The sequence below is a fragment of the Hibiscus syriacus genome, unplaced genomic scaffold, assembly GCF_006381635.1.
Source record: "Hibiscus syriacus cultivar Baekdansim isolate YM2019G1 unplaced genomic scaffold, ASM638163v2 tig00112264_pilon, whole genome shotgun sequence".
Classification (NCBI taxonomy): Eukaryota; Viridiplantae; Streptophyta; class Magnoliopsida; order Malvales; family Malvaceae; genus Hibiscus; species Hibiscus syriacus.
The window spans coordinates 480,592-552,680 of NW_024063290.1; the positions used below are offsets into that span (position 1 = coordinate 480,592).

Here is a 72,089-nt window from a genome sequence, read left to right on the forward strand (position 1 = left end):
ATGTAAAGGCAAAATAAACTGTAAATAATGGATTTGTTTATAAGGACTTTAGAGTCCTCACACGACAAGCTACTATGGGAATGAATGATATGAGTCACTTAGGAAATTTAAGTCTATTTCTCAAAATGGTCTTACATCTATGGCTTATCTGCCCAACAGAGTTTACTAAGGGTGCCCTATGCTATCTCTAGTTAAGGGACTCGACAGATTGAAGATGTCTTGGCAAAACCGGTTGGCATTAGCTACTACATGGATCTTATTGGTCCATATAACAGGATATGTCTCAGCAATACCTTTTTGTGGCAGCATTAACATCTAACCTATCACTCATGCACAACTCATTTTAGTCGAATGAAATCCTAGCCCTATCTCTAAAGTGTATTAGGCCTAGTTACTATCTAGAACCCATTGCTTATGTTGTTCCTCCCTAGTTTCTCTCGAACACTAAGGATGTACTACTTAGACATTCTCTCGAACACTTAGTAATCTCCTAAAGAATGGCTACTCTAATAGCTCCTACAACCTTAAGGAATTAAACTTCATAAACAACATAGATTATAACATAAAAAAACAACCATTCATTAAAGCAAAATCAAATATCCATAAGGAACTCCCACCAAATAGGATTAGTTCATGGTGGGGTTCGAAATAAGAAAGTACAAAGTAAGTTAATCCGTTCCTTACAACCCAAATAATAAATAACGAAAGAAAGAAAATAGCAAAGAGAATGAGGAAAAGCCTTTGACGTGCACTGTCGGAGCTTCCCTCAGCCACCACGAACTGTCCCAGCGATCTAGCTCCTCTCAGACGCCTAGTTCGCCACTCCCTCTAGCTTGTCAGCGGAGGAATGCCAGGAAAAAATGATTAACGAAAAAAAGAGAGATATTTTTCTCTGAATTTTTAGGCTCTTGGCGGCTGTCTAAAAGTTTCAAAGTGTGTTTTTCCATTGTGGCTTCATCTTCTATTTATAGGGAGAGAATAAACCTAGGGTTTTGTGTTAAAATTACCCTAGTACCCTAAAGTTCATTCCTTTTATGTGAAAATGGTGCATAGGTGGTAATGGGCCCCTCCTATATGGCTGATTGCAGAAATCACGTATAGTCAATGACAGTTGGCTCTTACTAAAAATATCTTCTTTTATTTTTTTTGCCTAGAAATACCGTCTAAGATGTCGCAGTAATCACATTTTGCATAGTAGTCTCATCATGTCATGCCAATTCCCTTTTTCTTATCCTTGCTTCCAAATCCTGCACATCATCAAACAAAATACCTTCCCCATAAAGCAGCACTGATTATAAAATAAAATACCTCGGCAAACAGAATTCCACCACATGCAACTATATGCTCCTAAATGTATCTATATGATCCTATATGAGCTCTTAGACAGTCAATAACTTAAGTGAAAAGGTCCCAAATATGACTTTTTTATGGAGTTATCAGTGTCCTGATTGTTTCTCGAGTATCACACAAGGCTAGTTTTATGTAAATCCTGAATGTTACTATTTTTACTGTTTTGATATTAATTATTGCTTGAAGTCTTATTTGTTGTTATTAAGGTGTATTTGGGTCCCTCAAGTCTAATCTGAAATCCTTGGATTATTTATCCAAAAATGTTTGTTGATAACAATATTAACACTTCAATATTGATAATGAACCTTTTGTATCGATATCTACTTGTTGGTATCGATACCCACTAACTGATATAGGCTGATTTAGTAAGGTAGTATCGATACTCTAGTCTGAGTATCGATACTCTGGTGCTCAGGTATCGATAGTACTAGCCTGAGTATCGATACAAAAATTAGGTTTGATATTTTGAAAATACCATGGTAGCGATACCCCTATGGGGAGTATCGATACCCCTGCCTTTGTATTAATACTCTATGTGAGCACCGATACCAGAATTACACATTGGATTATTGGTCTCGATACTAACTCGTGAGTATCGAAACTGAGACCCCGGTATCGATACTCCTTGAATGAGTATCGATACTACGCTTTAAAAATCCATTTATTTTTCCTGACTGAGGAACGATATCGATAATGTTCTTACAGTATTCGATACCCCTGCTTCGAGGTGCCTTGGTTTGGCATGAAAAATCCTATCTTTCTACACTATAAGCCCTATTATGGTTTTCAACTAAGGTTTAAGTGTTATGTCTATTATTAGGGGTTATAAACATGTTGAACACACTCAAACACTAAAATCTACCATGAACATGCTTCAAGCTTATGTAACCTACAAAAACACATTTATTGAACTACATGTGGTAGACTTGAGTTAGAAATGAGTTACCTGATGATTCTAAGCTACTGAAAGTTTCTAAGGCTCACCCAGGGACAAGTTTTTCCTTCTCCCTAACTTTGGAGCTCTCTCTAACTTCTCTAACTAAACAAGAATCAAATGTAAGGGTTATTAGTTAAGTTTAGTGGTTTAGAAGGTTTTAAGAACTCTTCCTGAGATTAGAAATCACTGAAAATGAATTGAATCCTCCAAGCTCATTAAACCTCCATAAAACACAGTCTTGAAGACCATGGCCAAAACTTTTGTTTGGGAGCTTGAAATGAAGCTTTGGAAGTAAGGATGATGATTCTTACCTTAGAATCATTGTACTAGGCTTGCAAATCCTAAAGCTTCAACTTTTGCTCTAGTTTCTCTAAAGATGAGGATGAAGTTTGGAAGAAAAAAAAGAAAACAAGAAGAATAGTGAAAAAGAAGAATAAGGGTGGAAAATGTAATATCGCCAACCTTAATTGGTTTTCAGCTTTTATTTTGAACAATGCTATAGATCGTGACATGTGTCACTTAACGGGGAAATTGAAGTCGTTGACGGCCCGAACACCTAAATGGGTAAAGTTTGTAATGTTAGGCACCTAGATGGGTCAAAAAATAGTTTTGGCACTTATTATAGATTTAGGGTATAGTTTGGGCATTGTTTTGGTATTAGACCTAGCTTTTAATACAAACTTCGTATGAAAAATTTGAGTGACACAAAAATGTCATTCTTGAGGGTAAACTATTCATTTACGGGATAAAATTTCTTTTTAGGAAAATTACTATTTTAGTCCCTAAACTTTTCTTAAGTTTACTTTTTATCCACTAAACTTCCAATTTATTCATTTTAGTCACTAGCCAAATTTTTTGGTATTAAACAAAAACCCATAACGTGCATAAGGGCATACACTACATTTCTTATATGCTATGTTGCTCCGACTATTATTCCTATCCAGAACCAGTATCCAAAACATATTTAAACGTGGATATGAGAGGGTATGATTCTAATATTATGTCGAAAAACTATTGAAAATATAAGCATCCCCTTGTCAAACACATACATGCATCCAAAACCGACCTGATTCCTCATAACATAGCTTAATTGTAAAGCCATAACAAGCACACAGGCAAAAACGACTAGTAAGAAACCATTTATTCCATGCGTAATCTGCACAGGATGTACACTCAACATGAATAAAATATGAAAAAAGCATCCCGAGCTTTGCACTTGAAAAGAAAAATCATCACAAGTTTTTCTACCTAAAACCACATAAGAAGAAAACATGCATTATTTTCTATATTGCTGAAAAAGAAGTAGATAGAGCACTAGTATCGAACTTGGCAATATTTTAGTGGCTTAACCATAACTCAAATCAAGCAAAACAATTTCAAATTAGATTAGATTCAACTTACCAAATAGTTTATGGCTTTTACAGGGCTAGACATGACAAACAATAATTGTCACCAACTGCCACAATAGAAGCCTCTCTCAATAGTTAGAAACTGATGGATTTCGAGTTTCGAATGGTATTGGCACTCATTAGATCGTCTGATGAGTTGCAGACCAATTGTTTCCTCCAACACCCCATCATATAGAGACGATCACGATTGGCAATTAAAAGAAATAACCGAAGTAGTTCTGTTGGCAAAAATCGATCACCATTAGAGAAATGAATAGCAATAGTCCATAAACACGACATGTATAGTTGAAATGAGAACTTTTACACTCTTAAAATTGATCAATCAAAGAGAAATGAATCAAAAGAACTAATACGCCACTAGCGATACGGAGTACAACTAATCCAATCCAAGAGCTACCAAGATGATACATCCTATCAAAACAAATTTAAATTCTAAACTTACAATGAAATATATTATTCCCTGTCTCACTCCCAAACCTCATTGCATGCTTTGATTTTAAGCTTGAAATTGAAACATATTCATGGAAAATCTCAAATTCTAATTATCTACAGTAATGAATAGAAGAATGACGAACACATTGCTATAAATATAGTAATCCAGAAAAAAATTGAAAATTATATAAAAAATATAGATTCCATTTTTGGAATTGAAAAATGCGAGGAAAAAAACCTCAATAACGAGGGAGTTCCTCAAGAAGTAGACAAGTCCAGTAACAGCAGCAAACATGAAACACTTCTCAAATCTCAGCGTCTTCCTATAAACGACACCGTTGGGTGTCAAGTCTTCAAACTCCATTATCGAACCCATCTCTGGGTTCTTCTGTCTTTCCTTCTTTATCGAAATAAACAGATGGTTCGACCTTGGAAAGGCATGAAAGTTTGAAGCATAGGCGGTCTTGGAGAAGGAAAGTGAAGATGATTGAAAATGAAGTTTGGAAAAGAGGTGAAATTCAAGGTAGTTTGGGAAAAATATTTTTTTTGGATAATTCAGATTTTATTATCCAAGAAGCAAAGTTTGCTACAAAAATTACTGATCCCAGAAAAAGAAAGAATATACAGACTAATTACAAAATGAACGATCGGTATTAATCAATACCCCAAGTCATATAAAGATTGGAGTTTACATCATCAAGCCAATTAATATTTTCCCCCTTAGTTTAATTCCTACATATTATTTGATGGTGCTAAGTATTTCTTCATTGCTTTGAGAACATCCTTTGAAGATTCTTCGATTACGTTCCTCCCACAAAACATAGATGGTGGTGCTTCAAGCAAGTTTAAGGATAGTAATTAGTAAAGATTTACCTTTCCAATAATTGCTTGCCCAAGTTATCATGTCCTCCCAAGATAAAATAGTCTTGTGAATCCCGTTGAGGTGTAAATCTACTCTCGCAAATGAGAAGTAGTCTGACAATCAAAGAATAAATGATTTCAGTTTTCCAATGAATCATTGCATAAAACACAGTTTCCATTAGAAACAATGCCTATGCGTTGAAGGCAATCGCGTGTAGGTAGTCTATCGATCACTTTCATCCATACTATCAGACTATGTTTAGGGATGTTGTATGGGAACCAAATTAAAGTTTACCAAGGAACTTTATCCCCCTTTATTCTAATATTTTGCCAAATTTGCCTGATTGATAGAGCTCCGTTCTGAAAGGTTGAATGAGCTTCGGTTCGTGGCTTAAGTAATTTGTTGAAGCTCCAGCTCAGTGATGAACCTATTTCCATTTGCCAAAGTCCTTGCCCTTAAGCACGTAAGCATTTGTCCATGCAACCCATAAAGAACCCTCACTAGCAAGGATGTTCTTTATGAGTTTGATCATACATGCTCGGTTCCACTCTTTAAAAATTTTTCAGACCAAGGTCGCCCTCAGATTTCAGCTGGCAGATTCTGTTTCAGTTATCTCTCACACCGTTAGCCAATTTATCAGAACCTTTCCAAAAGAATCGACAACACAGCTGTTCAATCTTGCTGATTACAGAATGTGGTAGCAGTAATTACATGCACCAATAATTAGCAATGTTGAAATAGCACTGCTCTAATAAGCTCCAATCTTCCTGCGTAACTGAGATGTTTACTGGACCAGAGAGAGAGCTTTTATTTGATGTTATATATAAGAGGTTCACAGTCCTTTACCGAAAGTTTTCTTGAAGTTAATAGGACTCCAAGATATCTAACAGGTAGGGAACCAAGATGGAATCCAATAGCTTGTTTGATAAGATCAATATTACTGGAAGAAATTACAGAACTGAAAAATACACACTTTGACGCATTGATGTTTAAGCCAGACATTTCATAAAAATGCTCAAGAACATATATTACACCGATAACATAATCCACATTTCCTTTACAAAAAATCAGCAAGTCATCAACAAAGGATAAATGTGTGAGTGCTATTCTTTTGCATTTAGGATGGAAGCCACTCAGATTTTTTGCAGCAGCAACATTCAATAATCTAGAGAACACATTCATTGAAATTAAAAAGAGAATAGGGGAAAGGGGAACACCTTGCCTTATGCCTCTAACTCCCTTGAAGTAACCTATCAAACTGCCATTGAAAAAAAAATGGAAAATCTTGCATCTGTGAAGCAGGCTTCAATCCAATTAATTAATTGTAGAGGATGGTTAAGAGCTCTTAGGACTGTTGAAAGGAAACCCCAGTGCAAAGTATCGAAAGCCTTTTGGAGATCAATCTTCAAGGAACATCTTGGAGAGATGTTCTTTCTGCCATACCCTTTGAGCAGTTCTTAGGCAAGGATGGTGTTTTCAACAATGCTTCTTCCTTTAATAAAAGTTGTTTGATTTAGAGAGACCATATTAGGAAGAAGACAAGTTAGTCTCTTGACTAAAATCTTTGTGACAGTCTTGTATATGACAGAGCAACAAGATATAGGCCTGAAGTCTTTGACTTCGCTGGGTTTGGGAATTTTAGGTATCAAAACAAGAGTTGTTGCATTAAGGTAGGCAGCATGAAGGAATGCTGGAAGAAGTGTTTAACTGCTGCCACAACATCTTCACCAATAATGGATCAAGAGTATTTGAAAAAATTAGGAGAGTATTCATAAGAACTAGGGGCTTTATCATTGCCCTGGTCAAAAATGGCTTTTTTAATCTCTTCTGTGGTTATTTCTTTGATCAGAGCAGAAGCAGATTATGTGGGAATGGAATAGTTAAGAAGGTCTTTCAAGAATTGCAGGTTAGCACCTTTAATCTTAGGATCAACTTTTCCAATCAGGATGTAAAAAAAATCAATTACTTCTGAGGCCATAGCATCAAAGGAATCCAGTTTAGTTTCCTGGTCATCAATGAGCATCCGAATTATATCCTTCTTATTTTTAACAGCAATAGCAGAATTGAAGAACTTAGAACATTTATCTCCATCCTTAATCTATTATATTTTGGCCTTTTGTTTCAAAAACATTAATTCAGCTTCCTCAAGATTATGTAGTTCTTGTTCAATCTGAAGTTCCTTATCAATAGAGTCTTTACCTTTCAGAGAAAGAAGTTGTTGTTTTTCTAATTCCATTTTCTTGCATTTAACCCTTGCAGAAATATCATTATAACAGGAGTTATTTAAATTCTTGAGGCTGGATTTGAGGTGCTTGAGCTTTAAGAACAGTTTTTTCATAGGATTGCCTTGGAAAGTGATATGCCAGGAATGTTCAACCTCTTTCAAAAAATTGGGGCACAGGGTACAGAAGTTAAAGAATTTAAACGGTTTTGGCTTGTCAGTTGGAGTGTCTTTAGATAGCCAAATTAAATACATGCAATGGTCAGAAACTCCTGGAGGGAGGAATTCAACAAAAGAGCTTGGAAAGGAATTTAGCCAAATGGGGTTAATGAGTATTCTGTCAAGCTTTCTTGCAAGGTAAGAATCTATTTACTTGTTATTCCAAGTAAAGAGAGGTCTAAAGAAAGGATGATCATGGAGATCAAGGTCCTGAGTAACAGCTTGAAATTCCTTCATATCAGGTGAAGAGAAGGGGCAAAGCAGCTCATGATCCGTGCTTTCATTAGGATACAAGGTAATGTTGAAATCACCTCCCAGAATCCAAGGGAGGTGACCAATGGTTCTCTCTAGGTCATGAAGATGTTGCCAAAGATGCCTCCTATTGATATAATTATTGCTTCCATAGATTATTGATAAAACAAAAGAGAGAGACCATTATGTTTTACTTTGGCAGAAATGATTTGGTCAGAAATTTGGATTAAAGAAAACTCAATGTTTTTCTTCCAGAGGATCCAGATTCTTCCATTAATAGCAAAATCATAATTGGAGTTGATATTCCAATTTGATAATTTAGATTCAAAGATGGTCTTGGCTTTTTCAGGCTTTACTCTAGTCTCAAGCAAACACAAATTATCCACTTTATTAAGGGTTGCCCTTTGTAACCCTGACTTGTTTCAGAGGATTGTTAAATCCTCTAATGTTCCAAAAACAAATAATAATTGAGGGTTGGGTTCCAAGGAGGTTCCTTCACCCCCAACTTTGGAACTTTTAACATTATCTAATTTGTCTCTCTTTTTTATTTGAGGTCTTTTACCAGCTCATCAACTCCCTTGGAAGTAATTATGTTTTTCCTTTGAGGGGCATCTTGATCAGGGGGAGCTTCATCAATCGAATTTAGGAGCTCGAATCTGTTCCTGGAGCCAGCAAATAACTTTTATCTTTGGAAGGCCTACCTCTACCATGTTTATGAACAAAAGCTCCATCTACTGTTGATAAAGGATGATCACTAGAGATTGAAGGATTTTTCATCAGCTGTGTTAGGTGGTAAGTCATAAGGGATTAAACTGACATGATCAATTCCAGCATCATTAGAATGACTCTTTTCAGGAGAAACAAAGCTAGTTAACTTATTATCAGGAGGCAAGACAGAAAGTTCAGAACATTATGGTTCGGGAAGGATATCAGGAACTTCCTTAGACTGAGAATTAAGATTATTCTGATCTTGAACATTATCCGTTTCTCTCTGGGTGGAAATAGAACTTGTTTTTTTCCTTCTTTTTCCAGACTTGGTTAGGGGCTGGAGGAGAATAATTTTTGACCAAGCAATATTTTTCATTATGACCAAAAATTTACATTTCTTACAACAAGGAGGAAGCCAGGGAATTTCAACATAGACAGAAGATGTTTGGCCATCTTGAAGCATAACATCAACAACTTTTGGAATTTCATCATTGACACCAACCTCAACACAGACCTTAGCAAATTTTAGCCTTGTTTTAGAGGCTATAACAGAATCCATGGAAATGGGTATCCCTATTCCACTAGTTATGTAACTTAAGCCTTCTTGTGAGAATAGTTTTAGTGGAACGTTGTAAAGATGTACCCAAATTGGGATTTTAGAGATATCAAAGTTTAAACGTTTTAAGCTAGGTTCCCATTTTCTCAAAATCAGAGGTTTGTTAAGTATATGCCATGGTCCGTTTTCGAGGACCCATTCTCTAGCAGATTCAGAAGCAAAAGAGAAAATCAAAAGGTTGGAGCCTGCTAGACTGACCTAGATCCGAGAGCTATACGAAGCCTTTGCCCACAGATTGTCAACTATCCTCTGCATCGTCGCGAAATTGGGAGGTGGACCGAGGAATTGTCCAACAAGAGATAACTTCCACTCAGAAATTACAGCTTCTATTATCTCAGCGAGAGGATTAATCATAGGGATTCCATCTTTAATACTCGGCGGGAAGAAATTTAGGTTTTGGCCTGTATTACTCCCGAAAAGCTTTCTCCAATCCATTGTTCGATTGGGCGTTGGATCGATTTTGGAGAAGATCCCAACAACTGAAAATCTCTAATAGAAGACCTCCGAAGCTAGATGATTAAGAGCAAAAGAATGAAGAACCACCGGAGACACGTCGGAATCCCGGAATCCGTTAGACCTGCTAACGTGAAGATTAATTATAATATTAAAAAAATAAGCTTGGGTAAAATATGGAAATGCGAAGATTGGTGTTTTGGCGCTTTTCTCTAATTCTGTTTTGTTTTTATTTTTTTTTTTCATTTTTGTGTTGGAGAAACTATAAATATCGCCACTCAATTTTACTATCAGTTTTAATTTTACTCAATGAAATTTATAAATTTTAAATTAAATTACTTAACTTTCAAATTGCTCTTATTATAATGAATAAATTTTAAATTAAATTACTTAACTTTCAAATTGTTGTTATTATAATGATATTGACATTAAATCAAATGACATGGTTTATTTGATTAATATTTTTATGATATATCATATTTTATTATTATTTGTGTCATATAAGATTATAACGGAAAAAATTAAAAACCTAAAATCATACTCGTAAACTCTAGACACAACCTCTAAATTTCAAGTCACAAATCTCTATCCCATCCTCAATAACCTAATCCTTACTAATCTCGTTCTCTTATCGACCCCCCTCGATCACCTACCCTTCTCATTAGGGGTGAGCATTCGATCGAGTCAGGTCAAAAAAAAGTTGAGTTATTCGAGTTGACGAGTCGTATTTTACAACTCAAACTTAACTTAAAATTTTCTCGAGTTGAGTTATTCGAGTTTTTATTCTAATTTTATTATAATTATTTATAGTATTATGGGGATGATTTGTTTCAATTTTTCAACTTTAGATTCTTTTCACATTATAATGTTATTTAATATATAAATACAATCTAAAAGTATACAATATATTCATAATATCATATTTCAAAGAAAGTATTTTGAGGGTAAAATATTGATGAGAGTATAAAGGAGTCAAGGAATTGATGAGAAGAAAGAATTTGTAAACAATTGTAGTCAAAAGACCAAATTGAGTAAAATGCAAAGTTAAGGGGCTAAATAAAAAGAAAGAGTACATTTTTAGTAAAAAAGTAGAAATTGAAGTTACATAGGAATTCTATTATGGTATATGAACATGTGGTTCAAATTTGGTAAAAAACATTATTAAAATAAAGGATGAATTGAAGAAATAAGGAAATTATGAAAAATTTAGGGGCTAAATTGAAAAATAAAAAATTTATTATCAAAAGAGGAATAAAAAGTACATATGTATTCTATGATGTTTTAGGATCATGTGGTTCAAATTTGGTAAAAATGGACTTAAAATGAAGAAGGAATTGAAAGAATAATGAAATCATGGATTAAATTGTAAAACTGACAAATATGTATTCTGTGATATTTTAGGATCATGTGGTTCAAATTTGGTAAAAAAAATGGACTTAAAATGAAGAAGGCATTGAAAGAATAATGAAATCAGGGATTAAATTATAAAACTGGCAAAATACTTAGTCAGTTTTTCGAGTAACTCGAAATTTCAAAATTTCAACTCGACTCGAACTCGAAAACCAAATTAATAATTCGAGTTGACTCAAATAACTCAAAATTGAAAAAAAAATGATTTTTTGAATTGAATCAAGTTTTGCTCACCCTTACTTCTCATTATATATCATACTCATTAGCATCCGTTTATCTTTAAATGGAAACAAATATGTTTTTTGAACGAATTAGGTGAATGAGTTTCAAATACTCAGATTATGGATGTGTATAGAAATCACTTCTCGTTATATATCATACTCATTAGCATCCGTTTATCTTTAAATGGAAACAAATATGTTTTTTGAACGAATTAGGTGAATGAGTTTCAAATACTCAGATAATGGATGTGTTGAGAAATCAGGCTCATTAACACTGGAATTAAATGAATAGTAAATAAAAATAAAGAACACAAGATTTAACGAGGTTCAACAATGTGCCTATGTCTTCAAGAGCAATAAGCATCTATTTTCTTATTACTCGCAATAATGATAACAATTAGGTTACAGTAATAGAATATAACGCGGGGTCTTTGCCCCCATACCCCCAACTTACTTAATCCTAGCCCACAGACTATAATGAAACTTCCCCAATGAACAGTCATTGTCCACTCCAACATCTGCCCTCCAATTGATATATAAATCATACCTAATAGAATTATCGAAGCTAGTTATCTAAATTTGAAAAAAAAAAGACATACAATAAAATCAGTACAACAATAGATCAGTGACATAGATAAATGCTTGATGCAATGATGATGGAGAGAAAAATAATGTTGACAACTGTTAGAAAAGGGGTGATTTGAGTTTCAATTAGATAAGGGTATTGGGGTTCAGAGCAATGGCAAATCCAAAAATTTAAGAATGGGGGTCCAAAATTTTAATTTTCTTTTCTTAAAAATAATGGGTATGCAAAAATTGTAATTTTTTTTCTTTTTTCCTTAATACATTAAGTTAAATTTAACCACTTTTCTAAAATAATGAGGATGCACTTAGCCCCTATAGGGGCTTAGTGCATCCGCCACTGGTTCAGAGTGGTTAGTGTATATGCTATTGTCAATGGACTTTAATTAAAGACCGTGTGATTTTGATGAAAGAAATCAAGAAGAAAAGGTTGTGATGTGCGAAGAAGAGTAAAGCTGTTGGGTTCGAGTTTTTGAGTTTAAGGCGTTGGAAGGCAAAGCAAGAAAGTGTGTCGACAACAAGGGAGATAATTAGAACGTATGTGAATCTAAGAAAAATAAAATCATTGATGAACCCAAGACTTTTATGGTCGACAAGAGGGTGAGGTCGTCGAGAATGAAGGTGGGAACTTGAATTTAAGATATAATTTTAGATTTTTAATTTTTTATTAGTATAATTATATATAATACAAATAATAATAAAATATGACATGCTATAAAAAATTAATAAAATAAATCATGTCATCTGATTTAATGGTAAAATGATTAAAAAAATAATTTGAAAGTTGAATGATTAAATTAAAAAAATTAAAATTTAGTTAATAAAGTAGGAGTGAGATTGAAGTTAAGGGATGATATTTCTAAAGTCATCATTTGGTTTTTGTTTTAAGATTTTATCGTCGGCGGCCGAGACCGGAAGAGCCACGTGGCTTTTCTGAGCTGTAAATGGGTTGTCATTCCCTCTTTCGACCTGCGTATTCTCTGTTTCGATCTATCTCTTAATTAGGGATGATCATAGGTCGGGTTTTTGGTCCACCCAATTAAACCCGAGAACAATGAGTCCTCCACCTGAGACCAGATCCGATATATAACTTAAAAACCCCCGAAATAATAATAAAATTATTATTGTTTAATAAAAACAGTTACTTAATTAAAAAATATATATTGAGGGGTATTATTGTAATTATTCTTAAATATTTAAGATAAATTATATATTTTTTTAGATTATATATTTTTCATCCTAAACCCGAACCTGATTCAACCCAAACATTACATTAAAAAATCCGACCTCACTCAACCTAAACTTAAATTTTTTTAAAAATTCTAACCCGATCAAATCGGAACGGGTTGGAGCACCATGACCATCACTACTCTTAACACTGGAAGCGGCAAACCAAAAAATAGAATATTTATTACAAAAAAAAAAGTTCATCCATTTTCTTCTGAAAAACAATTGAAAAGGGAAAACCGAGCTGCAATCATGGCGGACAAGAAAGAAAAGTTTAAAGTGTTATTCGCAATCGCGTCGGTTATTCGCAATCGCGTCGGTTGCCGCAATCTCGATCTTCTTCACAGCTCAGATAGTCAGGCGCCGCCGCTGCGGCAAGCACAGATCTCAAATTCCATGTTATTCACACTCCGAGCCAAAGCCACAGCTGCGTTTCAAGCGAGTCTTAGCCGATAACTCCTATTCTCCTTTCAACCATTTCAACCGCCAACCGGATTCTGTTAATGGTAAATGACCTTCCACTTCTACTTTTTATAAAGTTCAGTTTTTTTTATGATTTGTTTATGTTGTACAGAAATCTCCGAGTTTGACTCATCCCTATGAAGCGGTTATAATGACATTGATTGAGAATCCGCTGCTTCACTTTTCTAGAATTGCGATGGATGATTTTGATGTGAAAATGGGTGATTCTTATGTTTGGGTTGAATCTGAGTCGCATCTGAGTGAGCTAGCTCAAGTGTTGAGTGAACAGATGGCTTTCGCTGTTGATACCGAGCAGCATAGCCTACGGTCGTTTCTAGGCTTAACTGCTCTAATACAGGTCAATCACTGATAACAAAATGTTAAATTGTGGAACTTTGGTCTCTTTTGTTAATATTTTTGTATTGGTATCAACTATTAAGTGCAGATTTCTACCGAGAAAGAAGACTATTTGGTAGATACAATTGCCTTACATGATTCAATGGGCATTCTTCGTCCCGTTTTCGCCGATCCTAATATTTGCTAGGTATTCGTTTTATTTTTCAAATTTAGGACTTCATCAAAAATTGAAGCCAAAATGTTGCATTTGGATACTGAAGCAAATCGTAATTGTGAAGAACTAAAAATTTAAAATATGATCTCTTATGTCTTATCATGGAACGATTAAGTTATATATGGAACAACTATGTTTTAAACAGTTTCACATTCCAATTGGAGTCCAATGTGTTTTCTTTGTTTTGGATCATTGTTTCTAGTTTGTCCTAGAAAAGGAGAAGCATTGGCCAAACTGGCTTTTTGTATTTCCCTTCATGCAATGTTCATTCCCCCTTCCATTGAAAGAATAATTTTGACGTTTTCTCCGTCTTATGAATTCGCTGATCAGGGCCATTTGGTTCAACTTATAGTGCAATCCTGAACATGTTTTGGATTGCAATGTAGGTGTTCCATGGGGCTGATGGTGATATTGTGTGGTTACAAAGAGACTTACACATATATGTTGTCAATCTATTTGATACTGCTAAGGTGAGCTTCTATAGCTGACTTCTCACAAATATGGAAGAATTTCTCCTAGGTTGAATGTTAGTTACTCAGAAATGATGCTTTATAACAAGCGATTAACTATAATCGATTTTCTATTCAAATCACATTTCTTTTATGCTGACACAGGCATGTGAAGTTTTATCAAAGCCCCAGAAATCATTGGCCTACCTACTGGAAACTTATTGTTGTGTGTCCAAAAATAAATTATTGCAGGTATCGGCTCTTGCTTAACGTTTTGATTGGTAGAGTGGAAAGAAAGTTCGAAGGATGAAAAATTAAATGGATAGAAAAGTAGTAAGATAGAAAATTAATTTTTTCTTTCCATTGGTGTGCTTGATAGGAAGATGAAAAAATTGAAAGAAATTCAATTTTCTTTCCATTCATTGCTTGGTGGAGTTGATAAATAAGAGGAAAGAAAATTAAGCTTTGAAAAATACATATTTTGAACTAACTCACATATCTTTCACGTTCTCTCATCTTTTCCTTCTAAATTGAAGTGATTTGTTTTTATACATAAGCATGGAAAGTGAAAATCCCTCTCATTTTCTTTCCTACTAGGCACACATCAATTTATTTTCTTTCCACTTTTCCACTCCGTCCATCATTCCATTTTTCCACTCAACCAAGCAAAGCCAAAGTGCTTTACAAGACATTTATTCGTCGTTCATCTTTTTAAATTTCTCTATCTGGAACATTGATCTTAAACTTATTTACTTTGATGTTGCGTTGCATTGCATTGGATTGCAGCGTGAGGACCGGAGACAACGTCTGCTATCAGAAGAAATAGTGCAATATGTTCGTATCGATGCACATTATCTACTGTATATTGCAAATTGTTTATTTTCTGAGCTCAAACAACAGGACTGTGGTATGTTTGCTACCCAAAGCTTGTTTAGATACTGACTACTTTATTTTATTTGTCTTGAAATGGATTGGAAGTTTGGGACAACAGATTATATTAGAAAAGTTCTACATAAATTGGTATAAAAAAGAACCTTGTTCTTCTAGTCGGGTTGGGAAGGGTGTTTAATAATGATACTCAGAAGGGATCCAAATTAAAGGCCTTAGTTTGAGGCAAAAAGTGGCTTTTGGCTTAAAGAACAAGGTGCATATAATATTTCACGTGGTATCTGTGCTTAACCTTAATTTATAATTTCAACTACTAGAAAGACCTGTATCCAGTACCTCTTGTAGCATCCACATACTAATATATTAATGTATCAGAATATTCATCTTGCACCGATGACAAGTTCAATTTTGTTCTCAAGGCTTGTCGGCGATCAAACATAATCTGTTTGCAACTCTATGCTAAAGAGATTGAAGGTTTTCCTGGAGAATCTGCTGCATTTTCAATACTTTCTCGCCAATTGAATGGTCAGGGAGCCGCTCCTATGTCTGGTGAAACAAAGGTTCATTTCTCTCCAGTGCCATACTACTTGCTAGTTGCTACAAACACTGGATCAGTAAAGGATTGGACTTTCTTTCAATATGTTGTACTTAATTTTACAATTTATTCTCATGTTTTGTTCTTAATTCCAGTTTCAGGATCTTATTAGGAGATTCTATGCATGGAGAGATTTAATGGTAGGTGTTTACTTTAAACTACCAATTTAGATTGCTTCAATACTCAATAAGACTGGATGTAGCATTTTTCCCATCATTTTAAGCTTCATCTCTCGTGAACTTCTCATTTTTTAAGCAGAAGACTTATGGTTCATTTTTTCTTTTGTTTAGTTGGTTCTCTTGCCAACCATAGTTATTTATTGATTCTTTACACTTGGTGCTACTTCTTTTCAGGCACGTGTGCATGATGGGAGCTCAAGATACATATCTGATTATGCTATTGTTGCTCTCTCTGAAAAAGTCCTGACAACTCGAGAAGATATATATGACACCATAATTCAAGCTGATTTAAATATTGACTCTTCAAATCTCAGCTCTTCACTGCCTTCTCCTTCGCCTTTGGTTTGCAGCCATTGGATAGATGTGCAACAACTAATCCAGAATAAGTTTGACAGTCTTGATAATATTTTTTCCCGTGGTTATTCAAAATTACCTGGGTCCAAATGGGAGTTGTCTATTGTCTGTATTTAACTATGCATTATTGATGAACCGTGGCCCCAAACTAGAAACTAAATTAGTCTACAAACAAAATGGATTCCGAAACCCAAAACAAGTTTCTAAGAAAGCTTCTCGTCAACTATTCATTTAAAAATTTTCCTGCAAATCTCCTGTTTACCATAATTGTAGGATCTATTCAAATGATTGGCTATTATGTATTGTGATCGTAGGAAGCTGGAATGGTTGGTGCTTCTTTTTATGTACCTTATTTTATTTAACGACAAAATTTATGTTCAAATTGACAAGTTAATGTTTTTATCTTACAAGTATCCTCGTAAAGATCTGGCAAAACTTGTTGATGATGACCCCTTGCAATAATGCTACTTTTCGAACCAAAAGGTCGCCCAGAGGATGAAGTCAATGATTTTTATATCCAGAATAAGCCAAATATATGTGTAGGGTGTGGTGAAGGCAACCACTACTTACGCTACTGAATAATTCCTGCATGCTACAAAATTCACTTTCCTGAGCACTTGAAGAGCAATCGCTCTCATGACATAGTCCTGCTTTGTGTTGACTGTCATGAAGTTGCCCATGATGCTGTTAAGAAGCACAAGAGACAAATTGCTAGAGAATTTGGAATTCCACTTTATGTCTGTAAAGTGGTTGATTCAAACCAAGCACTTATGATATCTGGGTCATCTGAGTCAACAAACTTCGAAGATTTAGGTGTCTCACCACTACAATTGCTAACAACTGCCAAGGCTCTTGTGTCATGGACCTGAAATGCCTCCCAAATGCCTCCCAGCCACTGATGAATTGACCCAGGTCTGAAAGCTTATCTTTTGATAGTTATTTTCCTGTAAAACTCTAATGAGAATTATGTTTCTTTGCATTGCAACAAAAGTGGCCTGAAATCCTAAAGCAAAATGGTTAGTTGCTATGTACTAGCATTAACCTATGCTTTGTGAACAAATTTAGGAAGAAACAAAGTCTTTAATTTCTTCGAATAGGAGTACACCTTTTTTAACATAGCAGAAAAAAAATAAAAAAGGAAATAATCTCTAATATTTACAAATAAATAATCTCTAATAATAAGTTTATCCCTAAAAATCAGTAATTAGATTATGACTAATATTTACAAGGAAATTCATAGAACTAAGGTAGAGAATCTCCTTAATTTAAGGATTTTCAACACTCCCCCTCAAGCTGGAGTGTAGATGTCAATCGAACCTAGTTTGCCCATAATTTCTTCGAACCTTTTTCTGCTCAAGCTCTTGGTTAACACATCTGCTACTTGTTGTCGAGTAGGTAGATATGAAACACAAACTTTTCCTTTGTTAATTTTCTCTGTAATAAAGTGGTGATCGGTTGTTGTGAGCTATATTAACTGCTGCCTAGTTGTCACAGTTCAGTATTATAGGTGTTGTATAGGATAATTTTAGTTCTCCCATTAGCCGTTGTAGCCACATTCCTTCACATATACCTTGGGACAGAGCTCGATACTCAGCTTCAGCACTGCTGCGTGCCACAACCGACTGCTTTTTACTCCTTCATGTCACGAGATTACCCCAAACATAGCTACAATAACCACTTGTGGAGCGCCTGTCATTATTAGCACATGCCCAGTCTGCATCGGTGTAGACTTCTATGCTTCGATTTACATTTTTCTTGAAATGCAACCCCTTACCCGGAGTCCCTTTTAAATATCTCAATATCCTGTAGGCACCTTCCAAATGTTTCTCCCTAGGAGCATGCATAAATTGACTAATAACACTTACTCCAAACGCTATGCCTGGACGAGTATGAGAAACATAGATAAGTTTTCTCACTAACCTTTGATATCTCCCCCTGTCTACCTCTTCTCCATCCTTATCAATTCCTAATTTAAGGTTGGGTTCCATGGGAGTCTCGGTTGGTTTGCAACCCAACAGTCCAACTTCAGAAAGTAGATCAAGAACATACTTTCTTTGAGAGATTGAAATACCTGCCTTTGACCTTGCAATCTCCATTCCAAGAAAATATCTAATATTCCCAAGTCTTTAAGTTGAAACTCAAGACTTAAGAATTCTTTTAGTCTTTCAATTTCAATAGAGTCATCTCCTGTCAATATTATGTCATCAACGTATACAATGAGAATACAACACTTCCCATTAGCCGAGTGTTTGTAGAATAAGGTGTGATCAGCTTGACTTTGAATATACTGTCTGCTCGTCATGGCTTTGGCAAAACAATTAAACCAAGCCCTGGGGGATTGCTTTAGTCCATACAAAGACTTCTTCAACTTGCATACTTGGCCCTTGCTTCCTTCGAATCCGGGCAGAAAATCCATGTAGACTTCTTCGTTTAATTCTCAATTGAGAAAAACATTCTTTACATCCAATTGGATCAAAGGCTAATCTAAATTGACAGCAATTGAGAACAACAATGTCTTCTTTCCAGTAGGTAGTTTAGATATTTCTCACGTTCCACGTCTTCAAGAGCCTTTATTTCTTCTAACATGCTTGCTTCCATTTGGTTGACTTAAGAGCCTCTTCTATGTTCTTTGGAGTTTTTACAGAGTCAATATTAGAAATAAAGGCATTGTAGGATTTAGACAAGTTCTCATAGGATACAAACCGAGAAATGGGATGTTGAGTGCAGCTTCTCGTGCCCTTTCTGATTGCAATTAGAAGATAGATGGAAGGCGAAGGAGGTGAGACTTCTTCCTCAGGATAGTCCTCAAGTAAAGATGGCATTGGCACTGCTGTTTCAGTTTTTGGCAGCTGATGTTTCCGAGAATATACACGAAGCTGCTAAGTTTTTTCTTGTTGTTTTTCAGAAGGAGGGTTGTTTTTCTTCATTTGTATGATTAATCGCCCTTGTTTCTTGTTGTTGCACAGTGGAGTCGAGTAAAACGGGGTCCAAATCAGGAATTACAATGGTTGTAGGAATTTCAGTAGTGATTGTAGGATTTTCAGTAGTGGCTGTAGGATTTTCAGCAGGTTTTGTGGTGGTGGTAGGATTGATAGAGTCTTGAGGTATAATGAGAAGGTTGTTCAATGTCTCATCTTCACTAAATATCTCCCCCTGAAGATGAGAGGCTGAAAAATATGGCTCATTTTCGAAGAAAGTAACATCAAGGGACACAAACATCCGGTGTAGGGTGGAGAATAACACTTATACCCCTTTTGTGTAGGTGAGTATCCAAGAAAGACAAAAGTGTGGGCTCTAGGATCAAGTTTAGATCGGTTAGATTGATGATTGTGGACAAATGCTTTGCAACCGAAAGTTTTGGTTGGGAGATTAGGAACACGAAACAAGGGAAATATTTTTTGAAGAGTATGTAAAGGTGTTTGAAAGTTTAATACCTTTGATGGGAGTCGGTTTATAAGATAACAAGCAGTGAGAATAGCTTCTCCCCATAAATACTTCGGTACACCCATAGTAAACATAAGAGCACGAGCCACGGCTAAAAGGTGTCTGTTTTTCCTCTCGGAAACCCTATTTTGTTGAGAGGTGTCAGGACAAGAACTCTGATGTATGATTCCTTGCTCAGAAAGATAAGGGCTTATGATAGAATTGAAGTACTCTTTCTCATTATCAGTTCTAAGGGTATGAATTTTGGAATTGAACTGAGTTTGAATCATTGAATGAAAACTTTGGAAGACTCTAGAGACTTCGGTTTTTTCTTTGAGAAGATAGATCCAACAAACTCTAGTGTGGTCATCAATGAATGTTATGAACCACCTAGCCCCTGTGACAATTTTTACTCGACTGGCTCCCCATAGATCACTGTGGATTAAAGAGAAATGTTGAGATTGAACATAAGGTTTCAAATGATAAGGGACACGAGTATGTTTAGACAGTTCGCAAATTTCACAATTCAAGGAACTTATTTTCTTATTTAGAAATAGTAGAGGAAACAGTTTTTTCAAGTACGTAGAATTAGAGTGTCCTAGTCTACGGTGCCAAAGCATGATAGATTCTTCTTTCGATGTAGATAAGGCCATCCCTTCTTGTGAACTGTTTTTATTCCAAATATATAAGCCATCATCAACTTTAGCAGTGCTAATCATCTTCCTCGATTCCTGTTCCCGAACCACACAACCGAAAGCAGAAAATTCAACAAGTACTTTCTCATCCTTGGTAAGCTTGCTAATTGAGAGTAAATTACAAGAAAGATTTGGAACATATAAAACTTTATCAAAGGAAAAATTTTCAGTAAGTCTGATCGTTCCAATTCCAACCACCGGGGAGTAAGATCCATAAGCTATGCGAATCCGGGAGTGATCATGACAAGATAAATATGTGAAACAAACTTATATTACCTTTCATGTGGTTGGATGCACCCGAATCTAGTATTCAGATTGGTTCATGTGTAGTATTAAGGCAATACCTTGAATAGCTAGTGATCCAATGGTTGTAGGAGTCCCGAGGAGTTTATAAAGAGTCTCAAGTTGAGTTTTGGTGAGCCGAACATCCTGGGCATCTTCTTCAGTAGTAGATATCATTGTTGCCTTGTTTTTTTTTCTGATTTTTTTCAGGATAACCATGGAGTTTAAATCATTTCTCCTTGGTATGTCCAACCCGGTTACAGTGGCTACACCATGGCTTATTTGAATCGGAATTAGAGAGGGTTTCATTGATATCACCCATGAGAGAAGACAAAAAGAAAAAAATGTTTAGGAAGAGAGATGAGAGACAAATGAGTATGATCGAATGAATCCTATGGCTCTCGATACCATGAACAAATTTAGGAAGAAGAAAAGTCTCTAATTTCTTCGAATAGGAGTACACCCTTTTTAACATAGCAAAAAAAATAAAAAAGGAAATAATCTCTAATATTTACATGGAAATAATCTCTAATAATAAGTCTATCTCTAAAAATCAGTAATTATATTATGACTAATATTTACAAGGAAATTCCTAGAACTAATGTAGAGAATCTCCTTAATTTAAGGATTTCCAACACTTTGATGGGAACATCAAGATAGCTTTGGTAGTAGAATATATCGTGGAAGTTGTTCAAGCTGTTTGAATCTTGGAAGGTTAAAAAACATTAAAAGAAATATTGGTAAGAACAACCATTCTTGACAAGAAAATTCATGTTCGATTAATTGTAGACATTCAGACGCCTCATGCTTGATCTAAAATTTATACTTTATGAACTACAACGTATTAAGTTAGAAGAGCCAAACTCCCTATTCATTTTGCATCTTCCCCTGCTAGTGCTTGTATCAACTTTTATTAGATAAAAGGAAAAGAAAATTAGAACCTCTATGTATTTTTATGTCTCACTTTTCAGTATGGTCAGAAGCAAGTGTAGGTCAGAAGCAGGTGTAGGTCAGAAGCAGGTGTAGGGCTTTGCTGCATATTTCACGAGTCTCTTTAAACAAATACTAAATATTTTTTCCTTCTTCCTGTTGCTTTTGCAGATTCCCATGAGATATTATGGTGGAAGGGAGATCTCCAACGAAGATTTAGAAAGAGCCTTGGTAGTGGGCATGAGTCTTCTTGAGCAAAGAAGACTCTAGAAGAAGAAAGGCTTATCTTTAAAACAGTCTAGAACAATCCCTCCTGTTAAAGAACGAGAAATTAATGATGCGACAAGGATCTTATCTATCACGTCAGATCCATCTAAAGTTAGCAGTCCTGATGCTTCAGATTTTACTACAGTTGTTTCTCATTCAACAGAAGTTGATACATTGAAGAAAGCATCAGGGAGACAGGGACAAAGGCTGACATGGATTTCTATATGGTAACAGATATGGTTCATACAGTCAATCCTTCTATTTGTTCTGATTCCGGAGTGACAACAACTTGCAATGATACAAATTCGCGTAGCAGTCGAATCTCCGAGACTAAAGTTGTGTGTGGAGTCGATTCTGATAACTTCAAGAGCAACACACCAAATGAAACAACTAACTCGTCTTGTACCATGTACGAAGGAAACACATATGTTAAACATAATTAAAAAAAAAATCTCTGGTAGGACATGGACCCCACGGGAAACAAGTTGTTGATCATATACTAAATGAATTTGGAGAGAAAGGCATTCGTCGATTTTGTCAGCGATGGAGGCAAGTCTTTGTTGAAGCTGTTCATCCTCGTTTTCTACCTGGTGGTTGGGATGTGATGCACAGGTATATGTTTGTACTGTTATATTTGTTTGTAATTGTTTTAGCTTTCATTATTATAGGTCTGTATGGAAAGGAGTGATATGTAGAGAACTTTGGGGATTGTAGGAAGACTGAGGACACTGTAAGAAATCGAATTCATTGATGATTTTGATTGATCTAGAGGGAATTTGAGAATCCCGACGTCGCGAAGGAATGCTTTCGCATGTTTACAAATTTGTTTGCAACTTGAAGCTTGGTCTCTAGAGAATGGGTGAGAGAGTAGTAGAGAGAGAAAAGTTGAAGGGGAAGTCTGATTCTGGCGAAGTCTGGAAAGCTTTTGTAGATAACCTCAGTAGGAGAGTTTCTCGACAGGAGCTTAGGGGTATTTTTTCGGCTCAGGTAAGGTGGTGAGAGTTTTCATCCCAAAAGAAACTAGAAATCCAATATATAGATTCTCCACTTTCGCTTTTATCCAAATTCAGAGGGAATCTGGTTTGAAGAGGGCTATTGATATGTTAAATGGTTCACTAATAGATGGGAGAAGGATTATAGTTGGAGTTGCAAAATACACTGTTGCTCGTCCAAGGAAAGAGGTAAGGAATAGTCCAGTTAAGATGGTTCCAGATTCGTTTACAGTAGGACCTTCTAAGTTGAAGGAGGTCGATCTTCTCAGAAGGAGTGTTAGGGATGACAGATCGTACAAAGATGCTTTACTATCCAATGCTATGAAGAATTATTCATTGGGGTACAAGGAGTCATATTCTGAAGGGAGTCACAGGGAGAAAGCTAGGAAGAATGTTCTGGAAATGCATATTTCTACTGAAAGTTCGAGCTGGGTAAAGAGATCTTTAACAGGGATTATTAAGCTTTCCCTTGATTTTAAGTCAGTTCAAGAGGCTTTCATTGATAATGGTTATGAAGTACAGGTTGCTGGTTGGGATTATGTCCGAAATTCTTGTGCTATCATTTTCAAATCTTATGAAGAGATGATGGAGGCATAGACAAAGAAGGAAAATGAAATAGGCGTCTGGTTTGACAGAGTGGCCCCTATACTGAATGAAGATGGAGTTCTGATGGCCTTTTATCAGGTTGAGTTAACTGGAGTTCCTCTGTTATGCTGGAATGAATCCTTCTTGGTACGAGTTGCTAGGAGATGGGGAAATATGGTAGAAATCCATGATTCCACTAAGAAAATGGAGGATCTCACGTCTGCGAGGATTCTTTTGAGAGTTGCAAGTCCTTTCGATGTTCCAGAATTCATTACTTTTGGATCCTATGGCAGATCGTATAGAGTTAAGATCAAAGTTGGATCAAGCTATGAAGATTAAAATCCTTTTTTCAAATTTTCTCCGGTGAACGGTGCAGTTGGAGAACAGTCTGGCGAGTTGAGGTCTGAGGAAGGTAGAGATTGGGAGAAGTCAGAATATGAGGAAAGTTCTGTCAAATCAGCAGAGATGTTCAGACAGAAGGTTGACTTGTTGATTGATGATGGTGTTTCTTTCGGCTCAGTAGAGTCTGATGGGGAAATTCATTTTCCAAGATGTACTAAACATGGGAAAGGCATTAAAAGAGGATTGTCAGGTGTTCAGAATGGTGGGAATATCATAGTAGGTGATTTTGCAGGTTTGGGCATCAGAAATTCAAATATTTCGGTTTATGGGCCTGAGTCCCTATCCGATGACAATGAGCTGTCTGGGTTGGAGACTAATAAAATAATTCCTTCTGGGCCAGGCTATACAATTGACAAGTTTGGTAAATTGGTTCAGAACAGGGGGATTAAAGAGGCTATCAGTGTTAAAAAATAGAATAAGGGGACCAGCTTCTTTTTAGTTTCATTTGCCAGTCAAGATATTGAAGATTCTAAATCTAACTTTTCGTTGATAGATCCTAATTCAGAATTATTGAAGAGCCACTTAAGAAATAAAGTGATGGTGGTGCATAGAATCTCGTTATCTACTAAAAGTGAGCCTCTAGAGAGAAGGAAAATGGCCAGTTACGAAAGAGTTTATAGAAGGAGGGAGAGGAAATATTGGTATGGGTAGAATCCAAAGGGAATTAATGTAACAGAGATTGTTCCAAATCCAAAGAAAGTTAATAATCATGTCTGCACGTCAGTTCATCAGATTTCTACAGCAGTAGAGTTTAATTTTCAATGCAGAAAGGAGATAAATTAGTAGAAGTAGTTGGTGTTAGTAGTTTTGATAGAGAGCCAGAGGGTTGTGTTAAGGATATACATATGTTCAATTCCAAATCTGGTTTTTGTAAGAAAAGGGCAAAAAGATCATTGGTAAGAGAAGCTCTAGAACATGTTAACATTTATACAACATCTTCTTCAGTTTTTTCGGAGCTTTTGGATGAAGCAGTAGCTACATGGCAAGTGAGTCAGATTATGGGGGTTTCTTTTACTCAGGGGAAGGAAGCTTTTATGGATAAAATCATTAAATTAGAACAGGGCATGAATATGGCCAATTGAGTTGTCATAGTGGGGAAGTTAGTTTTTCAAGCAATATTAATGAAGGATAAATTAGCAATAATTTCATGGAATGTAAGGGGCTTGGGAAGAAGAGAAAACAGAAAGCAGTTCAAAGATTAGTATCTAGCACATATCCTTCCTTTCTTTGGCTACAAGAAACTAAAGCAGGGAAGATACAAAGATCTTTTCTGATAAGGAATAGGTTGAATATTTTTCAGGGTGTTATTGAATCTCCAGCTATTGGTTCTTCAGGGGGTTTATTATGTTGTTGGGATGAAAATGTGTTTGAGATGGAAAATCACTGCATTAAAAGAAGATTCATTGCTGTTGTAGAAATTTAGATTGCATCAATTCAGAAGTGTTCGTATAAATGTTTATGGGCTCTCAGTAGAGGAAGAAAAAGAAAGCTTTTTTGAAGAACTTAGGGTGTTAATTTCTGGACAGAATCTGCCGGTTTGTGTTGGAGGGGATTTTAATGTATACTTGTGTGAAGATGAGAAGGTGGGTAGAGCTCAGAATAGATTCTCAATGAGGATTTTTTTCTCAGTTTATTTAGTCTTTAGGGTTAATTAATCTGCCTTTGAATGGGGGTAGGTTCATTTGGTGTAATAACCAAGATGATCCAACATTTGTTAGATTGGACAGGTTCTTGGTGGATGGTCAATTTTTGGCTACATTTCCTGAGATTATTCAGTCTCTTATTCCTAAATCCATTTTGGATCACAATGCTATTTTATTACAAGATGAAGGAATTGATTGGGGAAAAGGCCTTTTAGACTTTTTAATTATATAATGGAAGAAGACGGCTTTGAGGAAATGGTCAGACATTCCATTACAGACTGTAAGAAGCCTGGGAGAAAAGGTGGAATCTTAAGTATTTTGAGGAACTCTAAAGAAGCCATCAAAAAATGGGCAGGGAAGAAAAACCAGTTTCCGGGAGCAACAATCTCAGATTTAGAAAAGAAAATTCAAAAGCTTAAGGAGGATGCCCATCAATTGAATGTAAGTTCTGTTCAGGGGATTGCTGATGAGATTAGTGTTTGTAGAGCAGAATTATGGAGACTTCATAGAATTGAGGAGCAAATTTGGTTTCAAAATTCTAGGAAGAAGTGGATTAATGATGGGGACTGAAACACAAGATTCTTTCATACTTGCGCTTCAGTTAGAAGAAAACGAAATGCTTTGAATGCTTTAATAGTTGATGGGAATATTACTCACGATCCAACTGTTATCAAGGTCAAGGTCAAAGATCATTTTTTCAAAAATTTCAATGATCGGTCTACTTTAGACGTTGAGGATATTGATTTGGTTTTTTCTAGAATTTCACTCGAACAGAATATGCTTTTGGAAAAGGGTTTTTCTGAGGAGGAGGTTTGGGATACTCTAAAGTCTTGCGACAGTAATAAAGCTCCGGGGCCCGACGGTTTGAACATAGGTTTTTTTAAAAGGTTTTGGTCTGTTCTTAAGGGAAACATTATGCAGTTTTTTCACAGATTCTTTGTGGGGAAGGATTGGGAACATGGTATTAACCATACTTTTATCACCCTAATTCCTAAGGGATCAAACATTGGAAGCCTTGATGATTATAGACCTATAAGCCTAGTAGGAGTTTATAAGATATTATCCAAGTGTCTTGCAAGGAGGCTCAGAAGTTGTATAGGAGATATTATCAGCCCGACTCAATTTGTTTTTATACCCGATCGACAAATTTTGTATTGCTCTCTCTTTGCTAACGAGGGTATTGATTATTGGAGGAAGAAATGGCTAAAAGGTTGTGTTTTTAAAGTTGATTTTAAAAAGGCATATGATACGATTGATTGGCCTATTTTGTTCAAGGTGATGGAAAAGATGGGATTCGGTTTCACTTGGATAAGTTGGATTAAGAGATGTGTTTCTACAGCTTCAATTTCTGTTTTAGTCAATGGGGTTCCATCCGAGGAGTTTCTAATGGCCAAGGGTCTTAGACAGGGATGTTCACTTATTATTTAATCTAGTTTGGGAATTACTGAATCTATTAATCCAAAGGGTTGTTTCTGAGGGATTATTTTCTGGTATGACAGTTGACAAGGAGGAAGGGTCTTTTAATCTTACGCACTTGCAGCTTGCGGATGACTTAATTATTTTTTGTGGAGCGAAGACTCAAATTATGAATGTGAAAAGGGTGCTTAGAGTATTTGAGGTTATGTCAGGGCTGCAACTGAACCTTAAGAAAAGCATATTGTTCAGGATTAATATTTTCCAACAGGAGGTTAAGACTTGGGCAAATTCTATTGGTTGTACAGTGGGAATCTTCCCCTCTAATTATCTAGGCCTCCCTCTAGGTGCTACTAAGAATTCCTTTGTTATTTGGGAACCAGTGGTGCAGAATTTTCACTCTAAATTAGCAGGTTGGAAGGTTGCTACTCTATCTTTAGCAGGGAGATTGGTTTTGATCAAATCGGTTCTTTCCTCACTGCCTACGTATTTTTTATCTTTGTTTAAGATTCCAACTTCTATTCTTAAGTCTCTCAATTCAATTATGTCTATTTTTTTATGGGGAGGGGAAATGGTAATAAGAAGATACACTGGGTTAAATGGGTTGATGTTTGCAGATCAAAGAATGAGGGAGGCTTGGGAGTTCAGAATCTGATTTGTATGAACAGGGCACTGCTAGGGAAATGGTCTTGAAGGTTTGCAAATGAGAGAAGTTCTGTTTGGAGGAATTTTATTTGTAGCAAATACAACATTGATTCTTCCATATTACTGTTTGATAGTAAGATTTCTACTCAATCTTCCTGGTTATGGAGATCAGTGGTTAATAAACATTACAAACAAGACTCCTTTGGTTCTAAGTTTCGTAGTTTGTGCAATTTTTAGGTTGGAAATGGTAAGCATGTTCGATTTTGGCAAGACAATTGGGCTGCTGATTTTTCGTTTCAGATTCTGTTTCCTAGATTGTTTTTGCTTTCTACTAATAAATACGGTAAACTTTGTGAGTTTGGGGAATTTCTTTCTTCGGGTTGGATTTGGGATGTTCAAGTTCGAAGAAATTTAAATGACTAGGAGATTGAACAATGGTGTAATTTGGTGATCATCATTTCTTCTTTTTCTCTATCTCTTGATAATAGTGATGGTTTGATTTGGAAAGGCAGTGGGGACGGTATTTATACAGTCGGTTCTTGTGTTGAGAGGTGTGGATCAGGTTCAGAAGATGTTCATTTCTGGAATAAAATTGTTTGGAGAGGATTGGTTCCCCCTAGAGTTGAAACATTAGTGTGGCAAATTGTGCTTCACAAAATTGCTGTTAAAACCGAATTGGTTAAAAGAGGTGTTCAAGGTGTTGAGGATGAGTTATGCCCTCTTTGTAGAATGGTTGAAGAAACTTCATCGCATCTATTCTTTTCTTGTTCGGTTGCGTGGTCTTTGTGGAAAAAATTTCTAAATTTTTGGAGGTTTAGTTCTGTGTTTCCTGTAGAAGCAAAATGTTTTCTTCTAGCTTGGGATGAGTTAAAATCCAATTCTGCAATATGGAATTTCATTCCTGGGGCTGTTATTTGGTCAATCTAGAAAATCAGAAATTTTATTGTTTTTGAAGAGGGAAAGCTTGATCAGTCTGAATTATTTTTCTTAACAAGAGTTAGGCTGGCCTCTTGGTTTCTAGCAAAGAATAAGGATGTTTCTATTACTAAGGACTCTTTAATTTCTGATCCTTCTATAGGGGATTCCTATTCGTCATACAATTTCTTGAAGTCTTCTATAATCCCTTGGTTACCTCCCCCTATGGGTTTCGTCAAGGTAAATATGGATGCAGCCACTAGCAGTGATTGGAAGAAATCAGGTCTTGGAGTGTAGAAATTAGAGGAATACCTTTTTATTTCTTTTTCTATTAATCAAACAGGTTACACATCCCCTAAATATATACATGCTGAAACACCTAATTTCTAGGGATATATACAACTTACCTAGAATAGGATCAAATCTTATCTAAAACAGAAAGAAATAAACAGGAAATAAATATATAAGGATATGGTAACAAGCTACCAGAATCCCTTAATATATAGAACTGAATATTGATCTGTTTGACTATAGATTTCCTTAATTTCGGCCCTCTAACATGCAGACAGATATGCATTCAAACTAAACTCCAAATAATTCTACACTCCCCCTCAAGTTGGATGGTAAATGTTAATTAACCCCAGCTTGGAACTTAGATCATCAAAAGTCTTTCTTGGTAGAGCCTTAGTAAGAATGTCGGCTATTTGAAGACATGTGGGTACATATAGCATTTTGATCATCCCTTCCTCTATCTTCTCCTTTATGAAGTGCCGATCAATCTCCACATGCTTAGTTCTGTCATGATGGACTGGATTCTTGGCAATGTTGATTGCTGATTAGTTATCACAGAACATCTTCATAGGTTCTCCACTAGAAATTCTTAATTCCTCTAGTACCCTTAGCCATATTCCCTCACAAATACCATGGGCCATTGCCCGAAATTCAGCTTCTGCACTGCTCCTTGACACCACTGATTGCTTCTTACTTTTCCATGTGACTAGATTTCCCCACACATAAGTACAATACCTTGAAGTTGATCTTCGGTCTTGTATTGATCCTGCCCAATCTGCATCACTGAACACCTCTATGTCTCTTCTTTGATTCTTCTAAAAAAATAATCCTTTCCCTGGTGTTAGCTTCAGATACCTTAGGATTCTATACACCGCCTCCATATGTTCTTCATTTGGATTGTTCATAAACTGACTTACCATGCTGACTGAAAAACCAATGTCTGGTCGTGTGTGAGAAAGGTAGATAAGTTTACCTACTAGCCTTTGGTATCTGCCTTTATCCACCGGTGCACAATTTTCTTTAGTGCCTAATTTTGTTGTTGAATCCATAGGTGTGTCCGCTGGCTTACATCCAAGCATCCCAGTTTCTTTAAAAGATCCAGTACGTATTTCTTTGGGAAACACAGATTCCTTTCTTGACCTTGCAATTTCCATGCCTAGAAAGTATTTGAGCTGTCCAAGGTCCTTGATTTCAAATTCCTTAGCTAGAAGACCTTTGGTAGTGTTGATTTCTTCCTCATAATCTCCTGTTAGGATAATGTCATCCACATATACAATGAGGATAGCCAGTTTTCCTGCAAATGAGTGTTTGACAAACAAGGTGTGATCTGATTGACATTGAATAGCCATGATTCTTTATTACCTTGGTAAATTTCTCAAACCAAGCTCTTGGTGATTGCTTGAGCCCGTATAATGATCTTTTAAGTTTGCAACTTTGTTGTCAGTTTTCGGTGTCTCAATCCTGGAGGGATTTCCATGTAAACTTCCTCAGCTAAGTCCCCATTTAGAAAAGCATTCTTGACATCTAGTTGGTGAAGGGGCCAATCAAGATTTGCAGCTAGTGATAGGAGAACCCGAACTGTGTTTAACTTGGCTACTGGGGTAAATGTTTCTTCATAGTCGATTCCATATGATTGAGTGAATCCCTTTGCCACTAGTCGTGCCTTGAAACGATTAACACTTACATCTTCATTGTACTTGATTGAGAATATCCATTTGCATCCTACTGGCCTTTTTCCCGATGGTAATTTTGATATTTCCCAAGTGCCATTCTTTTCCAGTGCATTTATTTCTTCAAGCACAGCAGCTTTCCACTCAGGAGATCCAAGAGCTTCTTGTATGTTATTTGGGACCTGAGTGCTGTCGAGGTTGGCAACAAACGACTTGAATTTTGGTGACAGGCCTTCATATGATATAAAGGTGTATATAGGATGTTTTGTGCAAGTTCTAACCCCTTTCCTCACGGCAATAGGATAGTCACTGTCATCACCTGTTAGTTTACTCTGTGAGGGCTCAGGATTAGGATTACCTAAAGGATCTTCACAAGATCTTGGACCAGGATCAGATTCTTGGTTTTGTTGCAGAGGTGCTGGATCTTCACAAGATCTTGGACTAGGATCAGATTCTTGGTTTTGCTGCAGAGGTGCTGAAGGTTCCATCTCCTTTTGGTTCTTTCTCCTCCGTGAATAGGTAATCAACTCTTTATTAGTTGTTGATTTACTAATGTCCAGATTTTGGTATGAAGATTCTAGGGAGAGATGTTGTTGAGGAGAAATAGAGTTAGAATTTGGAGAGAGCTGAACTGATTCATCAATATCCCAAATTTGATATTCCTGGGTAAAATTGGTCTCCCCCTGAATATCAGATTTGGGGTAGTAGGGCTGGTGCTCAAAAAATGTAACATCCATGGAGTGGTAGTACTGTTTAGTGACCGGTGAGTAGCACTTATACCCCTTTTGAGTTGGAGAGTACCCAAGGAAGATACACTTAAGTGCTCTAGGATCAAATTTATCCCTTTTATGTTGATGGACATGAACAAAGGCTGAACACCCGAAAACCTTGAAGGGAATAGTGTTGATGAGACGTGTATTTGGGAAAAACTGAAGTAAGGTTTGACAAGGACTTTGAAAGTTGAGAATCCTAGATGGCATCCAGTTTATGAGGTATGCTGCAGTGAGAATAGCTTCACCCTAGAAATGTTTCGGTACATGAGTAGAAAACATAAGAGATCTTGCAACATCTAGAAGGTGCCGATTTTTCCTTTCAGCAATTCCATTTTGCTAAGGGGTGTTGACACATGAGCTTTGATGAATGATGCCATGACTCAAGAGATAATCATTGAGTATGAATTTAAAGTATTCTTTGGCATTGTCAGTTTTCAGAATTTGGATTTTGGCTTGGAATTGAGTTTGTATCATGGTGTTGAAGTTTTTGAAATCTGACCTGCCTCTGATTTTCTTTCATGAGAAAGACCCATGTAAGCCGAGTGTAATCATCAATAATGTAATGAACCAACGGGAACCAGTCACATTTTTTAGTTTAGATGGCCCCCAAACATCACTGTGAATCATTGAAAAATGATGGGATTCTTTGTAAGATTGGTTGGGATAAGAATTACGAACATGTTTAGAGAATTGACAAATTTCACACTTGAACTCATTTGGATTTTTATTATGAAATAGAGAAGGAAACAGCTTCTCAAGATACAAGAATTCGGATGGCCTAATCTATAGTGCCATAACATGATTGCACTATCATTATTAGAACAACTGACAGAAAAAGAAGTAGGATTACCAGACACTAGACAATCGGACTGATAAGTTGTGCCTTGAGGAGGATTTGTAACCTCGAGAAGATAGAGTCCCGAGCATATTTTAGCACTGCCAATTGTCTTCCCCGAGTCCAAGACCTGAAATTCACACATGGTTGAACCAAATTTAGTCACACAATTCAGGTCTCGAGTAAGTTTACTAATGGACAGTAAATTGCAATTCAAATTTGGCACAAGAAGGACTGATTCAAGTGTAATATTCTCTGATACTTTAATAGAACCTGTACCAACCACTTTTGAGAGTGAACCATCGGCTATTCTGACCGTTAAGTGTTTATCACATGGACTGTAAGTAGAAAATAGTCCTCATTTCCAGTCATATGGTCTGAAGCTCCAGAATCTATAATCCATGGATTTGACGTCTCTTTTTTAACACTGAGAGCGCTTAAAAAATTACCTTTTTGGGCTAAGGACCCAGTACCAACCACAGTGGAGGTTTGGGCATACAAATACTGGTTGAACAGATTATGTAGAACCTCTAATTGTTCCTTGCTGAATGGAGTGGGTTCAGGTGAAGGTTTGTCATCCATTGAGGCAAAATTGCCTCGCCCCTCTTTGTCGTTGGCAGACCGAGAAGACTTCCAATCTGCAGGCTTACCATGAATTTTCCAGCAAGTGTCCCTGGTGTGACCAGGTCGGCGGCAGTGATCACACCAAGGGCGTCCTTTCTTTGGTTGGTGTCATTGTTGTTGTAGGAGTTCCCTCTAACAGCAAGGGCTGAGCTCTCAGACTTGTCATTGGTTCTTGAGAGCCCATCATGATTTTCTTTCGACTCTCCTCTCTCCGGACTTCAGAAAAAGCCTCCCGGATATTAAGTAGAGGTTTGGATCCCAAGATTCTTCCTCTTACTTCATCTAGATTTTTATTTAATCCAATCAAAAACTTATATATTCTCTTCCGTTCAATGATCTGTCTATACCTGATTTCATCATCTAGGCAGCTCCAATTGTGCTCCTCGAACAAGTCCAGCTGTTGCCAATAGCGGTTGAGTGTATTGAAGTACTGGGTTACTATTAAATCTCCTTGACGGAAGTCATGGAGAACACTCTCCACTTCAAACAACTCAGATGTATTCTCATTGTTGGAATACGTTTCCTTTGCAGCCTCCCAGATTTCCCTTGCTGTTCTGTAGAGTAGAAAGTTCTCTCCGATTTCATTTGTCATGGAATTGATGAGCCATAACATGACCATATTATTCTCGGAATTCCAGATTTTGAACTTCTCATCATCCTGGCTTGGCTTGGCAGCCACTCCTTTGAGATAATCATCCTTTCCTCTTCCGCATATGAACATCATAACAGAGTGGGACCATTGGAGATAGTTGTTCCCATTCAGTTTGTGTCCTGTAATGGGCATGGGATTGCTATCTCCATTACTGTTACTGGAGGCCATGGCTACCCGTATTTGGTTATATGAGGGATTTAGGGTTCAGAGAATACTTTGATACCATGTAGAAATTAGAGGAATACCTTTTTATTTCTTTTTCTATTAATCAAACAGGTTACACATCCCCTAAATATATACATGCTGAAACACCTAATTTCTAGGGATTTATACAACTTACCTAGAATAGGATCAAATCTTATCTAAAACAGAAAGAAATAAACAGGAAATAAATATATAAGGATATGGTAACAAGCTACCAGAATCCCTTAATATATGGAACTGAATATTGATCTGTTTGACTCTAGATTTCCTTAATTTCGGCCCTCTAACATGCAGACAGATATGCATTCAAACTAAACTCCAAATAATTCTACAGAGGTCTTATGAGGGATCAATCTGGTGTAATCCTAGGTTCTTTTCAGGAGCCGACTGGTTCAGGACCTCCAACATTGAAGGAACTTAAAGCTATTCAAAGGGGTATTTCTTTCTTTGCCTCTTTTCAAGGGAGGGTTAAAGATAGACTGATCGTTGAGAGTGATTGCAGGGTTGCAGTAGACTGGATAAATAATGTTGACTCATGTCCAATTGTATATGGTTTTATTGTTAGAGATATTGTCGATAGTCTTAAAACTTTCGGGGGTTGTTAGATGGGTTGCAAGGACAGCGAATATGGATGCTGATGCTTTAGCAAAGGTCGGTATAGGTTGATTTTTATGTTGTTGGCTTCTTTAGTTTGGTTTTCTGGCTCTTGTATTGTTGTAAGGGTTTTTTGGAATAGTTGTTCCAAGGTTGTAATTCTATTTTCTTTAATGAAATTATAAGGCATTCTTTTCCTCCTTCCGATGATTAAGAAGCTTCTATACAAACTCCATTAATCAAGAAGGAGTTTTTTAATGAGGCCTTCAAATCTTATCAAAAAAAAGAGGGAATTTGAGAAGGTGGGAAGAGTTCAGAAAAAGAATGATGACCATGTGAGAAAATATAGGAAATCAGGAACATTGTAGGGTACGGCTTTTAACTCCTTGATAAATGTAAGGTTGAGAGGAGAATCTACGCAGTATCAAAACTGAGGTTAATACCTTCTTGACTTGTGGGCTGATGGTCTTATAATGAAAGAAGCACTTCTTAGTTCCATTGTCCTTGCATTTAGGCCAATACTCAATACCCTCAAATATGGGTGTGTTCTTTCTGGGTCAATATTATGTCAATTATGATTGAGCATAACTCTGAGTTCCCTTCGAAGTTGATGCCTATATCACTGCTGTAGCACACATTTGTAGAACTCCAGAACAACCCTGCTAGAACCTAGACTTTCGAAGTCAGTAAAAGAGCCTGCTACTCAGTAGTTACCCTTAAAGCTTAGGCTTTGATATGATAAATGCTACCTCCCTCCCTCCTACCCTACCTGAAAAAGGAGAAAAAAGGATGACTATTCATGTTATCAACTAATAACTCATTTCATTATGGGTGTATTGATTTCTTTGCTTTGCCCTAGGGTTTAACTTTGGAGGTTGTTTTTGGCAGTGGGAGACGAGAATTTGGCGAGTGCAGCGTGTACAATCCTGCCAAGAAAGGTGCCGATGGCAGTTAATGATGGAAATGTATTGGTGAGGCTGATCAGGAACCTTTTAAGTTTGAGATGATCTGCATCCACTGTCTCCATTTTCGAGATTTGGACCGCATTCTTTTTCTTTTGAACATTAAATTCTTAAACCAGAGAGGGAGGGAAGTTACAAACCCAATGTTCAATACGCAGGAAACTTCACACACGTTATGGGACTATTTTTTGTAAGGTTCAAAGATATGATACTAATACTATGTGCGCCCCATTTCTCTCCATACAAGCAAAGAATCAGTTGCCTCCCTTGCTATATAATGTATGAGATAAGATATTGATGCTTGAGGGTTATTTGATGTATTGATAATATATTTTAATTTTATAAAGAGAATAAAAAATCATTATATACACTTTGTTCCATTGGTTAGTCCTTTTTTTATATGAAAATGAAAATAAATATATGAACAACAAAACATATCTTTCCAGGTAAACTTAAATCAATAAAATAAAATAAAATTAACAAAAGTTAGACTAGAAATAGAAATTGAGGTTTTCTACATTATAATACGATAGAAACAAAAATAAAATAAAATAATCATGATAATTATAGAAAATGATGATCTATATCAAAATCCAAAACTCAAAATCAATGTCTTTCACTCCAAATTATGCATCATTATTATTTAAAATTTATCTTATTTTTTTATAATATATCGTAGACATATTTAAGATATAGAATCAAATCGTAGACAAATATACATTAATTATATGAACAAATTAAATCAGATGAGTTAGAAAGCAATCTTTTGAATTTTTTATAATACTATTTAATTTAAAAAACATAATAACTAATTGTTTAAATATTAAATATATAAGTATTTATTATTCGATTAACATGTTTCAAAAAATCTCTACGTTGAATTAAACTATCATTAAAATTTAAAATAACGACTAAATTAATAGAAAAACTCAATTGAAAAAAAAACATACTAATATTTGAGTACTCAATTAAATTATTTTAAAATTCAGTAACTAATTTAGAAAATATTAGTATATATATTGCTAGATGACGTCAGCGCATGCAGCCGACGTCACTAGAGAGACACGTAAGATCATACATGCATCTAGTAGCCTGCCATTTTTCAAATTTGTTACCGGCTATTGCCAGTACCTTCCGCATAACAATAAAACTCACCTCTTTCGCGCCGTTGGTGTTTGTTTGCTTTTCTCTTCGTAATTACTCTTTTTTCTCGAGAGAAAAAAAAAAGTAGAAAAAAACAGAGAGGGAGAGGAAGATTGATGGGGCGATACGGCGTCGAAGCGGCAGTGATATCGTACAAGGTAAACGACGAAGGAAATGGATGGCGTGACATTAACGATTCAACGCTCTGGCAGGATCGCATTTTTCACATCCTCGCCGCCCTTTACTTTCTCGTCACCATCGTTGCTCTTGTATGGCCTCTCCTCCCTTTTTCCATCACTTTTATATTTATTTATTTACTTGTAAGTGATTAGGGTTTATCTCTGCTTGATTGGCGTTGTCTAGGAACACTTGCGAGTTGCGATTATTGCTTACGATCAAGATTCTGTTTCATTACTTTTAGTTTTACGTAATATAAGAAGATTTTCTGTACGTCGTTGTCATGGATAGCTATTTTCAGTTACAATCTTTGTTCGCAACTCTTTTATTTGTTGACTTTTATAGGTTCAATTGATACTGATACATTTGAGAGTTCCTGAGTTTGGTTGGACAACGCAGAAGGTCTTCCATTTACTAAATTTTCTGTTGAATGGGGGTTCGTATCTGAACTTTTTTTTAATCACTTTTTCCCCCATGTAATTTGGTTTGTCAATTTATCATGGTTTTATTTGTATGACAGTTCGTGGGCTAGTCTTTGTTTTCAGGTGGAATGTGCAGGGCTTGCATCCAGAGGTTTGTATTTTTATGTTCTCTGGCTTGAATTATTCACAATTTGTTGCATTACTTGCATTTTTGGTAGATTGTTCAACATATATTGCTGGACATGCCAAGTCTAGCCTTCTTCACAACATATGCACTTCTGGTTTTGTTTTGGGCTGAGATCTACTACCAGGTTAGATTATTTGAGCTTTGCCGGTTTGCATTGGCGTTGCTGTCTTTATTGTTTTGAAAGAATTAGCTTTATATCTTAACTCTGCCTTCCTGAAACAGGCACGAGCCGAATCAACTGATGGACTTAGGCCGATTTTCTTTGCAATAAATGCGTTGGTTTATACTATTCAGGTGAAGTATATTTTCTATTATTTCGTTTAAAGTGCCAGTAGAAGGAAAATTTGAAATTCCTTCTACTGGAAGGCTTAATTATTTAGATGAATAATTTGTTCAAAATCGGTAAATCTTTAGCTGAGATAAGGGCAGTAAATTTTGACAGTGGATTGGCACTGTTTGATGACTTATTTACTAAATACTGTGAATCGAATCATATCACTGGGCTTATTTTTCATAAACGATCTTCCTTCCTTTTTCTTGGGGGAGAGTCTAAATATTGTGCTCCGTGTGGCAAGATTGCGGTAGACTGATTTTCTGCTTTAGTTCTTTAATTGTATGAGAATCAAACTAGGAAATAGTCAAGGGCCCAGTTTGTGGTGTCCAGAATAATTCTATATTTGAAGGTATGATCTTGCAACAAATTTTCTACGTTTTGCATTACATTTCTATATGTCCAGCTATTCACGAGGCATTGGTGTCTTTATTCATTCATATGTCGTCTTCCATCAGAAGTTTCTTGGCGTTGGTTATGTCATACTCTGAAGTTCCTTCTCATAGATATTTGCCTCCAATAAGTCGAGTATTCTATTACCAATAGGGATTTGAGTTTGACACCTATTCTATAGTCCCAGCTGTCAATATACTAAAATGAAATTTCTTGTGCTTTATGCATCACCCTAATATTTCTTTTCCTTTTTGACTCTACTCTTGTCAACTGTTAGCCATGATTTAAGACACTGCATCTAAGATGCTTTAGCAAAGAAGTCAGGTAATTTGTAGTTCTTCAGTATCCCATTCCTGCTATCTCTTTGTTAACTTAGTGATTAGTGGCTCTGACCCGTACCAATTGTTTTTTTTATTTTTTATTTCACATTACCTTTAACCTGGTTGGAATTTATCATCAACTTATCTTGCTTTATTTATGTGTCGAGCTATATTCAATGAGAGGCTGACCTGTGCACACTGCTTATTTACGTTTTTGCAATAGCTTCCTTTTTCTTATTACTTTACACGGTTTCTTTTGCTGGAATATGCCAACAAGCTACCCTGATGCTGGCCTCTATAAATCATGGTCCTATGAAAGTTAGATCATAAAAAATCTTGTTAGATAGGTTAGAATATATTTCCTTTACTAGAACAGTGTCTAATATGTAAATGGCACTTTTTGTAGATTTTAGTATCAAATTGGACGTACAGTATAGCATTTTTTTCATCCTAGGACGTTCAGTTTCAGCCTTGTTGGAAACTGTTGCATGCTTGATTTTCTTTGGAAGTGTGACTTTTGACGAGGGAATTGATTTCAGATTGCAATCTGGCTGGTATTATGGTGGAAGTATATCCCAGTTTTTGGTCATTATATCGAAGATGTTTTTTCTGGTAAGTATTTGTTGTATCCTTAGATGATTTAATTGTTAACACAATTGAGTTAGTGTGCTCTCTAAATTCATCATGGATAATCACTTGGTAATTTGGAATGCTTTATAGATACCAATCACATGGTATTTTGTTTCGATAATGAATGGAAGTTTTTTATCCTCACTATATAAATGGGCAGGTGTGTCATGTTTGCAGCCCTTGGGGTTTTACTATGGTGGAAGGTAATATTGCCATATATAGTACTTTAGTCAACATTTATGCTAATAGTTGATAATTCAGTTGGCAGTAATGCAATAATTATATTTATTGATAAATAAGTTCTTGGGTATTTGGTACTCTCAGAGAAAATTATTGTTGGCCATTTTTGTTTTTTTATGGTCATGTGTATTTTCTCTCCCATTCATTTCCTTAATAACAGTGTAACAATATCATCAATATACTGTGTTTGGATGGGCATGGAAAGTATATATATGTATATAACTTATTAAATCCTTGCAGGGTTTTGTTAATGTTGCAGCGGTTCCCTGTAGAGTCCCAAGGGCGGCGTAATAAGCTGCAAGAAGTACATATTTACTTCAACAATAGATTTGGTTTTTGAGACGCACGATTTGGTCTTCTATTTACAACATTTTATTGTTTTTTTCTTTTTTACTGGACAGGTTGGTTATGTGACCATCATATGCGTCTTGTGTTTCCTAGTCAGATGCATCATGGTAGATTATTTATTTCCTTTCTGGCTTTACTAAGTAACACTACACATTTCAAATTGACAATAGTAGAAGCATGTTCTGTAGACCTTTGTGAAACCTCTAGATATGTATAATGTTATAAGCACTTTTATTTGAAAATAGAAGCATAATAGTTGTACCATTTAGCTGCTAGTTGGTTTAACTTATTGATGTCTAAAGTGTTTTTTCCTAATTTGCGCTCTATTGTTATTTTTTTGTTTTAGATGTGCTTTTCTGCATTTGACAAAGCTGCTGATCTTCGATGTTCTGAGCCATCCGGTTATAAACTTCATTTATTATCTGGTATGTTTTAATGAATATCCTGGACCATGCTGGTAATTTCTGCATTCTGTTTTCCTTGTTAGTTAGCTGTTAACTTAAATGCATGTTTCAAGGTATTTGGCGAGCAACTGACAAGACTTTGCATCAGATTGTCATGTGGAAGAATTTGTTTGATGCAGTTGAGTTGTGACTATATATCTGCGGAGTAAAGTTTATAAGTTTTGGGAGAGCAACTTGAGGCTCGGGAGTTACTTCAATGACAAAATGTTGCATACAGTTTAGCAGTTAGACCACCTCGTACTTTATATCATTATTTGCAAATTAGGTTTAATAACGTTACCTATGTGTGTAGTTGATGGTATTTTCTTCACGTCTTTCTAATTTTTTCCCATCATCTCCACTTGCTTTTAATTGCTTATGTATATTCATTTTGGTTGAACATGTATACAAATAAGGCTGCTATTATTATTTTTCTTGGGCGGTCGGTGGAGATATTACCTTCAGCTTTGGTCCTTTTCATTTTGCGGAAGCTGCCACCAAGACGAGGTATTACCCAGTATCATCCGATACACTGATCTTCACAGGTCGAAAATGACGGGACGCAAGAACCAATCATAGTAATGATTTTCAACATAGCTTCTGCACCCTGTAAAGAAAGCACAGACAAATTAAAATAGGTACATGAATTCTACAACTTTTTTAATCCCTTTAAAATAAGGAAGGTTGTGGATTCTGGTGATAAATCGATACCATTTTGCAAAAGCCTGCCAGCGTGTACTAACAAATATGTATCTATGTATGTAGAGATCTTATGGAATACACAGATGAAACTGAGACATGCATAAATACGAGACATAACGCGCTTGATTGCATAAACGTGATTAATAGGTTTCTTTTAGTAAGGTTGATGTGTGTTGATGCTCGATCTTACCGAATCAATATATAGAGAAGAGTTGAGAGATAGAAGACGAAATTTATTTTCATTAAAAAAACAAAGGATTGAGATTTCAATTGTTGGCACTTTGAACAATATATAAGAGCCAAGTTCATGAAGGTTTGACTTGTTGATAGAACAAAAACCTACCATTCTAAGCCTCTTTGATTTGAACCTAACTCTGCTTGGTCAGTTCAAGATTCATAGAAACATAAAAGGTCAAATTTAAGTAAATTTAAAAAGTTGGTAAAATTTTCAAATAATTATATAATGATATTAAATTTTTATAAGTCATTGTAATATTAAAGCGATTAATTTTTAATAGTCTGGTAAATTTAAATAACCATTTTATAAATTTTAGAACTTTAACGAGTAAAACAATAATTGTAACTTAATTCGATGTATTTCATACTTATTTCTTGTATTATATATAACGATAGTTGTAAGAGTTTTCTTTCTCCATAAGCTACCTTAATCCATCCACCATCTTAATACAAAGATGTGTCCAAATTTTGTCTTGAAAAGTATTTTAATGTTTTAAGAGTTTTTCGTTAAAAATAGGTGTTTAATGTTTTTAACATTATGCTTTTAGGAGTCTGCCATTAAAAATCATCGTTAAGTGACCGTTAAGTGACACATATCTTGTTCTGGTAATTTTGAGAATTCCCAACAGCCTTCCACACACACCCAAAACCTTTCCTCTGTGCCTTCTCCCCGCCTTCCCCCTCTATGTCGGTCGGCCTGTCGACGGTAATCATCACCGTCACTATCATCGGCACCGGCGTCGACCCCGGACCAAACCCCATTGAACTTTCATCATAACATGCCACCATTTGTAGTAAAAAAGCATTAAAAAGTTTGTCGATTTTTAAACCACTGTCGTCGTTCTTCATCGGTTTCGACTGATTTCGAGGTCCATAAGCTACACTGTTGGTTGTTCTTCGTCGGTTTCGACCGATTTCGAGGTCCATAAGCCACACCGCTACCACCACTCAAACCACTGTGCAATTCTGATCAAAACCAACCATTCAACGATGACTATAGTGGTCGGAGATGGATAACAACCGTTTTAGGGTTTTTATACTTTTAAGTAAAAAGTTGGGTTTTTTTTTAAAAAATAAACATTTTATTTTTTTAATTAAAAAATAATTTTTTTATTATTAAAAATTAAAAATTAAGCGGTATGCACTTAAAAGTATAACTGAGAAAATGTTAGGCACATATTTTTAGCGAAAAATTCTTTAGGTACTAAAATATTTTTCGAGGCAAATTTAGTCATTTAATTTTGTATTAAGCCTAAAGAAAAAATAATTAAATACGTCTGGGGTAGATTAACACCGTCGGGGGACACTGTTATCCATATATCAAACAATAATTATGTTTTAATTATAAGGAATTATTTGTTTATATTTACTAACATGTCTAAAATTACTGTCAACCTCTCCTTCACAACTCATTCGTTTCGCATGGAGAAAATAAGCCTCCGGTAATGGTTCAGAGAAGTGGAGCCCCTACAACGACGACTAGTTTCGCTTCTTCTTTTTACCGAGTGACTCAGCTGAGTCGGTCTACCGCCGAGTTTTTACCGACAAATGTCTGGCATCGAGTGGCGTTGCTCCGATGCGGATAAAGTGTAGTTTGATGGCAAGGCAAGCATTTGAGAGAAAAACCCACTTGCTTGTTGTCCAAGTTTGGCCGAATTTTAAGTAAACAAGCTAATGAAAGGAAACAAGAGTTATATTCGAGTCTTCAAGACTAGACCAAAAGCATATTTTTCATCCTTGGTGAATAGGTAAAGAATCACCGAATTTGCCATGAAATTCTTTTTATTATATTATTATTATTATTATTATTATTATTATTATTATTATTATTATTATTATTAAAGCATATAATTTTCTTCTACAAAACTATGGATATTTATTATGCTATTTCTCTCTATATATATAACTTTTTTTAATTAAATTCTTATTTTACTAAATTAAAATAAGAATTTTATTTTTACATTTGTATTGGATTCGATCAGGTCAAATTTTATTTTTTATCCTAAAGTTCGAGTCGATTTTCGAGTCAAGTTGAAGGAGATGTAACTGATCAGGTTGGTCGAAAACTTGAGCGTTATCATCCTTAATTCCACCTAATACTATCCTTATGTGAAGCAAGGAAATTCATGGGTCAAAATTTTTCGTTTGTCTCTATACTATTGTTGAATTGTGGATTTAGTACCTAAGCTTTACTTTTATAAAATTTGATCCTTATACCTTTTGAGCTTTAAAATTCAAGTATTAATATAAACGATCCAATGATAATATGACTAAATATTAGGGACTAAATATGATGGAAATCAATGAACAATAATTGAATCTATAACTTCTGCATAGCAACATAATTTGATTTAACTAATTTAGTGGAAAAATCTGAAAAATATAGGATTAGAAATGATCAAATTATAATATAGGGGATGAATACGTAACATTTACATACTAGAAAATGATAATATTAGAACTTGACCAAATTTGACTCAATTAATAAATCCAAATATGATATAATAGTTTAGGTGAACAGTACGCAAAGAGCATGACATCATATTCTGTTACATCAACAAAACATTCTAATATTAACCAAACAAATCAAAGCATAGAGTCTTCAGAACCCTTCTCTTTCATCTTTACTTGATTAAAAATTTCTTGACGCCACAATTTCATCTCATCTTTGTGCTTTCCTTTTTCAGTTGTCTGATTTTCATCCTCCAAAATCTCGTAAACCTTTAAGTTCTGGTAATTTCTTTAATTGTCTTTGTATCATCTTTTTTTCATGGTTATGATCATTTCTTTCAACTCTTTTCTTTCTTTATGTTTTTGAATCTTCTCATAATTACTTTTGATATCTTTCTCTTTCCATGTCTGGTAAGTTTATCTCTTTTTACCATGTTGCTTTTTCTTTTCTCGCTTTTTTTTTTTTCAAACTTTTTAATGATTTTTTTGTTTTGATATCTTCAAATTCTACTTTAGTCTCGTTATTAGTTTGGTAAGTATTTCTATCTTTCCTATTTACTTTTTTTTTGTACATTAAAGTTTAGGTAAGGGATGGCTCCCCAATCCAGGGCCAGAGCATACCTAAGACTCAATTTGGATTTACATAAGAATTTACATATTGCTCACCAAAAGTGACGGTGATAGGATTCAAACTTAGTCTTATAAGCTCAAATTCTTGAACCCCAACCACTTGTGCCAACACTCATCGTCCTTTCCTATTTACCTTTGCTATAATTGATTCTCGATGTATTTCTTTTCAATTAATATTGATTGAATCGTTTTCCTTTATTTTATTGTTTTTTATTTGAATTTGAAATTGGTTTTATGTTTTCTTTAGTGCCATTTGAATTTGATCATCAAATTTGTTAGTCATAGGCTCATAGCTCTTATAGTTAGATAGAGAAAATTATCTTATTCGTTTATATATATATATATATATAGCAAAAATTATAATTATAACGTATGTTATTCAAATATACGTTATGTTTTTAAAATTTATAATTTAAAAATACATAAAATATAAAGATTTATTTATCTATTGATAAGGAAAAAGGATGAGATTATCCAAAAACTAGTTTCAGATATTAATCTAGATTAAATGATATATTTATCAAATATAAATTTTATTGACGAAAGACTATAATTTCAAGTTAAATTTAATTGTGTTAAATATATAAATAAAGGTTAACATCTAGAGTCAAATTTAAATCGTAAGTATAATTATTGATTCAATGTAAAAAGTTGAGGTACATATAGTTTACTGTGTATAACTATAAACTTGATCTAATTTTGATTAATAGAATTTAAGCTAGAGAAAATCGTGAATGATTCATATTAGCATATGATGATATCCTTATTTTATGTTATTTGAATTTATAATCGAATATAGAATATCTATACGAATAATTGAATTTGGGTAAATTACGCTTTTAATACCTAATTTATCAGTTTTGGTTCCTTTTAGTACCTAAATTTTCATTTTTTTCAAACTCATACCTAATGTTTAGTCTTTATTTCATTTTAGTACCCCGTACAAAATTTAATATTAAATTTTGATTTTTTTTGGAAGTTTAGGTACTAAAAAGAACCAATCTAATAGTTTTAGGTACTAAATGTGTTAAGGTTTTAACATTGGGGGTACTAAAATAAATAAAAACTAAATATTAGGTATGGTTTAAAAATAAAAGTTTAGGTGCTAAAACAATGTTTATGTGTTAAAATAGACCAAAACTGATAGTCTAGATAACAAATGAGTAGTCTAATTTGAATGACTTGTGGGTGTGAAATCAGCAAAACATTATAATATTAACCAAACAAACCAAAGCATAGAATCTCCAGAAACATTCCCTTCCATGTTTATTTGATTATAAATTCCTTGGTGCCACAATTACATCTTATCTCTATACTTTCCTTCTTTCAATTGTTTGATTTTCATTCTCCAAAATCTAGTCAACCTTCACATTCTGATAATTTCTTTCATTATCTTCTTAATTCTCTTATGATCTCTCTCTCTCTCTTTCATTCTTCTAACCATTTCTTTGAACTTTTTTCTTTCTTTGTGTTTTTGAATCTTCTCATAATTTGTCTAACTCCTTATGATATCTCTCTATTTCCAAGTCTAATAAGTCTATCTCCTTTTACTATGATTTATTTTCTCTGTTTCTTGCTTCCCCCCCCCCCCAAATTTTTAGTGATATTTTTCACATTCTGATCTCTACAAATTCTTCTCTTTCTTCATGTTTTGATTATTCTTGCAATTCTTCTAGTTCAGTATCTCTTTTTCAGTTTGGCAAGTTTTTCGATCTTTTCTATATATCTTTGTTGTAATTGATTCTCGATGTATTTCTTTTCTTTTCAATTCATATTGGTTGACTCATTTTTTTATTTTTTTATTTTTTCTATTTGAATTTGAAATTGATTTTATGTTTTCTTTAGCACCATTTGAATTTAATCATCAAATTTATTAGTCATTAACTCATAGATGATAGTTATATAGAGAAAATTAGTATTTTATTCAGATATGATATATACATTATGTTTTTAATATTTATAATTTAAAAAATACATAAAATATAAATGTGTTAAATTTATATAAATCTCGATTATAATTATATTTTTATAAATAAATTATAAATTTGATTGACCAAAGGCCATATTTTTAAGTTTAAATTTAATTGTGTTAAGTATATAAGAGTTAATTGCACCACATATTCTCAAAGTATGAGCCTCTCTCTAAACTTTTAAATGTTCCAATTTCAATACATAAACTATGATTATCATTCTAATTACTATAGCATGAATCAAGTTACTTCAGTGGTGAAAGGAATGATTGTTATGCTTATAGAGGTCATAGGTTTGAGCACAACAAATTACAAATATTTGAACGTTTATTTTCAATGGTTGAGAACTTTAGAATATATACTACCTCTCGTAAGTACCCTAAATTAATAAAAAAAAATATTTAAATACTATAATATGTAAGTATAAGTATTGACTTAAAGTAAAAAGTTGAGGTTACTTATAGCTTACCATGTATAACTAGATGTAATTTTGATTAATAGAATTTAAGGTAAAGAAAATAATGAATGATTCATGGAATTAAATATTAGTATGTGATGATGGCATTGGATTTATAATCGAATATGGGATATATCTATAAGGATAATTGTATTTGTGTTGGGGTGTGAAATTGCAGTTTGAAGGAGAAAGTTTAGTTTGGGTAAAATACACATTTAATATCTAAACTATCAGTTTTGGTCCATTTTAGTATCTAAACTTTCAATGTTTTCAAAATCATAACTAAAGTTTAGTTTTTTTTTCATTTTAATACCCCTTCAAGATTTGACATTAAATTTTGATTTTTTTTTAAAAGTTTAGGTACTAAAATGGACCAAAACTGGTAGTTTACGTACTAAAAGCGTTAAGGTTTTAACATTGGGGGTATTAAAATGAAACAAAAACTAATGTTAGGTATGATTTTGAAAAAAAATGAAAGTTTATGTATTAAAATAAACCAAAAGTAATAGTTTAGATAGTAAATGTGTAGTTTACCCTTTAATTTTTAATGACTTGTGGGTGTGAAATTGCAGTTTGAAGGAGAATGGGGAGGACAATTAAGGTGTTTGGGTTTGCACCAGCGGTAACAGTGGAGGAAGTGAAGCAATTCGTGGAGAATTACACGGGTGAAGGAAGCGTGGAAGTCTTCAAAGTAGGGCAAAGAGAAGGCGGTAGAGCACACGTCAAGGTCCAGTTTAAAAGCGACGACAGTGTCCAAAGAATCTTGTCATGGATCGCTACTCGAGCACTATGGCACAATGACTCTTATATGAAAGCATGGCCCATGAAACACAACATCATCCCACAACCCAAGCTCAAAGTCGATCTCGTCAGCATCGACGATCTGATGTTGAATTTTGGTTGTCCGATCTCACAAGTTCTCCGTACTTTGGAACCAGCCTCGTGTTTCCTTCAAGTATGGTTTAAAAATGGACAAATTATACTTCTTTCTCTCTTACAATTAAGTGGACTACAAACTCGAATTGCTCAACGTCAATGTCTAACGGATTGTGTTGTATTTTCTGTCTGATGGAACAAATAAATGTCTTGTTATTCAGGTATGTTTGTTTGAATCTCATTGCTTTAATTTGGATCTTCTCTTATATAGTAAATTTTGGGTGACTTAAATCCTTCAACTTATTCATTTTTTTCTATATTGGTACCTACACTTTTTTATACAAATTAGTATATGAACTTGTTTACTTTTTCTGATGCCGTTTTTTTATAAACGATTTTATTTATTTTACAAATTTATAAAAATTTTAATTATTATATATATTAATATTTTCTATATTATCTTACAATTTATCATAATTTTTATAATGCAGGCCAAAAAAATAGATACCCATTTAAGAAAATAGATAAATCTTAGTATTAAACAAAAAATTAAGTACCAAAATTAAAAAAAAGAGATTTAAAGTCTAAAACATGATTTATTCCTCAATTTTAATATTTTGTTATAAAAAAAATTACGGTATATGTTTTTAAGAATGAAGTATGGACTTTGGAGTATAATTATAGTGTTTGCTAACATTAAATATTGAATAATTATATTGTTTAATAATAGTATTTTTAGTTTTGTTTTTTAAATTATTTTAATATTATCAATATAATACTCTATATTATTTTAAATATTTTGAATAAACAAAACAATTATATTTTAACAAACACAAAGACAAACTTTCTTAAATATAATTTTTAATAAAAATAGTTTTACATTTTCACTCCCTTTTCCTTTCCTACATGTTGTATTCAACATTTTTTTGAATTAATCACTGTTACCCGATCTATTGACTGACTAATCCAGATCGGGTACTGCAGAGGCGAGGGCGACACTCCCAACCCAGTTTGCTCAATTCACAAACGCCATGATTCGAACTCCTGATATTGCTTAAGGGATCTAGTGCCTCATCCCACTAGACTAACTGGTTGTCGGTCATTTAATATTTTTTATTGTGAAACTCAGTTAGTTTTATTGAAAATTTTGTTTGAAAATAAATTAAATATGATTATTAACTTAATTATGCACCTCGTATCTTATATTGTAGTTGCTAGGAGCCCCTCGGGTTTATGAGAGAGATCCATCAAAGGAAGTCACAAAGGATGAACAGTGTGGGTTAGGGAAGTGGATTTCACACCAGGCAAATGCATTGGCCAATCTTTTGCAATATGTTTTGGAGCTTCCTCGATCAGTTCAACTTCCCATTTTGTTGTTCAAGAGAGTAGAAGACAATTTTCTTCCCCAACAAGGATCAACCTTCTCATCCAACACCGATCTCGTCCCCATCATAAACCCACCCGCACCCATTCACATACCCTACAACATCTTGTTCCAAGTTAATTCTTTGATATAACATAGATTTCTTCCTCCCATCGCACTCGATTCTCGGTTCTTCGAGTCTGTCAATCCTATTGGGAAATTAAACGAGTAATTTCCCTATAACCAGATTAGTGAGAATGCGAAATAAAAGTGGAATAATAACACCTAAAATTGATAACAGAGTTCGGCCAATTATGCCTACGTTTCCAGACTGCTGCAGATCTTTTATTAAAGGGAGAAAAAATTACAGGTGTTTACAAAACACTCACAAGAAAACTCTCTAAAATCTTTAGTATTGAGACAAATAAATGATTTGGGATTATTTTGAAGCTAAATGGGTTAGGGTATTTATAGTTGAAGATGAAGGATTAATCTTATAAATACCCTAAAGTACAGGGACTAAATTTGGTAATCTTCCCTTACCAAAATTTCAACAAAAACAACCCCTTTTTGACTTCACCATTTGGTGCCCCTTTTTTGACTATTTCATTCGGTGCATTGCTTGACCTTCAACAATCTCCCACTTGAAGACTAATTTTAATCTCTCTTCACACCTTGATCAATGCATCAACATTTCTGGTCTTGTTACTCTAGCATGCCAACTGAAGCTGAACACAACTTCAATTTTTCCGTAGTCACCATCTTTGTTAACATGTCTGTCGGATTTTGAGCTCCACTAATCTTTTCAAGTTTCAAAATCCCATCTTCCAGAAGAGACCGGATAAAATGATATCGCAATTGTATGTGCTTCATCCTGGAATGAAAAGACAGATTCTTTGCTAGATGGATAACACTTTGACTATCGCAACTTTGGAGCCAAACCATCTCCTTGCTGGCTTCCGTAACAACGACATATTCTGCTTTAGTTGTGGAGAGAGCAACTATCTTCTGTAGTTGAGAAACACAACTTACTACGGTACCTCCTAGAGTATAAACATATCCTATAGTGCTTCTTCTGATGTCAACATTTTCGGCTAAGTCAGCATCTACATAACCTATCAGTATCATATCTCCACCTTTGAAACAAAGTACTTTGTTTGTGGTACCCCGCATATATCTAAGGATCCATTTGACTGCTTCCCAGTGTACCTTGCCCGGATTATTCATGTACCTGCTAACAGCTCCCACTGCATGAGTTATATCTGGTCTAGTACAAACCATGGCATACATCAGACTTCCAATTGCTGAGGCATACATCACCTTCACATGTGTGCACGTTCTTCCTCCGTCTTTGGTGATTGTTCTTTGAAGAGTCTAAAATGAACACCTAAAGGTGTACTTACTGGTTTAACATCTTGCATGTTGAAATTGGAGAGTACTTTGTTGATGTACTCAGCCTGTGATAACATCAAAGTCCCTGACTTTGTGTCTCTCTTAATCCTCATCCCAAGAATATGCTTTGCAATACCCAGATCTTTCATTGCAAACTGCTTCGACAATTTTTGCTTCAAGTTTATAATCTCTTGCATGTCTGAGCCTGCAACGAGCATGTCATCAATGTACAAAAATAAAATAATGAAGTTGTTGTCAAACTTCTTGATGTAGAAACAATGATCTGCTTAGCATCTGGTAAAACCACTGCTACCCATGAAGCTATCGAACTTCTTGTACCACTGTCTAGGAGCTTGTTTTAAACCATACAAGCTCTTCTTCAACGTGCATACCAGGTTTTTCTTGTCTGCCTCTATAAAGCCTTATGGATACCTCATATAGATTTCTTCCTCTAAATCATCATGAAGGAAAGCTATCCCTACATCTAACTGCTCAAGATGTAGATTCTTTGCAGCTACAATTTTCAACACCACTCTGATTGTAGACAACTTCACGACTTGAGAGAAAATTTCATTGTAGTCAATACCTTTTTTTTGCTAAAAACCTTTGACAACCAATCTTTCTTTGTAGCGTTAGCTTCCATCGTGCTCTTCTTTGATCCTGTAAACTCACTTGTTATGGAGCGCTTTCTTGTCTGGTTGTAATTCAGCTAATTCCCACATCTGATTTGACATAAATGAGTCTATCTCATCTTTCATGGAAGACTCCCACTTGATTGAATCCTCCACCTGCATTGCTTCATCGTAGCACTCTGGTTCACCATTGTTTGTCAGCAACAAGTAGTGCAAATAAGGTGAATAATGTTGGGTTGGTTTAAGAATTCTGGAGGAACGTTTCAGTTCTGGTGTGCCTGGTTCTTCTTGAATTGCTTCAGGACTGATCTGAACATTATTTCCAGAAATCTCCTCAAACTCATCAAATTCCTTTGTTTCATCTTCGGTATTGGAGCTACTTGATTCTATGATTGACCTGTCTTTGTACATCACATTCTCATTGAAAATGAAATCTCTGCTTCTGATGATCTTTCAATTTTCATAGTCCCAAAAACGGTAACCAAACTCATCACCACCATAACCAACAAAGACATATTTGTTGCACTTAGCATCAAGTTTACTTCTTTCAGCAGAATTTATGTGTACATTACAACCAAACTTTCTACTCCAAACTTCCTCTGGTATTCCACCATCCAAGGGAACGAAGGCCCACGGTTGATCAGGTAAGTTGCAGTGTTGATAGCTTCAGCCCATAGTAATTTGGGCAAGACGGCATGTATCCTAATACTTCTGGCACGTTCATTCAGAGTTCTGTTCATGCGCTCTTCTACGCCATTCTGCTGCGGTGTCATGGGAACTGTTGTCTCCATCTTGATCCCATTGTTTGTGCAAAATTCTCTGAATCTACTATTTTTGTACTCTTCTCTATTATCAGACCTCAACCACTTGACTTTCAAACCAATCTCATTTTCCACATGGCCTTCCATTTTCTGAAGATATCAAAGACTTCTGATTTCTTCTTTAGAAAATAAACTTACACCTTTCTAGTAGAATCATCGATGAATGTGACATAATATAGTGAGCCTACAAAAGATGGAACTAGAGATGGTCCCCATACATCAGTATGAACCAACTCTAACTTTTCAGCCTTGGGTGTCTTGCCAATCTTTATAAAACTGACTTTATTTTGTTTGCCAAAGATGCAATCCTCACATAGTCTGACATTTATACTCTTTAGATCCGGCAGCTTCCCTTTTGACAAAAGTGTATTCATCCCTTTTTCGCTCATATGGTCAAGCCTTTGGTGAAATAGGTTTGATTTTTCATTAGCATCTGCTACTGTAATGATATTCTCCAAGTTTGAGGTTACATAGAGAGTATCAGTCTTCTTACCACGAGTAGTGACAAGTGCTCCTTTGGTAATCTTCCATTCACAGCCTGAAAAGGTTGTACAATATCCTTCTCCATCAAGCTATCCAACAGAAATCAAATTTCTTTTAAGGCCAGGAATATGTCTCACTCCTTTCAACTTCCAGGTGGTCTGGTTTGACAACTTTATTCAGATGTCTCCTTTTCCTACGATCTTCAAGGTTTCATCATCAGCTAGATGAACCTTCCCAAAATCACCATTGAAATAGTTCTCCATTATTTCTTGGCATGGGGTGGAGTGGAAAGATGCCCCTGAATCCAAGATCCATGATTCAATCAGACTATTGATGCTTAGAATCATGGCATCACCTTTTTCCTCTGTCACGTTGGCAGATTCCTGTGCGCCGGTATATTTCTTCTTTGCTCGATAATCTCTTTTAAAGTGACCCTTCTTACCATAATTATAATAGTTAAAATCTTTCTTTCTCATTCTTGATTTTCCCCTTCTAGATTTCGATATGTCACGATTTGGATTTCTTTATGAAGTTCTCCCTCTAGACTCTGTGTGCAAGGCTGAGGAGCTTGATGCTTCACCCGATTCTCTCCGTCGAATTTCTTCACTCAATACCATATCCCAAACATCGTCAAATTTCAATTTACTATTTCCCGACGAGCTACTAACTGCTATAACAGTAGCATTCCAACTGTCTGGTAGAGAAGATAAGAGAATTAAAGCTCAAAATTCATCATCGAATTCAATTTCCATGGAACTCAACTGGGTTGTGATTGTGTTGAGTTCATTTAGGTGTTGAGCCACTAATGCCCCTTCTGCCATCCGCAAATTGAATAATCACCTCATCAAGTGAATTTTGTTTGAGGCCGATGGGTTCTCATCCATACTGGAGAGAGCCGCCATAAGACCCGTCGTGGTCTTTTCCTTTGCTATGTTGAAAGCAACATTGCGGGATAACGTCAGTCGGATAACTCCGAGGGCTTGTTTGTCAAGAAGAGTCCAGTCTTCATCCTTCATGCCCTCTGGTTGTTTTCCTAAGAGAGGTTGATATAGCTTTTTCTAGTATAAAAAATCTTCAATGTGCATCTTTCAAAAGCCAAAGTCTGCACCGTCAAACTTCTTAATTTTCACATTCCCTTCGTCTGCAGCCATCGCTCCCACTCGAATCTGACTTCTTTTGGATTGTTTATGACAATTCCTACGAACTACCATGTATTAGAACACCTCCATCAAAAAATTCATATCGCCGATCAAATTTTACTATTCATGAAAATCACTATTCACATGAATAGTAACCTCGTAGAAAAAACTGACAAAATTCACCACCAAAAGCTCTTGATACCAGTTGTTGGGAAATTAAACGAGTAATTTTCCTATAACCAGATTAGTGAAAATGCAAAATAAAAGTGGAATAATAACACCCGAAATTGATAACGAAGTTCGAAACTGCTGCAGATTTTTTACTAAATGGAGAAAAATTTACAGGTGTTTACAAAATACTCACAACTCACAAGAATACTCTCTAAAATCTTTAGTATTGGGAGAAAGAAATATTTGGGATTATTTTGAAGCTAAATGGGTTAAGGTATTTATAGTTGAAGCTGAATGACTAATCTTGTAAATACTCTAAAGTACAGGGACTAAATTTGGTAATTTCCTCTTACTAAAATTTCAACAAAAATAGCCCCTTTTTGACTTCACCATTCAGTGACCCTTTTTTGACTATTTCATTCAGTACATTGCTTGACTTTCAACAGATCCCACCTAGATCGATACCGTGTTCATCGAGCATGAGCTGGATAAAATGTTTAGCCTCAAACATTGTTGTTATAAGCCTGTTAAATGGTTGAATAAGAAATACAAGGAATATCGCAATAAGCCTTATAGACCTTCTGTTCTTCCTGAAGGGTTGGTAGCCATTAGAAGGATTCAAGTGACACCTTCTAAGGTTTAATTTATTGGTCTGGATATCAATCTCTCCAACCGTGTTCTTCGAAGTTATATCAAAGATATCGATGATTTTCTTCGAGTATCTTTCGTGGACGCGGAGCTCGGAAAGATACATTCATCTGATTTGTTGTCATCGAGCACATCAATTACTGATGGAAAGCCTACTAGGCTATATTAGAGGATATTGTCGACTCTCTAAAATGGTATACTTTTGGGAACAAGAAATTCGAGTTTTTTACTGGTTCGAAAAGTCAATTAAGAGAACACTATCTGGATGTTTGCTTCAAAGCCTGGGTTTACCACAGAGAGTATCCAAGAGAAGACGAGTCATTCCCATGTCATAAGGAATGTGGCCAAATATGCGACTAGATTAAGCCAGTTTCTCAGTTCATCTTGGGAAACCTTACAAGTGAGACAGAACGAAATCGAGATAATTCCTGATCTCGAAGTTGAAATTGGTGAGACCAAGTATAATTTCTCTGACGGTATTGGTAAAATATCTGCTAGACTTGCAGGGAAGTAGCTAGGAAATGTGAATTGAGAAACACTCCATCGGCATTTCAAATTCGGTATGGTGGTTACAAAGGAGTCGTAGTTGTCGATCCATCGTCTTCTTTAAAATTATCCTTGAGAAAGAGTATGCAAAAGTTTGATGCGGACTCTACAAGTCTAGATGTTTTGTCGTGGAGAAAACTTCGCACTTGCTACCTTAACCGACAAAAAATCATCCTTATGTCAACTCTTGGGGTCAAGGATAGTGTTTTCAAGATGAAGCAGAAAGAGTTTTTTTAGCTCAATTGGATGCAATTCTAGTGGATCTAGAAAATGCAAGGGAAGCAATGGATATGATTTGACATGGTTAACTTGTAAGGGTCTTAAGGGAAATGATTATATGCGGTTACAAACGAATTCTGAACCATTTCTTTCGATGATGCTACGAACAATTCGTGCCTCGAAACTGCTTGATTTGATGACGAAAACAAGGATTTTGATTGAGAAATGAGGGATTCTAATGGGGTGTTTGGATGAAACCGGGACACTCGATTATGAACAGGTTTTTGTTCAGTACTCCAACCCTAAGTCGAGGCATTCTTCGAGCGATAGCTTATTAACATTCAACAATCGTCAACCAAATCGAAATTGCCATATCGTGGAGGGGAAGGTCGCAATTGCTAAAAACCCTTTTTTACACCCTAGAGACCTATGGGTTCTACACGCGGTGGATGTTGTGGTCCTGCATCACATGGTGGATTGCATTGTGTTCTCTCAAAAAGGCCCTAGGTATGTCTCTCCAATTCTCGAATGCACTTTCTTCTATATACTTGAGGATCTATATGTGTTGAACACAAATACTTCAAACTAAATAAAGAGTCCAACCAACATATTTTCTCGATTGCTAAGTACTTGTTTTACTGATAGTCGTTACATGATCAAATAGACCTCATCCAAATGAATGTTCTGGCAGTGATCTGGATGGAGATCTGTATTTCATTTTTTGGGATGAAGATCTCATTCCTCCCTACAACTTTCCGCCCATGGATTATCGTGCTGAACAGAGTGCCCCTTTGGATCGTGATGTTACAATTGAGGTATTTGCTAAAATCATTAACATTCATGCTACCACTGCATGAAGCATGTTTGTATTTCTCAGGTTTCGGGTTAGTGTTCGATAGAGGTTCATACACTTATATGTGCAGGATGTGGCGAAATATTTCACGAACTACATACTCAACGACAACTTGGGCGTCATTACTAGTGCCCATACAGTGTTCGTCGACAAAGAACCAACAAAGGCAATGAGCGACCAATGCATTGTTCTCACCAAACTATCGTCCAAAGTCGTCAACTTCCTGAAGACTGGGATTCCAAATACCCAGTCGTTTACACATCGATGAATACCCGGATTTCATGGAAAAGCCTGGCAAGTTAACCTATGACTCCCAATCTGTGATCGGTCGTCTTTACCGCAAGGTGAAAAACATCAAAGTCGAGGTCAATACTGTTAAACATTTCACCAGATCGGTAGAGAAACTTTTCTACGACCCGGACATGGAGTTCGAAGGCTATCTAGCTCATATCAATGATGCCTTGCATTATAAGCAACTGTATGACCATAAGCTGGCTAACCTGATGCTTAAATTCGGGATCAAAACTGAGGCGAAAATTATCATTGAGTGTGTGTTGAAACTGTCCAAATATTACGATAGAAGGGTAGATTTAGATAACATCATTGAAGCGGTGAAATCACCGAGAAAAGAAGCAAAGGTTAGTTCGAGTGCAGAGGATAAGTTTGCAAAAAGCTTCGGCTTGGTACCATGTCACTTATCACCCTAGTTTTTGGGGTTTATCAAGAGATGGGCCCTATGAAGAACATTTCATTAGCTTCCCTTGGTGCATACATGATAAGTTGCTTGCAATTAAGAGGAAAAATCCTCACAAAATTCCAAATCCTTACAAATTCAAATCACTGGAGGGGAGTCGAATTCTAATGGGAAACCCAAAAGGGAAAAGATTAGGGGGAAACCTTCATCCCTAGATATCAAATCCCAAGGATGAGGAACCTAGTGGGTCGAGCTTCTGTTCTTTCATGTGAATCAACTTGTGCACGTCTTTGATTTACCCTAATTACTTGAGCAATGCACATAAATAATTTGTAGTAACAATTTCTTTTATGAAATGAAAACCAATAACTAATCATGATTTTTATATTTATTAAAGTATGAATCCAATTCACCTTTTATAAGTGAATGAGCGTACTCAAGATTATTAAAACAAATTCAAACAATTTAATCTTTATTTGTAACTAAGCTTAAACTTCTAAAGTAAAATTCAATCAAACTTGAACCTATTTTCATCAAAGACATGCAACAGCTCCCAAAGTCCCCAACAACTCTCATCCCTCATCACAAAGAAGCAAGATGGATAGCTTTAAGAAGAAACACATAACCTACTCCTATTGCTACGATCAAACCCAAAACAAAAGAGTAAAATAGTTTGATCCAAGTACGTTCGAAAGAGACTGGTGTCGCGGTCACCGCAGCTGAGCAAGATGATCCGAAGTTGATTCCATCTAACAAATGGGGAAGAAGGCATATTTATCTATGTTATCATGATGTTAGTATAGTTCATCTAATTTAGGCTTCCATTCCATTGTATTAGTTGATGTTATCTCTGACCCTTTACGGATAGAATTTGGGTGATGATTTTTTCAATTTCCTAATTCTATAATCAGTGTGGTTAGAATTTGATTGCATTGTTCCGTTGATTTGAATATTAATGATAAAATTAGAAATCGAACAAAACTTTAATTAAATAGATTATATAAACTAATTGAATTGATGTCTCTTACGAACTCGAACAAGTTTAAAATACCAACCTTTGTGTTCAAGGGGCACATGGTAGAACTGGTGGCTAAAGTTATTAGTTGATGTGTTTAGGACTGCTTCTATTTTTAGTTATTTGTTAATTGAGTGTTGCTTAAGTTTAGAAGAAAGTTATTAATGAACTGCTACTTAAGTTTAGGAGCATGTTGTTAGCGGGTTGTTGATTTTATTTTATTTAAATTCTGAATGTTGTTGAATAAAAATTATAGTGTTCAGTTTTTTACTTCATCACTTCAACTTTCTTTTCATTAAAATACCGACATCGTTATCAGAGTTTTTTTTTCTCCCTTAAGGGACATGTGTTAGTTATTGCTATAGCATAGAAGGTGAATGTACTTTTTAAGGGACCTGTATTTTTTATTGCGTCGACTATTTTCACCGGAATTGTGTCTCTAAAGTCAACAAAGGAGATATGAGATTATCTCAAGGCTAAGTTCGAGGGAGATGAAAAAATTCGGGGATGTAAGTGTTGAATCTTGTACGAGAATTTAAGCTACAACAGATGAAGAAGACCGTGACAGTCAAAGAGTATTATAATAGGCTCGTTTGCATTGTCGACTGCTAGGTTCGTATCTAGAAGGTTCAATGATTATGCAGGAAATCCTTGTAACAATACCGGAGAGGTTTGAGGCCACCATCAGCACTTTAGAGAACACGAAAGATATGTCAAAGATTACTTTGGTGTAACTCTTAATTGCTTTGCAAGCACATGAGCAAAGTCGTGTAATGAGGCAAGAAGGGACCATTGAAGGTGTTCTACCAATTAAACATCAAGATGATGGAAAGAACATGAAACCAAAAAACAAGTTTCATGCTGTGAGTGGAGAAAACTCTGCATTTGTGAATAGAAATAAAGCCTAAAATAGAAGACCAAGAGTAAAGAAGGATTATCCTACGTGTTAACATTGTGGAAAGAAAGGCCAACCTATTTCCAAGTGTAACCAAACGGAACATGAGGTTGTAATTTGCAAGTATAAAAACCAACAACAAGATGAAGCACAAGTAGCAGATCAAGAAAAAGATGATCATCTTTTTGTTGCAACTTGTTTCACTAGTCATGATACGATTGAAAGCCGACTCTTTAATAGTGGATAAACTAATCATAATGTTGAGACGTTCTTTTTAAATCGGTTTCGAATAAAATCTGGATTTTATAAAAGCGGTTATCTTAATTAATTTGGGACTCGAATTTAAAAATTGTAAAATCGATTCATAGAGTCGCTAAAAATCTTTGATTAGGGTGTGATTGAGCACCCAAAATAAATTCATCATTTTAATAAAATTACGTTTCAATTAATATTAAAACAACATTTTTAAAGTATGCGTTACAAAAAATTCAAGTTCGAGAGTCGAATACACGTGGGGAAGAATTAGCACCCCACAACACCCTAAATCGATATCTAGTTAATTAATTAGTTGTCTTTGCACTAAACTTATATATTCGAATATAATTTAATTCAAGATTCCTTTTTTAAACACATGCAAATTAATACATATTTCTAATGCATGCAATAAAATAAATGAAATAAATTAATTATGTTACCAACCTTTAAAGAGAAAAAAAGGTGTTCAATTATTTAAAGACATAGAGTCCATACCTTAGATGCAATCTAATAGTCTTTTCTCGATGAATGAATTAAACGAATATGATCTTTTTCTCTCATTTCTAAATTTTAAGTGAGATCAATTTTTATGGTTTCAGTTAATAGGATATATTTTACTTTAAAACTATTGGAAATAGCCTTCTTATGCGTCAAAACACCCATTTCACAATAGATTTTAATAAAAGGGTATTACTCTTAGTCCAATTATTTTGATCGAGTCGAGTAATACTTATGAGAATGTCATACAAATTAATCAAAATAAGTCCTAAACTTATTTACACTAAGTATGTAACTATATGGCGAAAGGCAGACATTAATAAATAAATCAGAAATTTCATGAGCCTACTAGTAAATATACTAAAGAAAGAAATCAACATGCCAGAGACATAATTAAAGATGCACCAATATTGCAATTAAACCATCGACGTTATAAGTTACTAAAATAGAAATTACTTAAATTACGAGATCAAATGTAAATAATAACATAAATCGAAATAACAAAATAGAAGACTAAAAAGAAATATGCAACAAAATGAATAACAACATTAGAAATTCGAAAAACTCGATCTATGGACCATAATGCAATAAAATGAAATACAATGATTAAATCAGACTAAAAACACAAAAACAAAAACACAAAAACAAAAACACAAAAACAAAAACGGTAACTAAATTAAAATAAAGTAAAACAAGGCATCCAAATTCTGAAATAAAAAAAATAAAAACACGCTAAAATATGGGGAATAAAATGAGATTCTTTCCTTTTTTAGCACTAATAACTGATTACAGAATAGAAGGAGAAAATGAGAAAAACAGACCCTACAATGCAAAATAAATTCAAAAGTCACACTATCTAGTAACCATAACGCAAAAATGTGCATACGTTTTGAGGACTAAAAAGAAATTAAACCTTACACTTCTAATATAATTTTTTTTGGTTCACTTTTAATCCTAACTGGGAAAAAAACCTTCTCCTATTTTTTAAGATTCTCTCGACACTCATCTTCGCCACAGTCGATGCCGCCTCATCCCAAAGCTTCGTCGACGAACGGATTTAGGGGCAACTCACTCCGATAATATCCAAACAAAAGCATAACGCTTCAACCATTACTCATAGCCTTCTCGTTTCCCAACCAAAACTCCTATAAACCTAAAATCATCTCCTACCACCACACCGACCACCACCAGCAGTGGTCGAGGTAACAAGAATCAACCCTAAGGCCACTAAACACTCCGATTCTCACCCCAAAAACATAAATTTCAGATCTAAAGGTTCTAAATCAAAATCTTAAGTACTCCTAAACGGCTAAGAGTTCCGACCCTTCGACTCCCCGACAACTGATGACTCCTGGGCTCCGATGAAGACTCTAACGACAGGTAAACTACACTTATCTCCTCCTTTATTTATTTTCAAAAAAACACCTGAGTGGGTTTGTCGTAACCATTTTTTGGCGGGAACAATTGTTTTGTTGTTTTAAAAATAGTTAAGACTTTAATTTTAGAAAATTCGATGATTTAGAATTAATTTGGGTAAAGCTGAAAAAAGTCGCCATCAAGCTTTGGGTTAGGTAGCTCGAATAACTAAAAACGTCTTTTTAAAAACAATTTTAAGAAAAATCATTTTTAAGACAGAAGTTGATATGCGTTTACCAAAAATTCCATTAAAACGGGTTCGGGAGTCGATTACGCGTGGGGAATGATTAGCACCCCCACAAAGCCCTAAATCGGTACCTAGTTGATTAATTAATGTCTTTGCAATGAAATTTACAAATTCAAATTTAATTTTATTTATGATCCCCAACAAAATAACAACAAAAATGTGTATTTTATAATATTCAAAAGCATCAAAACATATTAAATTAAAATTACTATGCCTTTAGAAAGATAAAGATTATTCGATTATTTAAAAATATTGATACCAAATCTTTAAGTGAGTTCATGCACATGAGGATATAAAAAAACTAATTAAATATTATACAATCATCTAAATAATAAAAAATTATCATGTGAGTTGATGTTTTCATACAAAAATTATATACATATATTTTTAAACTATAAATTAAAAATTATATATACATATTAACAAGTAATGTACAAATGTGGCTTAAATACTAAAAAATAAGAGCAAAGCTCATCAAACTACGAACTAAAAAAATAATTGTTCTTATTAAAATAAAGACTAAATAAAAATCGACAACAAAAATTCAAGGATCAAAATTAAAAAACCATACGAGCTAATAACATGTACTAAATTCAAACTAGCAGCATAATTCAAAGGCCTAATTTTAATATAATGAAACAATTCAGCATGGTGACCAAATTATCATAAATAAAAAATTAAACATTAAATTAGAAATATAACAGGGACCAGAATGTGAGAACACACCTAAATATAAGGGATTTAAACAGAAATAAACCAAACAAATAAAATAGTTAGCTAAATACGGAAAATAACGACATATGGACAAAATAAAAAACCAAATTCGAAAATTAACCTCTACAGTGACTAAACTGTAAATAAGAGATAATCCTAGGAGAACTAAAACCTAATTCTACCATTAATTTATGATGGTTAAACATTAATTTACTCGAAAGTTTTGGTGACTAAATATTAATTAACCCAAAAGATTTAATATAAAACCTTAACTAAGAGATTTTACCCTAAACTAAAACAAATCCATACCTAGCCTCTCTAACTCTCCTCCCTCTCCATTCGATGCGGCGCAGCTCCTCACAACAATCAGAACCGCTGTTCCAGCCACCGAACATCAACGGTCCTTTCCCTTTGTCATAACATCACCAGAGACGGTTAAACACCCCTAAATGAGACCCCCAAACATTCCTAATGTTCCAAATTCTTTTTTTGGAATCAATTAGCCCTTGACAACAACTCTACAGAACCCATACCATCAAATCAGAGAGCATTTTTGATAAAGCCATAGGGAATTGTTAGGTAAAATTCTAATTCCTATTTTATTTCCATATACATACAAAACACTGAAAAATAAAGATGAGAAATACCAAAAAACTGGTGTATTTTGTATTGCTTCTTGAATTACAAAAATAGGAACCAACTCCCTGTTTACACTGTCTTTCTTCTTTTCCCCATGTAAAAATTGAGTCCCCCCTGTTTGTGAATTTTCTGCTTGCTCAAATGGTTCCCCGGCTCGAATGATTTCCCTCCTTTGATGAAAACTCCCTGCTTCAATCGTCCTCCCTTCACTTTGGTTTGAATGCCTCCCCCATTTAGAGTTGTATTTGGTCATTTTTTGATGGTATTTTGAGTGGCATTTGAATGGGTTTTCCACTAGAATAATAATAAGATCTCACCGAATAAGTTAGTGGATTTTGTGATTTGGTCTGATTTTTATTATTATTTACAGGTAATGGGCATTCCATTGATGTTTGTTTAATGGTAGGGTATAACAACCAACTTTCTGGTATTTGTTTTTGGTTTAGTGGATTTAATGGTTTAGGTAAAGTTTGAGTGGGGTTTGTTTTCAAGTGGGTGAGTGGAATGGTGGAGCATGGGTAGTGTAAAAAAATGATGTTGACAGTTGCCCCTCTTTATTTATTGATGTGAAACGGGAATGAAGCAAAGATAATAAAGATCATTTTTTCTTGGTCTCTTCTTGTCACACTAGGAACTCTTCACTGGGAATGTTAATTCTTCTCATTATGTGAAATCGTCGAGTCCTTGCTGCAAATGATGTCATCTTGCTTCGTTCTCTTGGTTGAGTCTTCATCTTCGATTCTTCTGGTTATGGGTTTTCTTCATCTTGGTCTTTTCTCTGGAAATGGCGATCCCTCGAGTGATTCGAAGTGTTGTGAATTGAGCAAAGAAAATGTTGAGAGCATCTTGTCTGAAAGGCTTACAGATGACCCGAAGGATTTTAAAAAAATCAAGAAACCCCCGAAGGCTTAGTTTCTTAAAATCTCATTTGAAAACATCCTGCACTGAAGGTCTTATGGATGGCCCAAAGAAATTACAAATCAAGAAACCCCCGAAAGTTTAGTTTCTTAAATCTTTTGTTTCGAGAGAAACTATCTCAAGCGAGACAAAATCTTCTGTTTCGAGGGAAACTATCTCAAGCGAGACAAAATCTTCTGTTTCAAGGGAAACTATCTCAAGAGAGAGAAAATCTTATGTTTCAAGGGAAACTATCTCAAGAGAGACAAAATCTTCTGTTTCAAGGGAAACTATCTCAAGAGAGACAAAATCTTATGTTTTAAGGGAAACTATCTCAAGAGAGACAAAATCTTCTATTTCAAGGGAAACGTTCTCAAAGTTATGTGTTTCAAGAGAAACTATCTCAAGGGAGACAAAATTTGTTTTGAGAAAAAGATGTCTAAAGTAGGACAAAAGTTATTTTTAAGGAAAACAGTCTCAAGTGAGATTAATTTTGTTTTAAGGAAGATTATCTCCAGCGAGACGAAATTTGTTTTTAAGAAAATTGTCTCAAGCGAGACAAAATTTATTTTTATGAAAACTCATCTCAAGCGAGACGACCCTTTGTTTCAAGAGAAACCATATCAAAGGCGATCAAGAGTCTACTTGCTTCTGCATGTGGAGGAAAGACCTTCAGAAGATCTGATCGTTTACTTCATGACGTTGAATCTCCAAATATGCCCCAACATTCATTATTTTTTTACTTCAGCACTGATTTTAAGCATAAACTTTATGTCTGAGAGCCATATGTCAACAACCAAGATCCACTATAGAGAGATTGTCTTGTTTAAAAATCGTTTTTTCTTCTTCTTTTATTTTCAAGAGTTTGAAAATATCAAAACGTTTTGAAAATGTTTAATCAAAGATTTTAAGAAAATATTAACCCTTTCCAGGTTTCATAATTGAGACAAATCATGAAGAAAAAAAAGAGTTCATTGGATATCAAAGAATTAATTACACTGTTAATTCTTCAATAAATTATAGCTATTTGACAAGTGTCAAGATCAAAGCTATCTTTGGGAAATGGTTAATTCAGGATAGGATAAGAAAGTCTCAGGTTATTGTGTTTGGTTAATGGTTTGACCTTCTTATTTCTTTGATGTTCACTGATCTGATGGGATAGCTTGTATGCTCATCTACTGGAAGTGTTCTCTGACTCCCAACTCTCATGGTCACTCTAGGATTGTGCAATGCTTTATCAAGGAATTTGTGTAATCGCCTCAATTGCACCATTTTTATATTCGAGCCACCTTTTTAGGTTTTCAACTCGAATCCTTCTTTGGTTTCAAGACGTCATTCAAAATTTACGTCTTGAACTCCCCTTTTTTATTTTTCTCTATCATGCATTAAAAATTTTAAAAAACCTTTTGCAAATAAAGATTAATCCTGATGTGCGGGTTAAAATCTGAAGATAACCTTTTCTGTCTAGAAATCTATGTATGATTAGAAGGGACTTTTTAAGGCACATAATGTAGGCCATGGTTCATGGTTATGAAAGAAAAGGATAAGTAGGCCCAAACAAGTGTTTTAGGGTATTGAACCAAGGATCAATTTATTCTAATGCCTTTAATCCTGTCTTGCTCAATTTGAATCTGTTCGTATGTGTCTTTCTCTTGATGCTCTGTTATCTTCGAGTGAAGTGATTATGGAATAATTGTGCTTGATCAATCTCATGGTTTGAAATTTTATGTGTCATTTGAGTCGATTCTCATCCATTTTTCTTTGTTTTTTCTTTTTCTTCTTTTTCTTTGCTTTTTTGTTTTTGTTTTTTTGCTCTTGTTGCTCTTTTTTATTCTCCTTGCTTTAATTTCTTTTTTCTTTTCTCTTTTTGTTTTGATTGGATCTTCACACTTGGCACTTGGTTCAACTTTTGGTATCTCATATGAATTGATTGTATTCACTCATGTGAGCAGATTTCTTCCATCTTGCCCCCTAGTGTGGAGGGTGATTCTTGGTTAGGGTTGAATCAGAAGAAAAAATACTATAGGCTCAAAAGGGGACAACAAGGGATATATATTATATATATATGGATAAATGAAACAAAGTTGTTCATCATCTCATACACAAAATTCCTTGCAGAAGAGGTATTCCCAGGGGATAGATTTTCAGGATTAATTCTATTCACATGAAAAAATGTAATTAATGCATGATAGAATTATTTCAAATTCATTCTACTTTCTGCTTCTTGCTCCTAGCATGTCTCAATTGTTTAGGCTCAACTTCATAAAATTGATACGAGATGAAGTTGTGTCTTCTGGAAGGAAGGTTCATGCTCAAGTGAACATTTTGTACTCAATGTTTGCCGGTTTTATTGGTAGAAAAATATTGGTTTTACATCTAAAAAGACGATGGTGTGACTTTATTGACTCAAAGGTATCGGTATGACTCTTTGTATATCCATAAATTATTCTGGGTAAAGAATCGAGGGATTTTTTATTTAAGACATGATAAGAAAGATCTGATCTTGCTATATGTTAAAAATTTATAATTCTTAGAGAATTAAAAGAATCATCAATTCATTCGATATTCGAAGAACTAAAGATTAAAATTCGTTCTATTATTTAACATTAGAAGGTAGCATAAGTTCAGCCATTTAAAAGATTAAACAAATATAAAAGTAAGAACAAAAACGATTTCAAACAAAACAATGTTCTCATTGCATTGTGGTAGATGCCATGCCCCCATTCTTCTTCGATTATCCATGCCAATGAATCCATCAGGTTATAGATCTTATGCTTCAGTGACTTACAGTTCTCTGAGGAATGTCATGAGCTTCCTATGTGGTAATTATACACGAGATTAACATCGTAGTCCTCGGGATATGGAGACTCTTTTTTCATATCATTATAGAAGGCTCAGTCCTACAACCAGCTGAACAAGCTCCAACTTTAATGATTTCAGCTTCTTGCTTCCATGTGATATCACGTGGTTAGGACTGTTTCATCAAATCCTCCATGAATTAGTTTTATGTTTATGACTGATGTATGCAAAATGCTTGAATGAATGCAATGCAGAAATCAAATGCAAAAGGTATCTATTTCCAAAAGTAACCATTCTTAGAAAGAGTTCCATTTATCCAAAAGAACTTGCATCTTTACAAGAGAAATCAATCTATGAATACGGTTTGACCCTTTTATTTAACTTTATGATCTCAGCCATGATCCCAACAACTTTATCCTCTTTTCAGAAATGACTATGAATCCAGACATTGAGTAGTTAAGCGCAACCTCTGAATCGACTTTCCAGTTCAAGATTTATACCATTGTCAAAGAAATCTTCTTGAGATAATGTCACAGAAAGACACATGTTTTGTTGGATGTTTTCTTTTATCCAATCTTCAACTCTACTCGTAATATTTACAAGCTTGCTTTTAAAGGATTGGACTTTCGGAAGTATGGAATGAATTTTGTCCACCTGGAAGCTTTCGAAGCATTACTCTTATATTGTTGGTGTTAAATCTTGTCTTTTGAAAGTGAAGTTGTTGTATGCAGAATTCCGGCATCAGACCAGGGCTTTAAGCAACAAATCATCTATCTTTACGCAGAGGAGATGGACCATGTCACCATATTTCTTGTGAAGTTTCTCTTTGGTAACTACTATCCAAATCTCTATCAGCTCTTGTAAATTAATCTACTTGAAACTGACATTAACCTTGACGGACATCTGTGACACATAATCCCTATGCAAATTGTCTCCTTTCGCCCTTTGTGTTTCTTCAGACCAAGCTCAAACCGTAGGATTGAGTTCTTCCTTGTTATGAAAATTATTTTTCATTTCAATGATCACTCTTCTAATATGATGATTACTTGGTTAATCAACACCTTTCTTTTATTTATGATGATCATGTAGAATGCGAAGATACAAATGCAGATGCAAAATTAATGATCCTATGAAATACAATGCATCATGCAGAATGCGACAAAGAAAATGGAAATGTAAAATGCAAAGATGCAAATGCAAAATTGCAAAAGGTGTTAATTCAAAAAGTGACCACTATAGAATAACCTTCATTTAGACAACAAGATTTCATTACACCAAGTAGTCAAAATACAATTGTGATTCTTCATTTCTTCATTTCCTTGTACTGTACTCTCCATGGAATCTAACATTACACCCTAAAGTTGTCGGCACATTCTATCAACTTTGATGACGTCGGATGCCCCCATCTTTTCTTTCAATACAAAGTGATCTTCATGCCTTTGTGAAAGGTCTTCTCGTCCTTGGTATGATTGTATTTATATCATGAGGGAATATTCTGGCCTTCGTTTTTTTAAAGGAAGTCTTCAATCAGCTTCAAATTTCTTCCTTCAATAGATGTCCTTCTTCATGGATCATTTGAACATCTTTGGATCTCCTAATTTTGACTACATGATTAAGAATTTCTTGTCTCATTATGACCAACCTTCTTATTAGTCAATCACTTGCGAATTAACACCTTTAGATGACATGAAGATGCAAATGCAATAAAATCATAATAGACATAAAACAAAAATGGGTTAGTACATATAAGATAAACAACAAGATAATAAGCTTACAAAACATCAAATAAAATCTACCCTCACATGCTAGCTACCGAATCATGATTTGTTATTCATAACAAACTCTAACCTTAAGATATCTAATTCACATGCTTCGTACGAAAAACATAAAACCTAACCGCATGCTTTTCTAGTTCTCATACTTCTTAAAAATAAATTCGAGGAAAAAGGTTAGAATGAGTTTCCCCTTTGTGTCTGCAGACAGAGATACAGACAGAGTTTTATTATCACTAACATGGTTATCGAATTGTCCTTTGCTGGTGCCCCCTTGGGCTTGCCAGACCCTCGATTCTAACCCATTATAGGCTTAAAATGGATCGAGTTCAATTCGAGAGGATACATTTCCCTATGTCCATGTGAGGAAACTCAATGTTTCGCTCGTAAACATAAGGCATGTACCCCATAGGTTACTTGCTAAAGCCCATGCGAAAAAAAACAATTTTTCTCACGTAAGCGTAGCGTTCACCTCTACCTAACGGGACAGAGCACAGTTAGAAGGCTCTAAATATCGAATGGTTATAGACGCAGTGGGGGAAACTCATAATCCTTTGCCTAGATCCAAGAAAAGAAACAGACTAAAGTGAAGGTCAGAAAACTGAAACATGTAAATCACACGTTAGTACAACTATTTACTAGTTAATCAAATTACAAAGCAAACAAAAAAAATTTAAAACAAATCAGGGATCAGAAACCAAATAAAAACATACTAATAAATTTCATTTGCAAAGACAATTAATTAATTAACTATCGGCCTGACTCTCTAAAAAAAAGTCCCTAGCGGAGTCGCCAAGCTATCGTAACCGTTTTTCGACGGGAACAATTGTTTTGTTGCTTTAAAAACAGTTAAGACTTTAATTTTGAAAAATTCGATGATTTGGAATTAATTTGGGTAAAGCTGAAAAGAGTCGCCGTCAACCTTTGGGTTAGGTAGGTCGAATACCTAAAAACGTTTTTTTTAAAAATAATTTTAAGAAAAATCATTTTTAAGACAAAAGTTGGTATGCGTTTACCAAAAATTCCATTAAAACGGGTTCGGGAGTCGATTACACGTGGGGACGGATTAGTACCCCCACAACGCCCTAAATCAGTACATAGTTGATTAATTAATGTCTTTGCAATGAAATTTACAAATTCAAATTTAATTTGATTTATGATCCCCAACAAAATAACAACAAAATTGTGAATTTTATAATATTCAAAAGCATAAAAAACAAATTAAATTAAAATTACTATGCCTTTAGAAAGATAAAGATTATTCGAATATTTAAAAATATTGATACCAAATCTTTAAGTGAGTACATGCACATGAGGATATAAAAAAAACTAATTAAATATTATACAATCATCAAATAATAAAAAATTATCATGTTAGTTGATGTTTTCATACAAAAATTATATACATATATTTTTAAACTATAAATTAAAAATTATATATACATATTAACAAGTAATGTGCAAATGTGGTAATGTATAAATGTGGCTTAAATACTAAAAAAATAAGAAAGATCATCAAACTACGAATTAAAAAAATAATTGTTCTTATAAAAATAAGGACTAAATAAAAATCGACAACAAAAATTCAAGGATCAAAATTAAAAAACAATACAAGCTAATAACATGTACTAAATTCAAAGTAGCAGCATAATTCAAAGACTTAATTTTAATATAATGAAACAATTCAGCATGGTGACCAAATTAGCATAAATAAAAAATTAAACATTAAATTAGAAATATGACAGGGACCAGAATGTGTGAACACACCTAAATATAAGAGATTTAAACAGAAATAAACCAAACAAATAAAACATTTAGGTAAAGACGAAAAATAACGACATAAGTACTAAATAAAAAACCAAATTCGAAAATTAAACTCTACAGTGACTAAACTGTAAATAAGAGATAATCCTAGGAGAACTAAAACCTAATTCTACCATTAATCTATGATGGTTAAACATTAATTTACTCGAAAGTTTCGGTGACTAAATATTAATTAACCCAAAAGATTTAATATAAAATCTTAACTAAAGGGATTTTACCCTAAACTAAAACAAATCCATACCTAGCCTCTCTACTCTCCTCCCTCTCCATTCGATGCGGCGCAGCTCCTCACAACAATCAGAACCGCTGTTCCGGCCACCGGACATCAACGGTCCTTTCCCTTTGTCATAACATCACCAGAGACGGTTAAACACCCTTAAATGAGACCCCAAACTTTCCTAATGTTCCAAATTCTTTTCTTGGAATCAATTAGCCCTTGAAAACAACTCTACAGAACCCACGCCATCAAATCAGAGAGCGTTTTGATAAAGCCATAGGGAACTGTTGGGTAAAATTCTAATTCCTATTTTATTTCCTGGTTATATTTCATTTCCATATACATACAAAACACTGAAAAATAAAGATGAGAAATACCAAAAAAATGGCGTATTTTGTATTGCTTCTTGAATTACAAAAAATAGGAATCAACTCCCTGTTTACACTGTCTTTCTTCTTTTCTCCGTGTAAAAACCGAGCCCCCCTGTTTGTGAATTTTCTGCTTGCTCAAATGGTTCCCCGGCTCGAATGATTTCCCTCCTTCGATGAAAACTCCCTGTTTCAATCGTCCTCGCTTCCCTTTGGTTCGAATGCCTCGCCCATTTATGGTTGCATTTGGTCATTTTTGGATGGTATTTTGAGTGGCATTTGAATGGGTTTTCCACTAGAATAATAATAAGATCTCACCGAATAAGTTAGTGGATTTTGTGATTTGGTCTGATTTTTATTATTATTTACAGGTAATGGGCGTTCCATTGATGTTTGTTTAATGGTAGGGTATAGCAACTAACTTTTTGGTATTTGTTTTTGGTTTAGGTAAAGGTAAAGTTTGAGTGGGGTTTGTTTGTAAGTGGGTGAGTGGAATGGTGGGAGTATGGGTAGTGTAAAAAAATGATGCTGACATGATTGTTGAAAAAAATGGCGAAAATACCTTTGAAAATTTCTCTGCTTTTTGTATTGTGTTCGAATGGAAATTGCTGGTTATTTTCTCTCAAAGTTTTCTTGGGTCTTTTGAATAAAATGGAAAAGGTAAAACTTGTATTGAATTCGAGCAGAGAGCTCTGTTTTCTCTTTTTTTATATTCCAAAAAAATGGGGGAGATTATATTGGTATCTCTTTTTTTTCAATAATGGGGAACCGAATTCATTTTACAGAAATCCTCTGGAATTTTATATCCCGAATTTACAAATCGAAGAATAATCCATTTCCCTATTTTTTTTATCTTGCATGAAATTGTTAGGCATTTAGCTGATGTGGGGTGGGGGGATCCATTCGGTGTGTTGACGAGTGATATGCGTGGCTGTTACATTCATGGAAGCTTCTAGATAATGCACGAAGCAAGGAACAACTGGAATGTAAGTGGCCACAACTGGAAGACAGGCGGCGATAGCTGCATATTTGTTTAGGGTTTTCTGTTCATCTAGATTTTAAACCCATTTGGGCCTGTAGTTCGGTCAGTATGTATATGTAATGGACCTTGTATGTAATATCCAAAATTTCGATAAGGGATTAAAATGTAAATTTTGAAAGCTTGATGTTAAAGAAAATTGGAAAAGGTTGGAGGACTAAAGTGATAATTTTTTCAAAAAGGAATTTTATTTCATTAATGAGCAGTTCATTATTAAGAAATGAGTTTTTATGGAATTCAATTTTGACCTGAAATTTGTGTAAAATGTTATTAAATGATCAAGTTTGATAAAATATTTAGATAATCGGATTGAATACGAAGTTTATAAAAATTTGAAAGATGATAGTAACATGTTAGAAATATTATTTTGATATTTTTAATTAGTAGAATTTAACATAGATAAGTGGTTTTAAGTGGATTTTTCATGTTAAAGTGAGATAGTTGAATTAAAGTGATTAAATTGAAATTTTGAATAAATTACATGTTTAGTACCTAAAGTTTCACTTTAAGTACATTTTATTATCTGAAGTTTTAATTTTTACAAAATCATACCAAACGTTTAGTTAAAATTGGGGCCCAAACTTAGTACTTTTTCCCAAGAAAAATTAGTGTTCAACCATTAAGCTAGTATATGAAACGGGTCATATATCATCAATTTTATATTTATTTTATATAATTGTTTAATTAATCACTAAAATATTAATTTATTTAAAAATATAAAACATTTTTCATTATAAACCAAACTACTTAATTAAAAATTAAATTAAATTAACTTTGTTTTGGAATAAAAATAATTAAATATGTGTTTTTAAAAAATCAATATTAAAATATTATAAAAATTATATTTAAAATATTTATTTATGATCATATAAAATAAATTTAAAATTAAATAATTATTAAAAATTATTTTTATCATAACTAATTAAAAATTTATATTTATTTAATTAATATTAAATTAATAGAGGATTTATGAAGTTCATAAATAATGATTTAATATTTTATATAGTTTATACTAAAGAATATTTTGTGTTTTTAAATATTTTAGTCTTTAATTAAACAATTCTATAAACTAAATATAATTGATGATATATGACCCATTTCATATACTAGCTTAAAGGTTAAAAAACTAATTTTTCTTAGGGAGAAGTCCTAAGTTTGAGTCCTAATTATAATTAAAATATCTGGTTCTATGGTAGTAATAGAGTATAAATTAAATATAGGTTTTGGTAAAGAAAAACAATTATTTTGCTTGGCCTAGTGGTCAAGTTCTCTTCATTTCTCTATAAGGGTGTAGGTTCAATTCCCACGCTAAGCAAAAATAACAATAAATATATTTCAAAAGGAAAGGGACGGTGGAAGTTTAAAAAAATATTAAAAAATAT

At 34.6% G+C, this 72,089-nt stretch overlaps 3 pseudogenes; all 3 read left to right on the forward strand.

Moving 5' to 3' along the window:
- The first annotated feature begins 13,132 nt into the window (after nucleotides 1–13,132).
- LOC120176970 lies at nucleotides 13,133–35,196 on the forward strand (annotated as a pseudogene).
- Nucleotides 35,197–36,450: 1,254 nt separating this feature from the next.
- LOC120176969 lies at nucleotides 36,451–40,415 on the forward strand (annotated as a pseudogene).
- Nucleotides 40,416–46,852: 6,437 nt separating this feature from the next.
- Nucleotides 46,853–56,327, forward strand: LOC120176977 (annotated as a pseudogene).
- Nucleotides 56,328–72,089: the final 15,762 nt, after the last annotated feature.